The sequence below is a fragment of the Phyllobates terribilis genome, unplaced genomic scaffold (assembly GCF_046119375.1).
Source record: "Phyllobates terribilis strain yellow unplaced genomic scaffold, ASM4611937v1 Scaffold_8__6_contigs__length_399053987, whole genome shotgun sequence".
Classification (NCBI taxonomy): domain Eukaryota; kingdom Metazoa; phylum Chordata; class Amphibia; order Anura; family Dendrobatidae; genus Phyllobates; species Phyllobates terribilis.
Window position 1 is genome coordinate 262,814,739 of NW_027362768.1, and position 72,089 is coordinate 262,886,827.

Consider the following 72,089-nt stretch of genomic DNA (forward strand, 5'->3'; position numbering starts at 1 on the left):
TTTTTATCTGCATCTAGCTCTGAAGAATATTTGGGCTTCGGATTGTAGCAGTGTGTGGGACTTGTTCTATTAGTCCATCTATACTAACCTCCACCAGGTTGCAAATTCAATATAATTTTTTTCTGCATCTAGCTCTGAAAAAATATTTCGGCTTGTGGCAGTGTGTGGGACTTGTTCTATTAGTCCATCTATACTAACCTCCACCAGATTGCAAATTCAATATAATTTTTTTCTGCATCTAGCTCTGAAAAAATATTTGGGCTTCGGCCTGTAGCAGTGTGTGGGACTTGTTCTATTAGTCCATCTATACTAACCTCCACCAGGTTGCAAATTCAATATAATTTTTTTCTGCATCTAGCTCTGAAAAAATATATCGGCTGGCAGCAGTGTGTGGGACTTGTTCTATTAGTCCATCTATACTAACCTCCACCAGGTTGCAAATTCAATCTAATTTTTATCTGCATCTAGATCTTAAAAAATATTTGAGCTTCAGCTTGTAGCGGTGTGTGGGACTTGTTCTATTAGTCCATCTATACTAACCTCCACCAGGTTGCAAATTCAATATAATTTTTTTCTGCATCTAGCTCTGAAAAAATATTTCAGCTTGTAGCAGTGTGTGGGACTTGTTCTATTAGTCCATCTATACTAACCTCCACCAGGTTGCAAATTCAATATAATTTTTATTTGCATCTAGCACTGAAAAAATATTTGGGATTCGGCTTGTAGCAGTGTGTGGGACTTGTTCTATTAGTCCATCTATACTAACCTCCACCAGGTTGCAAATTCAATATAATTTTTATCTGCATCTAGCTCTGAAAAAATATTTTGGCTTGTAGCAGTGTGTGGGACTTGTTCTATTAGTCCATCTATACTAACCTCCACCAGGTTGCAAATTCAATATAATTTTTTTCTGCATCTAGCTCTGAAAAAATATTTCGGCTTGTAGCAGTGTGTGGGACTTGTTCTAATAGTCCATCTATACTAACCTCCACCAGGTTGCAAATTCAATATAATTTTTATCTGCATCTAGCTCTGAAAAAATATTTGGGCTTCGGCCTGTAGCAGTGTGTGGGACTTGTTCTATTAGTCCATCTATACTAACCTCCACCAGGTTGCAAATTCAATATAATTTTTTTCTGCATCTAGCTTTGAAAAAATATTTCAGCTTGTAGCAGTGTGTGGGACTTGTTCTATTAGTCCATCTATACTAACCTCCACCAGGTTGCAAATTCAATATAATTTTTTTCTGCATCTAGCTCTGAAAAAATATTTCGGCTTGTAGCAGTGTGTGGGACTTGTTCTATTAGTCCATCTATACTAACCTCCACCAGATTGCAAATTGAATATAATTTTTTTCTGCATCTAGCTCTGAAAAAATATTTCGGCTTGTAGCCGTCTGTGGGACTTGTTCTATTAGTCCATCTATACTAACCTCCACCAGGTTGCAAATTCAATATAATTTTTATCTGCATCTAGCTCTGAAAAAATATTTGGGCTTCGGCTTGTAGCAGTGTGTGGGACTTGTTCTATTAGTCCATCTATACTAACCTCCACCAGATTGCAAATTCAATATATTTTTTTTCTGCATCTAGCTCTGAAAAAATATTTCGGCTTGTAGCAGTGTGTGGGACTTGTTCTATTAGTCCATCTATACTAACCTCCACCAGGTTGCAAATTCAATATAATTTTTATCTGCATCTAGCTCTGAAAAAATATTTGGGCTTCGGCTTGTAGCAGTGTGTGGGACTTGTTCTATTAGTCCATCTATACTAACCTCCACCAGGTTGCAAATTCAATATAATTTTTATCTGCATCTAGATCTGAAAAAATATTTGGGCTTCAGCTTGTAGCAGTGTGTGGGACTTCTTCTATTAGGTCATCTATACTAACCTCCACCAGGTTGCAAATTCAATATAATTTTTTTCTGCATCTAGCTCTGAAAAAATATTTCAGCTTGTAGCAGTGTGTGGGACTTGTTATATTAGTCCATCTATACTAACCTCCACCAGGTTGCAAATTCAATATAATTTTTATTTGCATCTAGCACTGAAAAAAATATTTGGGATTCGGCTTGTAGCAGTGTGTGGGACTTGTTCTATTAGTCCATCTATACTAACCTCCACCAGGATGCAAATTCAGTATAATTTTTATCTGCATCTAGCTCTGAAAAAATATTTGGGCTTCGGCTTGTAGCAGTGTGTGGGACTTGTTCTATTAGTCCATCTATACTAACCTCCACCAGGTTGCAAATTCAATATAATTTTTTTCTGCATCTACCTCTGAAAAAATATTTCGGCTTGTGGCAGTGTATTGAACTTGTTCTATTAGTCCATCTATACTAACCTCCACCAGGTTGCAAATTCAATATAATTTTTATCTGCATCTAGCTCTGAAAAAATATTTGGGCTTCGGCTTGTAGCAGTGTGTGGGACTTGTTCTATTAGTCCATCTATACTAACCTCCACCAGTTTGCAAATTCAATATAATTTTTTTCTGCATCTAGCTCTAAAAAAATATTTTGGCTTGTAGCAGTGTGTGGGACTTGTTCTATTAGTCCATCTATACTAACCTCCACCTGGTTGCAAATTCAATATAATTTTTTTCTGCATCTAGCTCTGAAAAAATATTTGGGCTTCGGCTTGTAACAGTGTGTGGGACTTGTTCTATTAGTCCATCTATACTAACCTCCACCAGGTTGCAAATTCAATATAATTTTTTTCTGCATCTACCTCTGAAAAAATATTTTGGCTTGTAGCAGTGTATTGAACTTGTTCTATTAGTCCATCTTTACTAACCTCCACCAGGTTGCATATTCAATATAATTTTTATCTGCATCTAGCTCTGAAAAAATATTTGGGCTTCGGCTTGTAGCAGTGTGTGGGACTTGTTCTATTAGTCCATCTATACTAACCTCCACCAAGTTGCAAATTCAATATAATTTTTTTCTGCATCTAGCTCTAAAAAAATATTTTGGCTTGTAGCAGTGTGTGGGACTTGTTCTATTAGTCCATCTATACTAACCTCCACCAGGTTGCAAATTCAATATAATTTTTTTCTGCATCTAGCTCTGAAAAAATATTTAGGCTTGTAGCAGTGTGTGGGACTTGTTCTATTAGTCCATCTATACTAACCTCCACCAGGTTGCAAATTCAATATTAATTTTATCTGCATCTAGCTCTGAAAAAATATTTGGGCTTCGGCTTGTAGCAGTGTGTGGGACTTGTTCTATTAGTCCATCTATACTAACCTCCACCAGATTGCAAAATCAATATAATTTTTTTCTGCATCTAGCTATGAAAAAATATTTCGGCTTGTAGCAGTGTGTGGGACTTGTTCTATTAGTCCATCTATACTAACCTCCACCAGGTTGCAAATTCAATATAATTTTTATCTGCATCTAGCTCTGACAAAATATTTCGGCTTGTAGCAGTGTGTGGGACTTGTTCTATTAGTCCATCTATACTAACCTCCACCAGGTTGCAAATTCAAAAAAATTTTTATCTGCATCTAGCTCTGAAAAAATATTTGGGCATCGGCTTGTAGCAGTGTGTGGGACTTGTTCTATTAATCCATCTATACTAACCTCCACCAGGTTGCAAATTCAATATAATTTTTTTCTGCATCTAGCTCTGAAAAATATTTCGGCTTGTAGCAGTGTGTGGGACTTGTTCTATTAGTCCATCCATACTAACCTCCACCAGGTTGCAAATTCAATATAATTTTTTTCTGCATCTAGCTCTGAAAAAATATTTCGGCTTGTAGCAGTGTGTGGGACTTGTTCTATTAGTCCATCTATACTAACCTCCACCAGGTTGCAAATTCAATATAATTTTTATCTGCATCTAGCTCTGAAAAATATTTGGGCTTCGGCTTGTAGCAGTGTGTGGGACTTGTTCTATTAGTCCATCTATACTAACCTCCACCAGGTTGCAAATTCAATATAATTTTTTTCTGCATCTAGCTCTGAAAAAATATTTCAGCTTGTAGCAGTGTGTGGGACTTGTTCTATTAGTCCATCTATACTAACCTCCACCAGGTTGCAAATTCAATATCATTTTTATCTGCATCTAGCTCTGAAAAAATATTTGGGCTTCGGCTTGTAGCAGTGTGTGGGACTTGTTCTATTAGTCCATCTATACTAACCTCCACCAGGTTGCAAATTCAATATAATTTTTTTCTACATCTAGCTCTGAAAAAATATTTCGGCTTGTAGCAGTGTGTGGGACATGTTCTATTAGTCCATCTATACTAACCTCCACCAGGTTGCAAATTCAATATAATTTTTTTTGCATCTAGCTCTGAAAAAATATTTCGGCTTGTAGCAGTGTGTGGGACATGTTCTATTAGTCCATCTATACTAACCTCCACCAGGTTGCAAATTCAATATAATTTTTTTTGCATCTAGCTCTGAAAAAATATTTCGGCTTGTAGCAGTGTTTGGGACTTGTTCTATTAGTCCATCTATACTAACCTCCACCAGGTTGCAAATTCAATATAATTTTTATCTGCATCTAGCTCTGAAAAAATATTTGGGCTTCGGCCTGTAGCAGTGTGTGGGACTTGTTCTATTAGTCCACCTATACTAACCTTCGCCAGGTTGCAAATTCAATATAATTTTTTTCTGCATCTAGCTCTGAAAAAATATTTCAGCTGGCAGCAGTGTGTGGGACTTGTTCTATTAGTCCATCTATACTAACCTCCACCAGGTTGCAAATTCAATATAATTTTTATCTGCATCTAGATCTGAAAAAATATTTGGGCTTCAGCTTGTAGCAGTGTGTGGGACTTGTTCTATTAGTCCATCTATACTAACCTCCACCAGGTTGCAAATTCAATATAATTTTTATTTGCATCTAGCACTGAAAAAATATTTGGAATTCGGCTTGTAGCAGTGTGTGGGACTTGTTCTATTAGTCCATCTATACTAACCTCCACCAGGTTGCAAATTCAATATAATTTTTATCTGCATCTAGCTCTGAAAAAATATTTGGGCTTCGGCTTGTAGCAGTGTGTGGGACTTGTTCTATTAGTCCATCTATACTAACCTCCACCAGGTTGCAAATTCAATATAATTTTTTTCTGCATCTAGCTCTGAAAAAATATTTCAGCTTGTAGCAGTGTGTGGGACTTGTTCTATTAGTCCATCTATAGTAACCTCCACCAGGTTGCAAATTCAATATAATTTTTTTCTGCATCTAGCTATGACAAAATATTTCGGCTTGTAGCATTGTGTGGGACTTGTTCTATTAGTCCATCTATACTAACCTCCACCAGGTTGCAAATTCAATATAATTTTTATCTGCATCTAGCTCTGAAAAAATATTTGGGCTTCGGCTTGTAGCAGTGTGTGGGACTTGTTCTATTAGTCCATCTATACTAACCTCCACCAGGTTGCAAATTCAATATAATTTTTATCTGCATCTAGCTCTGAAAAATATTTGGGCTTCGGCTTGTAGCAGTGTTTTCGACTTGTTCTATTAGTCCATCTATACTAACCTCCACCAGGTTGCAAATTCAATATAATTTTTTTCTGCATCTACCTCTGACAAAATATTTCGGCTTGTGGCAGTGTATTGAACTTGTTCTAGTAGTCCATCTATACTAACCTCCACCAGGTTGCAAATTCAATATAATTTTTATCTGCATCTAGCTCTGAAAAAATCTTTGGGCTTCGGCTTGTAGCAGTGTGAGGGACTTGTTCTATTAGTCCATCTATACTAACCTCCACCAGGTTGCAAATTCAATATAATTTTTTTCTGCATCTAGCTCTGAAAAAATATTTAGGCTTGTAGCAGTGTGTGGGACTGGTTCTATTAGGCCATCTATGCTAACCTCCACCAGATTGCAAATTCAATATAATTTTTTTCTGCATCTAGCTCTGAAAAAATATTTCGGCTTGTAGCAGTGTGTGGGACTTGTTCTATTAGTCCATCCATACGAACCTCCACCAGGTTGCAAATTCAATATAATTTTTTTTGCATCTAGCTCTGAAAAAATATTTCGGCTTGTAGCATTGTGTGGGACTTGTTCTATTAGTCCATCTATACTAACCTCCACCAGGTTGCAAATTCAATATAATTTTTATCTGCATCTAGCTCTGAAAAAATATTTGGGCTTCGGCCTATAGCAGTGTGTTGGACTTGTTCTATAAGTCCATCTATACTAACCTCCGCCAGGTTGAAAATTCAATATAATTTTTTTCTGCATCTAGCTCTGAAAAAATATTTCAGCTGGCAGCAGTGTGTGGGACTTGTTCTATTAGTCCATCTATACTAACCTCCACCAGGTTGCAAATTCAATATAATTTTTATCTGCATCTAGATCTGAAAAAATATTTGGGCTTCAGCTTGTAGCAGTGTGTGGGACTTGTTCTATTAGTCCATCTATACTAACCTCCACCAGGTTGCAAATTCAATATAATTTTTATTTGCATCTAGCACTGAAAAAATATTTGGAATTCGGCTTGTAGCAGTGTGTGGGTCTTGTTCTATTAGTCCATCCATACTAACCTCCACCAGTTTGCAAATTCAATATAATTTTTTTCTGCATCTAGCTCTGAAAAAATATTTCGGCTTGTAGCAGTGTGTGGGACTTGTTCTATTAGTCCATCTATACTAACCTCCACCAGGTTGCAAATTCAATATAATTTTTATCTGCATGTAGCTCTGAAAAAATATTTGGGCTTTGGCTTGTAGCAGTGTGTAGGACTTGTTCTATTAGTCCATCTATACTAACCTCCACCAGGTTGCAAATTCAATATAATTTTTATCTGCATCTAGCTCTGAAAAATATTTGGGCTTCGGCTTGTAGCAGTGTTTGCGACTTGTTCTATTAGTCCATCTATACTAACCTACACCAGGTTGCAAATTCAATATAATTTTTTTCTGCATCTACCTCTGACAAAATATTTCGGCTTGTGGCAGTGTATTGAACTTGTTCTAGTAGTCCATCTATACTAACCTCCACCAGGTTGCAAATTCAATATAATTTTTATCTGCATCTAGCTCTGAAAAAATCTTTGGGCTTCGGCTTGTAGCAGTGTGAGGGACTTGTTCTATTAGTCCATCTATACTAACCTCCACCAGGTTGCAAATTCAATATAATTTGTTTCTGCATCTAGCTCTGAAAAAATATTTTGGCTTGTAGCAGTGTGTGGAACTTGTTCTATTAGTCCATCTATACTAACCTCCACCAGGTTGCAAATTCAATATCATTTTTTTCTGCATCTAGCTCTGAAAAAATATTTAGGCTTGTAGCAGTGTGTGGGACTGGTTCTATTAGGCCATCTATGCTAACCTCCACCAGATTGCAAATTCAATATAATTTTTTTCTGCATCTAGCTCTGAAAAAATATTTCGGCTTGTAGCAGTGTGTGGGACTTGTTCTATTAGTCCATCTATACTAACCTCCACCAGGTTGCAAATTCAATATAATTTTTATCTGCATCTAGCTCTGAAATAATATTTGGGCTTCGGCCTGTAGCAGTGTGTGGGACTTGTTCTGTTAGTCCATCTATACTAACCTCCGCCAGGTTGCAAATTCAATATAATTTTTTTCTGCATCTAGCTCTGAAAAAATATTTCAGCTGGCAGCAGTGTGTGGGACTTGTTCTATTAGTCCATCTATACTAACCTCCACCAGGTTGCAAATTCAATATAATTTTTATCTGCATCTAGATCTGAAAAAATATTTCTGCTTCAGCTTGTAGCAGTGTGTGGGACTTGTTCTATTAGTCCATCTATACTAACCTCCACCAGGTTGCAAATTCAATATAATTTTTATTTGCATCTAGCACTGAAAAAATATTTGGAATTCGGCTTGTAGCAGTGTGTGGGACTTGTTCTATTAGTCCATCTGTACTAACCTCCACCAGGTTGCAAATTCAATATAATTTTTATCTGCATCTAGCTCTGAAAAAATATTTGGGCTTCGGCTTGTAGCAGTGTGTGGGACTTGTTCTATTAGTCCATGTATACTAACCTCCACCAGGTTGCAAATTCAATATAATTTTTTTCTGCATCTAGCTCTGAAAAAATATTTCAGCTTGTAGCAGTGTGTGGGACTTGTTCTATTAGTCCATCTATATTTTCCTCCACCAGGTTGCAAATTCAATATAATTTTTTTCTGCATCTAGCTCTGACAAAATATTTCGGCTTGTAGCAGTGTGTGGGACTTGTTCTATTAGCCCATCTATATTAACCTCCACCAGGTTGCAAATTCAATATAATTTTTATCTGCATCTAGCTCTGAAAAATTATTTGGGCATCGGCTTGTAGCAGTGTGTGGGACTTGTTCTATTAGTCCATCTATACTAACCTCCACCAGGTTGCAAATTCAATATAATTTTTTTCTGCATCTAGCTCTGAAAAAATATTTCGGCTTGTAGTAGTGTGTGGGACTTGTTCTATTAGTCCATCCATTCTAACCTCCACCAGTTTGCAAATTCAATATAATTTTTTTCTGCATCTAGCTCTGAAAAAATATTTCGGCTTGTAGCAGTGTGTGGGACTTGTTCTATTAGTCCATCTATACTAACCTCCACCAGGTTGCAAATTCAATATAATTTTTATCTGCATCTAGCTCTGAAAAAATATTTGGGCTTCGGTTTGTAGCAGTGTGTGGGACTTGTTCTATTAGTCCATCTATACTAACCTCCACCAGGTTGCAAATTCAATATAATTTTTATCTGCATCTAGCTCTGAAAAATATTTGCGCTTCGGCTTGTAGCAGTGTTTTCGACTTGTTCTATTAGTCCATCTATACTAACCTCCACCAGGTTGCAAATTCAATATAATTTTTTTCTGCATCTACCTCTGACAAAATATTTCGGCTTGTGGCAGTGTATTGAACTTGTTCTAGTAGTCCATCTATACTAACCTCCACCAGGTTGCAAATTCAATATAATTTTTATCTGCATCTAGCTCTGAAAAAATCTTTGGGCTTCGGCTTGTAGCAGTGTGAGGGACTTGTTCTATTAGTCCATCTATACTAACCTCCACCAGGTTGCAAATTCAATATAATTTTTTTCTGCATCTAGCTCTGAAAAAATATTTAGGCTTGTAGCAGTGTGTGGGACTGGTTCTATTAGGCCATCTATGCTAACCTCCACCAGATTGCAAATTCAATATAATTTTTTTCTGCATCTAGCTCTGAAAAAATATTTCGGCTTGTAGCAGTGTGTGGGACTTGTTCTATTAGTCCATCCATACGAACCTCCACCAGGTTGCAAATTCAATATAATTTTTTTTGCATCTAGCTCTGAAAAAATATTTCGGCTTGTAGCAGTGTGTGGGACTTGTTCTATTAGTCCATCTATACTAACCTCCACCAGGTTGCAAATTCAATATAATTTTTATCTGCATCTAGCTCTGAAAAAATATTTGGGCTTCGGCCTGTAGCAGTGTGTTGGACTTGTTCTATAAGTCCATCTATACTAACCTCCGCCAGGTTGAAAATTCAATATAATTTTTTTCTGCATCTAGCTCTGAAAAAATATTTCAGCTGGCAGCAGTGTGTGGGACTTGTTCTATTAGTCCATCTATACTAACCTCCACCAGGTTGCAAATTCAATATAATTTTTATCTGCATCTAGATCTGAAAAAATATTTGGGCTTCAGCTTGTAGCAGTGTGTGGGACTTGTTCTATTAGTCCATCTATACTAACCTCCACCAGGTTGCAAATTCAATATAATTTTTATTTGCATCTAGCACTGAAAAAATATTTGGAATTCGGCTTGTAGCAGTGTGTGGGTCTTGTTCTATTAGTCCATCCATACTAACCTCCACCGGTTTGCAAATTCAATATAATTTTTTTCTGCATCTAGCTCTGAAAAAATATTTCGGCTTGTAGCAGTGTGTGGGACTTGTTCTATTAGTCCATCTATACTAACCTCCACCAGGTTGCAAATTCAATATAATTTTTATCTGCATCTAGCTCTGAAAAAATATTTGGGCTTCGGCTTGTAGCAGTGTGTAGGACTTGTTCTATTAGTCCATCTATACTAACCTCCACCAGGTTGCAAATTCAATATAATTTTTATCTGCATCTAGCTCTGAAAAATATTTGGGCTTCGGCTTGTAGCAGTGTTTGCGACTTGTTCTATTAGTCCATCTATACTAACCTCCACCAGGTTGCAAATTCAATATAATTTTTTTCTGCATCTACCTCTGACAAAATATTTCGGCTTGTGGCAGTGTATTGAACTTGTTCTAGTAGTCCATCTATACTAACCTCCACCAGGTTGCAAATTCAATATAATTTTTATCTGCATCTAGCTCTGAAAAAATCTTTGGGCTTCGGCTTGTAGCAGTGTGAGGGACTTGTTCTATTAGTCCATCTATACTAACCTCCACCAGGTTGCAAATTCAATATAATTTTTTTCTGCATCTAGCTCTGAAAAAATATTTTGGCTTGTAGCAGTGTGTGGAACTTGTTCTATTAGTCCATCTATACTAACCTCCACCAGGTTGCAAATTCAATATCATTTTTTTCTGCATCTAGCTCTGAAAAAATATTTAGGCTTGTAGCAGTGTGTGGGACTGGTTCTATTAGGCCATCTATGCTAACCTCCACCAGATTGCAAATTCAATATAATTTTTTTCTGCATCTAGCTCTGAAAAAATATTTCGGCTTGTAGCAGTGTGTGGGACTTGTTCTATTAGTCCATCTATACTAACCTCCACCAGGTTGCAAATTCAATATAATTTTTATCTGCATCTAGCTCTGAAAAAATATTTGGGCTTCGGCCTGTAGCAGTGTGTGGGACTTGTTCTGTTAGTCCATCTATACTAACCTCCGCCAGGTTGCAAATTCAATATAATTTTTTTCTGCATCTAGCTCTGAAAAAATATTTCAGCTGGCAGCAGTGTGTGGGACTTGTTCTATTAGTCCATCTATACTAACCTCCACCAGGTTGCAAATTCAATATAATTTTTATCTGCATCTAGATCTGAAAAAATATTTGGGCTTCAGCTTGTAGCAGTGTGTGGGACTTGTTCTATTAGTCCATCTATACTAACCTCCACCAGGTTGCAAATTCAATATAATTTTTATTTGCATCTAGCACTGAAAAAATATTTGGAATTCGGCTTGTAGCAGTGGGTGGGACTTGTTCTATTAGTCCATCTGTACTAACCTCCACCAGGTTGCAAATTCAATATAATTTTTATCTGCATCTAGCTCTGAAAAAATATTTGGGCTTCGGCTTGTAGCAGTGTGTGGGACTTGTTCTATTAGTCCATGTATACTAACCTCCACCAGGTTGCAAATTCAATATAATTTTTTTCTGCATCTAGCTCTGAAAAAATATTTCAGCTTGTAGCAGTGTGTGGGACTTGTTCTATTAGTCTATCTATACTAACCTCCACCAGGTTGCAAATTCAATATAATTTTTTTCTGCATCTAGCTCTGACAAAATATTTCGGCTTGTAGCAGTGTGTGGGACTTGTTCTATTAGTCCATCTATATTAACCTCCACCAGGTTGCAAATTCAATATAATTTTTATCTGCATCTAGCTCTGAAAAATTATTTGGGCATCGGCTTGTAGCAGTGTGTGGGACTTGTTCTATTAGTCCATCTATACTAACCTCCACCAGATTGCAAATTCAATATAATTTTTTTCTGCATCTAGCTCTGAAAAAATATTTCGGCTTGTAGTAGTGTGTGGGACTTTTTCTATTAGTCCATCCATACTAACCTCCACCAGTTTGCAAATTCAATATAATTTTTTTCTGCATCTAGCTCTGAAAAAATATTTCGGCTTGTAGCAGTGTGTGGGACTTGTTCTATTAGTCCATCTATACTAACATCCACCAGGTTGCAAATTCAATATAAATTTTATCTGCATCTAGCTCTGAAAAAATATTTGGGCTTTGGCTTGTAGCAGTGTGTGGGACTTGTTCTATTAGTCCATCTATACTAACCTCCACCAGGTTGCAAATTCAATATAATTTTTATCTGCATCTAGCTCTGAAAAATATTTGGGCTTCGGCTTGTAGCAGTGTTTGCGACTTGTTCTATTCGTCCATCTATACTAACCTCCACCAGGTTGCAAATTCAATATAATTTTTTTCTGCATCTACCTCTGACAAAATATTTCGGCTTGTGGCAGTGTATTGAACTTGTTCTAGTAGTCCATCTATACTAACCTCCACCAGGTTGCAAATTCAATATAATTTTTATCTGCATCTAGCTCTGAAAAAATCTTTGGGCTTCGGCTTGTAGCAGTGTGAGGGACTTGTTCTATTAGTCCATCTATACTAACCTCCACCAGGTTGCAAATTCAATATAATTTTTTTCTGCATCTAGCTCTGAAAAAATATTTTGGCTTGTAGCAGTGTGTGGAACTTGTTCTATTAGTCCATCTATACTAACCTCCACCAGGTTGCAAATTCAATATAATTTTTTTCTGCATCTAGCTCTGAAAAAATATTTAGGCTTGTAGCAGTGTGTGGGACTTGTTCTATTAGGCCATCTATGCTAACCTCCACCAGATTGCAAATTCAATATAATTTTTTTCTGCATCTAGCTCTGAAAAAATATTTCGGCTTGTAGCAGTGTGTGGGACTTGTTCTATTAGTCCATCTATACTAACCTCCACCAGGTTGCAAGTTCAATATCATTTTTATCTGCATCTTGCTCTGAAAAAATATTTGGGCTTCGGCTTGTAGCAGTGTGTGGGACTTGTTCTATTAGTCCACCTATACTAACCTCCACCAGGATGCAAATTCAATATAATTTTTTTCTGCATCTAGCTCTGAAAAAATATTTCAGCTGGCAGCAGTGTGTGGGACTTGTTCTATTAGTCCATCTATACTAACCTCCACCAGGTTGCAAATTCAATATAATTTTTATCTGCATCTAGATCTGAAAAAATATTTGGGCTTCAGATTGTAGCAGTGTGTGGGACTTGTTCTATTAGTCCATCTATACTAACCTCCACCAGGTTGCAAATTCAATATAATTTTTATTTGCATCTAGCACTGAAAAAATATTTGGAACTCGGCTTGTAGCAGTGTGTGGGACTTGTTCTATTAGTCCATCTATACTAACCTCCACCAGGTTGCAAATTCAATATAATTTTTATCTGCATCTAGCTCTGAAAAAATATTTGGGCTTCGGCTTGTAGCAGTGTGTGGGACTTGTTCTATTAGTCCATCTATACTAACCTCCACCAGGTTGCAAATTCAATATAATTTTATTCTGCATCTAGCTCTGACAAAATATTTCGGCTTGTAACAGTGTGTGGGACTTGTTCTATTAGTCCATCTATACTAACCTCCACCAGGTTGCAAATTCAATATAATTTTTTTCTGCATCTAGCTCTGACAAAATATTTCGGCTATTAGCAGTGTGTGGGACTTGTTCTATTAGTCCATCTATATTAACCTCCACCAGGTTGCAAATTCAATATAATTTTTATCTGCATCTAGCTCTGAAAAAATATTTGGGCATCGGCTTGTAGCAGTGTGTGGGACTTGTTCTATTAGTCCATCTATACTAAACTACACCAGGTTGCAAATTCAATACAATATTTTTCTGCATCTAGCTCTGAAAAAATATTTTGGCTTGTAGCAGTGTGTGGGACTTGTTCTATTAGTCCATCCATACTAACCTCCACCAGTTTGCAAATTCAATATAATTTTTTTCTGCATCTAGCTCTGAAAAAATATTTCGGCTTGTAGCAGTGTGTGGGACTTGTTCTATTAGTCCATCTATATTTTCCTCCACCAGGTTGCAAATTCAATATAATTTTTTTCTGCATCTAGCTCTGACAAAATATTTCGGCTTGTAGCAGTGTGTGGGACTTGTTCTATTAGTCCATCTATATTAACCTCCACCAGGTTGCAAATTCAATATAATTTTTATCTGCATCTAGCTCTGAAAAATTATTTGGGCATCGGCTTGTAGCAGTGTGTGGGACTTGTTCTATTAGTCCATCTATACTAACCTCCACCAGGTTGCAAATTCAATATAATTTTTTTCTGCATCTAGCTCTGAAAAAATATTTCGGCTTGTAGTAGTGTGTGGGACTTGTTCTATTAGTCCATCCATTCTAACCTCCACCAGTTTGCAAATTCAATATAATTTTTTTCTGCATCTAGCTCTGAAAAAATATTTCGGCTTGTAGCAGTGTGTGGGACTTGTTCTATTAGTCCATCTATACTAACCTCCACCAGGTTGCAAATTCAATATAATTTTTATCTGCATCTAGCTCTGAAAAAATATTTGGGCTTCGGCTTGTAGCAGTGTGTGGGACTTGTTCTATTAGTCCATCTATACTAACCTCCACCAGGTTGCAAATTCAATATAATTTTTATCTGCATCTAGCTCTGAAAAATATTTGCGCTTCGGCTTGTAGCAGTGTTTTCGACTTGTTCTATTAGTCCATCTATACTAACCTCCACCAGGTTGCAAATTCAATATAATTTTTTTCTGCATCTACCTCTGACAAAATATTTCGGCTTGTGGCAGTGTATTGAACTTGTTCTAGTAGTCCATCTATACTAACCTCCACCAGGTTGCAAATTCAATATAATTTTTATCTGCATCTAGCTCTGAAAAAATCTTTGGGCTTCGGCTTGTAGCAGTGTGAGGGACTTGTTCTATTAGTCCATCTATACTAACCTCCACCAGGTTGCAAATTCAATATAATTTTTTTCTGCATCTAGCTCTGAAAAAATATTTAGGCTTGTAGCAGTGTGTGGGACTGGTTCTATTAGGCCATCTATGCTAACCTCCACCAGATTGCAAATTCAATATAATTTTTTTCTGCATCTAGCTCTGAAAAAATATTTCGGCTTGTAGCAGTGTGTGGGACTTGTTCTATTAGTCCATCCATACGAACCTCCACCAGGTTGCAAATTCAATATAATTTTTTTTGCATCTAGCTCTGAAAAAATATTTCGGCTTGTAGCAGTGTGTGGGACTTGTTCTATTAGTCCATCTATACTAACCTCCACCAGGTTGCAAATTCAATATAATTTTTATCTGCATCTAGCTCTGAAAAAATATTTGGGCTTCGGCCTGTAGCAGTGTGTTGGACTTGTTCTATAAGTCCATCTATACTAACCTCCGCCAGGTTGAAAATTCAATATAATTTTTTTCTGCATCTAGCTCTGAAAAAATATTTCAGCTGGCAGCAGTGTGTGGGACTTGTTCTATTAGTCCATCTATACTAACCTCCACCAGGTTGCAAATTCAATATAATTTTTATCTGCATCTAGATCTGAAAAAATATTTGGGCTTCAGCTTGTAGCAGTGTGTGGGACTTGTTCTATTAGTCCATCTATACTAACCTCCACCAGGTTGCAAATTCAATATAATTTTTATTTGCATCTAGCACTGAAAAAATATTTGGAATTCGGCTTGTAGCAGTGTGTGGGTCTTGTTCTATTAGTCCATCCATACTAACCTCCACCGGTTTGCAAATTCAATATAATTTTTTTCTGCATCTAGCTCTGAAAAAATATTTCGGCTTGTAGCAGTGTGTGGGACTTGTTCTATTAGTCCATCTATACTAACCTCCACCAGGTTGCAAATTCAATATAATTTTTATCTGCATCTAGCTCTGAAAAAATATTTGGGCTTCGGCTTGTAGCAGTGTGTAGGACTTGTTCTATTAGTCCATCTATACTAACCTCCACCAGGTTGCAAATTCAATATAATTTTTATCTGCATCTAGCTCTGAAAAATATTTGGGCTTCGGCTTGTAGCAGTGTTTGCGACTTGTTCTATTAGTCCATCTATACTAACCTCCACCAGGTTGCAAATTCAATATAATTTTTTTCTGCATCTACCTCTGACAAAATATTTCGGCTTGTGGCAGTGTATTGAACTTGTTCTAGTAGTCCATCTATACTAACCTCCACCAGGTTGCAAATTCAATATAATTTTTATCTGCATCTAGCTCTGAAAAAATCTTTGGGCTTCGGCTTGTAGCAGTGTGAGGGACTTGTTCTATTAGTCCATCTATACTAACCTCCACCAGGTTGCAAATTCAATATAATTTTTTTCTGCATCTAGCTCTGAAAAAATATTTTGGCTTGTAGCAGTGTGTGGAACTTGTTCTATTAGTCCATCTATACTAACCTCCACCAGGTTGCAAATTCAATATCATTTTTTTCTGCATCTAGCTCTGAAAAAATATTTAGGCTTGTAGCAGTGTGTGGGACTGGTTCTATTAGGCCATCTATGCTAACCTCCACCAGATTGCAAATTCAATATAATTTTTTTCTGCATCTAGCTCTGAAAAAATATTTCGGCTTGTAGCAGTGTGTGGGACTTGTTCTATTAGTCCATCTATACTAACCTCCACCAGGTTGCAAATTCAATATAATTTTTATCTGCATCTAGCTCTGAAAAAATATTTGGGCTTCGGCCTGTAGCAGTGTGTGGGACTTGTTCTGTTAGTCCATCTATACTAACCTCCGCCAGGTTGCAAATTCAATATAATTTTTTTCTGCATCTAGCTCTGAAAAAATATTTCAGCTGGCAGCAGTGTGTGGGACTTGTTCTATTAGTCCATCTATACTAACCTCCACCAGGTTGCAAATTCAATATAATTTTTATCTGCATCTAGATCTGAAAAAATATTTGGGCTTCAGCTTGTAGCAGTGTGTGGGACTTGTTCTATTAGTCCATCTATACTAACCTCCACCAGGTTGCAAATTCAATATAATTTTTATTTGCATCTAGCACTGAAAAAATATTTGGAATTCGGCTTGTAGCAGTGGGTGGGACTTGTTCTATTAGTCCATCTGTACTAACCTCCACCAGGTTGCAAATTCAATATAATTTTTATCTGCATCTAGCTCTGAAAAAATATTTGGGCTTCGGCTTGTAGCAGTGTGTGGGACTTGTTCTATTAGTCCATGTATACTAACCTCCACCAGGTTGCAAATTCAATATAATTTTTTTCTGCATCTAGCTCTGAAAAAATATTTCAGCTTGTAGCAGTGTGTGGGACTTGTTCTATCAGTCCATCTATACTAACCTCCACCAGGTTGCAAATTCAATATAATTTTTTTCTGCATCTAGCTCTGACAAAATATTTCGGCTTGTAGCAGTGTGTGGGACTTGTTCTATTAGTCCATCTATATTAACCTCCACCAGGTTGCAAATTCAATATAATTTTTATCTGCATCTAGCTCTGAAAAATTATTTGGGCATCGGCTTGTAGCAGTGTGTGGGACTTGTTCTATTAGTCCATCTATACTAACCTCCACCAGGTTGCAAATTCAATATAATTTTTTTCTGCATCTAGCTCTGAAAAAATATTTCGGCTTGTAGTAGTGTGTGGGACTTTTTCTATTAGTCCATCCATACTAACCTCCACCAGTTTGCAAATTCAATATAATTTTTTTCTGCATCTAGCTCTGAAAAAATATTTCGGCTTGTAGCAGTGTGTGGGACTTGTTCTATTAGTCCATCTATACTAACATCCACCAGGTTGCAAATTCAATATAAATTTTATCTGCATCTAGCTCTGAAAAAATATTTGGGCTTTGGCTTGTAGCAGTGTGTGGGACTTGTTCTATTAGTCCATCTATACTAACCTCCACCAGGTTGCAAATTCAATATAATTTTTATCTGCATCTAGCTCTGAAAAATATTTGGGCTTCGGCTTGTAGCAGTGTTTGCGACTTGTTCTATTCGTCCATCTATACTAACCTCCACCAGGTTGCAAATTCAATATAATTTTTTTCTGCATCTACCTCTGACAAAATATTTCGGCTTGTGGCAGTGTATTGAACTTGTTCTAGTAGTCCATCTATACTAACCTCCACCAGGTTGCAAATTCAATACAATTTTTATCTGCATCTAGCTCTGAAAAAATCTTTGGGCTTCGGCTTGTAGCAGTGTGAGGGACTTGTTCTATTAGTCCATCTATACTAACCTCCACCAGGTTGCAAATTCAATATAATTTTTTTCTGCATCTAGCTCTGAAAAAATATTTTGGCTTGTAGCAGTGTGTGGAACTTGTTCTATTAGTCCATCTATACTAACCTCCACCAGGTTGCAAATTCAATATAATTTTTTTCTGCATCTAGCTCTGAAAAAATATTTAGGCTTGTAGCAGTGTGTGGGACTTGTTCTATTAGGCCATCTATGCTAACCTCCACCAGATTGCAAATTCAATATAATTTTTTTCTGCATCTAGCTCTGAAAAAATATTTCGGCTTGTAGCAGTGTGTGGGACTTGTTCTATTAGTCCATCTATACTAACCTCCACCAGGTTGCAAGTTCAATATCATTTTTATCTGCATCTTGCTCTGAAAAAATATTTGGGCTTCGGCTTGTAGCAGTGTGTGGGACTTGTTCTATTAGTCCACCTATACTAACCTCCACCAGGATGCAAATTCAATATAATTTTTTTCTGCATCTAGCTCTGAAAAAATATTTCAGCTTTCAGCAGTGTGTGGGACTTGTTCTATTAGTCCATCTATACTAACCTCCACCAGGTTGCAAATTCAATATAATTTTTATCTGCATCTAGATCTGAAAAAATATTTGGGCTTCAGATTGTAGCAGTGTGTGGGACTTGTTCTATTAGTCCATCTATACTAACCTCCACCAGGTTGCAAATTCAATATAATTTTTATTTGCATCTAGCACTGAAAAAATATTTGGAACTCGGCTTGTAGCAGTGTGTGGGACTTGTTCTATTAGTCCATCTATACTAACCTCCACCAGGTTGCAAATTCAATATAATTTTTATCTGCATCTAGCTCTGAAAAAATATTTGGGCTTCGGCTTGTAGCAGTGTGTGGGACTTGTTCTATTAGTCCATCTATACTAACCTCCACCAGGTTGCAAATTCAATATAATTTTATTCTGCATCTAGCTCTGACAAAATATTTCGGCTTGTAACAGTGTGTGGGACTTGTTCTATTAGTCCATCTATACTAACCTCCACCAGGTTGCAAATTGAATATAATTTTTTTCTGCATCTAGCTCTGACAAAATATTTCGGCTATTAGCAGTGTGTGGGACTTGTTCTATTAGTCCATCTATATTAACCTCCACCAGGTTGCAAATTCAATATAATTTTTATCTGCATCTAGCTCTGAAAAAATATTTGGGCATCGGCTTGTAGCAGTGTGTGGGACTTGTTCTATTAGTCCATCTATACTAAACTACACCAGGTTGCAAATTCAATACAATATTTTTCTGCATCTAGCTCTGAAAAAATATTTTGGCTTGTAGCAGTGTGGGACTTGTTCTATTAGTCCATCCATACTAACCTCCACCAGTTTGCAAATTCAATATAATTTTTTTCTGCATCTAGCTCTGAAAAAATATTTCGGCTTGTAGCAGTGTGTGCGACTTGTTCTATTAGTTCATCTATACTAACCTCCACCAGGTTGCAAATTCAATATAATTTTTTTCTGCATCTACCTCTGACAAAATATTTCGGCTTGTGGCAGTGTATTGAACTTGTTCTATTAGTCCATCTATACTAACCTCCACCAGGTTGCAAATTCAATATAATTTTTATCTGCATCTAGCTCTGAAAAAATCTTTAGGCTTCGGCTTGTATCAGTGTGTGGGACTTGTTCTATTAGTCCATCTATACTAACCTCCACCAGGTTGCAAATTCAATATAATTTTTTTCTGCATCTAGCTCTGAAAAAATATTTTGGCTTGTAGCAGTGTGTGGAACTTGTTCTATTAGTCCATCTATACTAACCTCCACCAGGTTGCAAATTCAATATAATTTTTTTCTGCATCTAGCTCTGAAAAAATATTTAAGCTTGTAGCAGTGTGTGGGACTGGTTCTATTAGGCCATCTATACTAACCTCCACCAGATTGCAAATTCAATATAATTTTTTTCTGCATCTAGCTCTGAAAAAATATTTTGGCTTGTAGCAGTGTGTGGGACTTGTTCTATTAGTCCATCTATACTAGCCTCCACCAGGTTGCAAATTCAATATAATTTTTATCTGCATCTAGCTCTGAAAAAATATTTGGGCTTCGGCTTGTAGCAGTGTGTGGGACTTGTTCTATTAGTCCATCTATACTAACCTCCACCAGGTTGCAAATTCAATATAATTTTTTTCTGCATCTAGCTCTGAAAAAATATTTCAGCTGGCAGCAGTGTGTGGGACTTGTTCTATTAGTCCATCTATACTAACCTCCACCAGGTTGCAAATTCAATATAATTTTTATCTGCATCTAGATCTGAAAAAATTTTTGGGCTTCAGCTTGTAGCAGTGTGTGGGACTTGTTCTATTAGTCCATCTATACTAACCTCCACCAGGTTGCAAATTCAATATAATTTTTATTTGCATCTAGCACTGAAAAAATATTTGGAATTCGGCTTGTAGCAGTGTGTGGGACTTGTTCTATTAGTCCATCTATACTAACCTCCACCAGGTTGCAAATTCAATATAATTTTTATCTGCATCTAGCTCTGAAAAAATATTTGGACTTCGGCTTGTAGCAGTGTGTGGGACTTGTTCTATTAGTCCATCTATACTAACCTCCACCAGGTTGCAAATTCAATATAATTTTTTTCTGCATCTAGCTCTGAAAAAATATTTCGGCTTGTAGCAGTGTGTGGGACTTGTTCTATTAGTCCATCTATACTAACCTCCACCAGGTTGCAAATTCAATATAATTTTTTTCTGCATCTAGCTCTGAAAAAATATTTCGGCTTGTAGCAGTGTGTGGGACTTGTTCTGTTAGTCCATCTATACTAACCTCCACCAGGTTGCAAATTCAATATAATTTTTATCTGCATCTAGCTCTGAAAAAATATTTGGGCTTTGGCTTGTAGCAGTGTGTGGTACTTGTTCTATTAGTCCATCTATACTAACCTCCACCAGGTTGCAAATTCAATATAATTTTTATCTGCATCTACCTCTGACAAAATATTTCGGCTTGTGGCAGTGTATTGAATTTGTTCTATTAGTCCATCTATACTAACCTCCACCAGGTTACAAATTCAATATAATTTTTATCTGCATCTAGCTCTGAAAAATATTTGGGCTTCGGCTTGTAGCAGTGTGTGGGACTTGTTCTATTAGTCCATCTATACTAACCTCCACCAGGTCGCAAATTCAATATCATTTTTATCTGCATCTAGATCTGAAAAAATATTTGGGCTTCAGCTTGTAGCAGTGTGTGGGACTTGTTCTATTAGTCCATCTATACTAACCTCCACCAGGTTGCAAATTCAATACAATTTTTTTCTGCATCTAGCTCTGAAAAAATATTTCAGATTGTAGCAGTGTGTGGGACTTGTTCTATTAGTCCATCTATACTAACCTCCACCAGGTTGCAAATTCAATATCATTTTTATCTCCATCTAGCTCTGAAAAAATATTTGGGATTCGGCTTGTAGGAGTGTGTGGGACTTGTTCTATTAGTCCATCTATACTAACCTCCACCAGGTTGCAAATTCAATATAATTTTTCTGTGCATCTAGCTCTGAAAAAATATTTCGGCTTCGTCTTGTAGCAGTGTGTGGGACTTGTTCTATTAGTCCATCTATACTAACCTCCACCAGGTTGCAAATTCAATATAATTTTTTCTGCATCTACCTCTGAAAAAATATTTCGGCTTGTAGCAGTGTGTGGGACTTGTTCTATTAGTCCATCCATACTAACCTCCCCCAGGTTGCAAATTCAATATAATTGTTTTCTGCATCTAGCTCTGAAAAAATATTTCGGCTTGTAGCAGTGTGTGGGACTTGTTCTATTAGTCCATCTATACTAACCTCCACCTGATTGCAAATTCAATATAATTTTTTTCTGCATCTAGCTCTGAAAAAGTATTTAGGCTTGTAGCAGTGTGTGGGACTTGTTCTATTAGTCCATCTATACTAACCTCCACCTGATTGCAAATTCAATATAATTTTTTTCTGCATCTAGCTCTGAAAAAATATTTAGGCTTGTAGCAGTGTGTGGGACTTGTTCTATTAGTCCATCTATACTAACCTCCACCTGATTGCAAATTCAATATAATTTTTTTCTGCATCTAGCTCTGAAAAAATATTTCGGCTTGTAGCAGAGTGTGGGACGTGTTCTATTAGTCCATCTATACTAACCTCTGCCAGGTTGCAAATTCAATATAATTTTTATCTGCATTTAGCTCTGAAAAAATATTTGGGCTTCGGCTTGAAGCATTGTGTGGGACTTGTTCTATTAGTCCATCTATACTAACCTCCAGCAGGTTGCAAATTCAATATAATTTTTATCTGCATCTAGCTCTGAAAAAATATTTGGACCTCGGCTTGTAGCAGTGTGTGGGACTTGTTCTATTAGTCCATCTATACTAACCTCCACCAGGTTGCAAATTCAATATAATTTTTTTCTGCATCTAGCTCTGAAAAAATATTTCAGCTGGCAGCAGTGTGTGGGACTTGTTCTATTAGTCCATCTATACTAACCTCCACCAGGTTGCAAATTCAATATAATTTTTATCTGCATCTAGATCTGAAAAAATTTTTGGGCTTCAGCTTGTAGCAGTGTGTGGGACTTGTTCTATTAGTCCATCTATACTAACCTCCACCAGGTTGCAAATTCAATATAATTTTTATTTGCCTCTAGCACTGAAAAAATATTTGGAATTCGGCTTGTAGCAGTGTGTGGGACTTGTTCTATTAGTCCATCTATACTAACCTCCACCAGGTTGCAAATTCAATATAATTTTTATCTGCATCTAGCTCTGAAAAAATATTTGGGCTTCGGCTTGTAGCAGTGTGTGGGACTTGTTCTATTAGTCCATCTATACTAACCTCCACCAGGTTGCAAATTCAATATAATTTTTTTCTGCATCTAGCTCTGAAAAAATATTTCGGCTTGTAGCAGTGTGTGGGACTTGTTCTATTAGTCCATCTATACTAACCTCCACCAGGTTGCAAATTCAATAAAAATTTTTTCTGCATCTAGCTCTGAAAAAATATTTTGGCTTGTAGCAGTGTGTGGGACTTGTTCTATTAGTCCATCCATACTAACCTCCACCAGTTTGCAAATTCAATATAATTTTTTTCTGCATCTAGCTCTGAAAAAATATTTCGGCTTGTAGCAGTGTGTGGGACTTGTTCTGTTAGTCCATCTATACTAACCTCCACCAGGTTGCAAATTCAATATAATTTTTATCTGCATCTAGCTCTGAAAAAATATTTGGGCTTTGGCTTGTAGCAGTGTGTGGTACTTGTTCTATTAGTCCATCTATACTAACCTCCACCAGGTTGCAAATTCAATATAATTTTTATCTGCATCTACCTCTGACAAAATATTTCGGCTTGTGGCAGTGTATTGAATTTGTTCTATTAGTCCATCTATACTAACCTCCACCAGGTTACAAATTCAATATAATTTTTATCTGCATCTAGCTCTGAAAAAATCTTTGGGCTTCGGCTTGTAGCAGTGTGTGGGACTTGTTCTATTAGTCCGTCTATACTAACCTCCACCAGGTTGCAAATTCAATATAATTTTTTTCTGCATCTAGATCTGAAAAAATATTTTGGCTTGTAGCAGTGTGTGGAACTTGTTCTATTAGTCCATCTATACTAACCTCCACCAGGTTGCAAATTCAATATAATTTTTTTCTGCATCTAGCTCTGAAAAAATATTTAGGCTTGTAGCAGTGTGTGGGACTGGTTCTATTAGGCCATCTATACTAACCTCCACCAGATTGCAAATTCAATATAATTTTTTTCTGCATCTAGCTCTGAAAAAATATTTCAGCTTGTAGCAGTGTGTGGTACTTGTTCTATTAGTCCATCTATACTAACCTCCACCAGGTTGCAAATTCAATATCATTTTTATCTGCATCTAGCTCTGAAAAAATATTTGGGCTTCGGCTTGTAGCAGTGTGTGGGACTTGTTCTATTATTTCATCTATACTAACCTCCACCAGGTTGCAAATTCAATATAATTTTTTTCTGCATCTAGCTCTGAAAAAATATTTCGGCTTGCAGCAGTGTGTGGGACTTGTTCTATTAGTCCATCTATACTAACCTCCACCAGGTTGCAAATTCAATATAATTTTTATCTGCATCTAGCTCTGAAAAAATATTTGGGCTTTGGCTTTTAGCAGTGTGTGGGACTTGTTCTATTAGTCCATCTATACTAACCTCCACCAGATTGCAATTTCAATATAATTTTTATCTGCATCTAGCTCTGAAAAAATATTTGGGCTTCGGCTTGTAGCAGTGTGTGGGACTTGTTCTATTTGTCCATCTATACTAACCTCCACCAGGTTGCAAATTCAATATAATTTTTTTCCGCATCTAGCTCTCAAAAAATATTTCGGCTTGTAGCAGTGTGTGAGACTTGTTCTATTAGTCCATCTATACTAACCTCCACCAGGTTGCAAATTCAATATATTTTTTATCTGCATCTAGCTCTATAAAAATATTTGGGCTTCGGCTTTTAGCAGTGTGTGGGACTTGTTCTATTAGTCCATCTATACTAACCTCCACCAGGTTGCAAATTCAATATAATTTTTTTCTGCATCTAGCTCTGAAAACATATTTCGGATTGTAGCAGTGTGTGGGACTTGTTCTATTAGTCCATCTATACTAATCTCCACCAGGTTGCAAATTCAATATAATTTTTTTCTGCATCTAGCTCTGACAAAATATTTTGGCTTGTAGCAGTGTGTGGGACTTGTTCTATTAGTCCATCTATACTAACCTCCACCAGGTTGCAAATTCAATATAATTTTTATCTGCATCTAGCTCTGACAAAATATTTCGGCTTGTAGCAGTGTGTGGGACTTGTTCTATTAGTCCATCTATACTAACCTCCACCAGGTTGCAAATTCAATATAATTTTTATCTGCATCTAGCTCTGAAAAATATTTGGGCTTCGGCTTGTAGCAGTGTGTGGGACTTGTTCTATTAGTCCATCTATACTAACCTCCACCAGGTTGCAAATTCAATATAATTTTTTTCTGCATCTAGCTCTGAAAAAATATTTCGGCTTGTAGCAGTATGTGGGACTTGTTCTATTAGTCCATCTATACTAACCTCCACCAGGTTGCAAATTCATTATATTTTTTTTCTGCATCTAGCTCTGAAAAAATATTTCGGCTGGCAGCAGTGTGTGGGACTTGTTCTATTAGTCCATCTATACTAACCTCCACCAGGTCGCAAATTCAATATCATTTTTATCTGCATCTAGATCTGAAAAAATATTTGGGCTTCAGCTTGTAGCAGTGTGTGGGACTTGTTCTATTAGTCCATCTATACTAACCTCCACCAGGTTGCAAATTCAATACAATTTTTTTCTGCATCTAGCTCTGAAAAAATATTTCAGATTGTAGCAGTGTGTGGGACTTGTTCTATTAGTCCATCTATACTAACCTCCACCAGGTTGCAAATTCAATATCATTTTTATCTCCATCTAGCTCTGAAAAAATATTTGGGATTCGGCTTGTAGGAGTGTGTGGGACTTGTTCTATTAGTCCATCTATACTAACCTCCACCAGGTTGCAAATTCAATATAATTTTTCTGTGCATCTAGCTCTGAAAAAATATTTCGGCTTCGTCTTGTAGCAGTGTGTGGGACTTGTTCTATTAGTCCATCTATACTAACCTCCACCAGGTTGCAAATTCAATATAATTTTTTCTGCATCTACCTCTGAAAAAATATTTCGGCTTGTAGCAGTGTGTGGGACTTGTTCTATTAGTCCATCCATACTAACCTCCCCCAGGTTGCAAATTCAATATAATTGTTTTCTGCATCTAGCTCTGAAAAAATATTTCGGCTTGTAGCAGTGTGTGGGACTTGTTCTATTAGTCCATCTATACTAACCTCCACCTGATTGCAAATTCAATATAATTTTTTTCTGCATCTAGCTCTGAAAAAATATTTAGGCTTGTAGCAGTGTGTGGGACTTGTTCTATTAGTCCATCTATACTAACCTCCACCTGATTGCAAATTCAATATAATTTTTTTCTGCATCTAGCTCTGAAAAAATATTTAGGCTTGTAGCAGTGTGTGGGACTTGTTCTATTAGTCCATCTATACTAACCTCCACCTGATTGCAAATTCAATATAATTTTTTTCTGCATCTAGCTCTGAAAAAATATTTCGGCTTGTAGCAGAGTGTGGGACGTGTTCTATTAGTCCATCTATACTAACCTCTGCCAGGTTGCAAATTCAATATAATTTTTATCTGCATTTAGCTCTGAAAAAATATTTGGGCTTCGGCTTGAAGCATTGTGTGGGACTTGTTCTATTAGTCCATCTATACTAACCTCCAGCAGGTTGCAAATTCAATATAATTTTTATCTGCATCTAGCTCTGAAAAAATATTTGGGCCTCGGCTTGTAGCAGTGTGTGGGACTTGTTCTTTTAGTCCATCTATACTAACCTCCACCAGGTTGCAAATTCAATATAATTTTTTTCGACATCTAGCTCTGAAAAAATATTTCGGCTTGAAGCAGTGTGTGGGACTTGTTCTATCAGTCCATCTATACTAACCTCCACCAGATATCAAATTCAATATAATATTTTTCTGCATCTACCTCTGAAAAAATATTTCGGCTTGTAGCAGTGTGTGGAACTTGTTCTATTAGTCCATCTATACTAACCTCCACCAGGTTGCAAATTCAATATAATTTTTATCTGCATCTAGCTCTGAAAAAATATTTGGGCTTCGGCTTGCAGCAGTGTGTGGGACTTGTTCTATTAGTCCATCTATACTAACCTCCACCAGGTTGCAAATTCAATATAATTTTTATCTGCATCTAGCGCTGAAAAAATATTTGGGCTTCGGCTTGTAGCAGTGTGTGGGACTTGTTCTATTAGTCCATCTATACTAACCTCCACCAGGTTGCAAATTCAATATAATTTTTATCTGCATCTAGCTCTGAAAAAATATTTGGGATTTGGCTTGTAGCAGTGTGTGGGACTTGTTCTATTAGTCCATCTATACTAACCTCCACCAGGTTGCAAATTCAATATAATTTTTTTCTGCATCTAGCTCTGAAAAAATATTTCGGCTTCGGCTTGTAGCAGTGTTTGGGACTTGTTCTATTAGTCCATCCATACTAACCTCCACCAGGTTGCAAATTCAATATAATTTTTTTCTGCATCTAGCTCTGAAAAAATATTTCGGCTTATAGCAGTGTGTGGGACTTCTTCTATTAGTCCATCTATACTAACCTCCACCAGGTTGCAAATTCAAAATAATTTTTATCTGCATCTAGCTCTTAAAAATATTTGGGCTTCGGCTTGTAGCAGTGTGTGGGACTTGTTCTATTAGTCCATCTATACTAACCTCCACCAGATTGCAAATTCAATATAATTTTTTTCTGCATCTAGCTCTGAAAAAATATTTTGGCTTGTAGCAGTGTGTGGAACTTGTTCTATTAGTCCATCTATGCTAACCTCCACCAGGTTGCAAATTCAATATAATTTTTATCTGCATCTAGCTCTGAAAAAATATTTGGGCCTCGGTTTGTAGCAGTGTGTGGGACTTGTTCTATTAGTCCATCTATACTAACCTCCACCAGGTTGCAAATTCAATATCATTTTTATCTCCATCTAGCTCTGAAAAAATATTTGGGATTCGGCTTGTAGGAGTGTGTGGGACTTGTTCTATTAGTCCATCTATACTAACCTCCACCAGGTTGCAAATTCAATATAATTTTTCTGTGCATCTAGCTCTGAAAAAATATTTCGGCTTCGTCTTGTAGCAGTGTGTGGGACTTGTTCTATTAGTCCATCTATACTAACCTCCACCAGGTTGCAAATTCAGTATAATTTTTTCTGCATCTACCTCTGAAAAAATATTTCGGCTTGTAGCAGTGTGTGGGACTTGTTCTATTAGTCCATCCATACTAACCTCCCCCAGGTTGCAAATTCAATATAATTGTTTTCTGCATCTAGCTCTGAAAAAATATTTCGGCTTGTAGCAGTGTGTGGGACTTGTTCTATTAGTCCATCCATACTAACCTCCACCTGATTGCAAATTCAATATAATTTTTTTCTGCATCTAGCTCTGAAAAAATATTTAGGCTTGTAGCAGTGTGTGGGACTTGTTCTATTAGTCCATCTATACTAACCTCCACCTGATTGCAAATTCAATATAATTTTTTTCTGCATCTAGCTCTGAAAAAATATTTAGGCTTGTAGCAGTGTGTGGGACTTGTTCTATTAGTCCATCTATACTAACCTCCACCTGATTGCAAATTCAATATAATTTTTTTCTGCATCTAGCTCTGAAAAAATATTTCGGCTTGTAGCAGAGTGTGGGACGTGTTCTATTAGTCCATCTATACTAACCTCTGCCAGGTTGCAAATTCAATATAATTTTTATCTGCATTTAGCTCTGAAAAAATATTTGGGCTTCGGCTTGAAGCATTGTGTGGGACTTGTTCTATTAGTCCATCTATACTAACCTCCAGCAGGTTGCAAATTCAATATAATTTTTATCTGCATCTAGCTCTGAAAAAATATTTGGGCCTCGGCTTGTAGCAGTGTGTGGGACTTGTTCTTTTAGTCCATCTATACTAACCTCCACCAGGTTGCAAATTCAATATAATTTTTTTCGACATCTAGCTCTGAAAAAATATTTCGGCTTGAAGCAGTGTGTGGGACTTGTTCTATCAGTCCATCTATACTAACCTCCACCAGATATCAAATTCAATATAATATTTTTCTGCATCTACCTCTGAAAAAATATTTCGGCTTGTAGCAGTGTGTGGAACTTGTTCTATTAGTCCATCTATACTAACCTCCACCAGGTTGCAAATTCAATATAATTTTTATCTGCATCTAGCTCTGAAAAAATATTTGGGCTTCGGCTTGCAGCAGTGTGTGGGACTTGTTCTATTAGTCCATCTATACTAACCTCCACCAGGTTGCAAATTCAATATAATTTTTATCTGCATCTAGCGCTGAAAAAATATTTGGGCTTCGGCTTGTAGCAGTGTGTGGGACTTGTTCTATTAGTCCATCTATACTAACCTCCACCAGGTTGCAAATTCTATATAATTTTTATCTGCATCTAGCTCTGAAAAAATATTTGGGATTTGGCTTGTAGCAGTGTGTGGGACTTGTTCTATTAGTCCATCTATACTAACCTCCACCAGGTTGCAAATTCAATATAATTTTTTTCTGCATCTAGCTCTGAAAAAATATTTCGGCTTCGGCTTGTAGCAGTGTTTGGGACTTGTTCTATTAGTCCATCCATACTAACCTCCACCAGGTTGCAAATTCAATATAATTTTTTTCTGCATCTAGCTCTGAAAAAATATTTCGGCTTATAGCAGTGTGTGGGACTTCTTCTATTAGTCCATCTATACTAACCTCCACCAGGTTGCAAATTCAAAATAATTTTTATCTGCATCTAGCTCTTAAAAATATTTGGGCTTCGGCTTGTAGCAGTGTGTGGGACTTGTTCTATTAGTCCATCTATACTAACCTCCACCAGATTGCAAATTCAATATAATTTTTTTCTGCATCTAGCTCTGAAAAAATATTTTGGCTTGTAGCAGTGTGTGGAACTTGTTCTATTAGTCCATCTATGCTAACCTCCACCAGGTTGCAAATTCAATATAATTTTTATCTGCATCTAGCTCTGAAAAAATATTTGGGCCTCGGCTTGTAGCAGTGTGTGGAACTTGTTCTATTAGTCCATCTATACTAACCTCCACCAGGTTGCAAATTCAATATAATTTTTTTCTGCATCTAGCTCTGAAAAAATATTTCGGCTTGTAGCAGTATGTGGGACTTGTTCTATTAGTCCATCTATACTAACCTCCACCAGGTTGCAAATTCAATATATTTTTTTTCTGCATCTACCTCTGAAAAAATATTTCGGCTGGCAGCAGTGTGTGGGACTTGTTCTATTAGTCCATCTATACTAACCTCCACCAGGTCGCAAATTCAATATCATTTTTATCTGCATCTAGATCTGAAAAAATATTTGGGCTTCAGCTTGTAGCAGTGTGTGGGACTTGTTCTATTAGTCCATCTATACTAACCTCCACCAGGTTGCAAATTCAATACAATTTTTTTCTGCATCTAGCTCTGAAAAAATATTTCAGATTGTAGCAGTGTGTGGGACTTGTTCTATTAGTCCATCTATACTAACCTCCACCAGGTTGCAAATTCAATATCATTTTTATCTCCATCTAGCTCTGAAAAAATATTTGGGATTCGGCTTGTAGGAGTGTGTGGGACTTGTTCTATTAGTCCATCTATACTAACCTCCACCAGGTTGCAAATTCAATATAATTTTTCTGTGCATCTAGCTCTGAAAAAATATTTCGGCTTCGTCTTGTAGCAGTGTGTGGGACTTGTTCTATTAGTCCATCTATACTAACCTCCACCAGGTTGCAAATTCAATATAATTTTTTCTGCATCTACCTCTGAAAAAATATTTCGGCTTGTAGCAGTGTGTGGGACTTGTTCTATTAGTCCATCCATACTAACCTCCCCCAGGTTGCAAATTCAATATAATTGTTTTCTGCATCTAGCTCTGAAAAAATATTTCGGCTTGTAGCAGTGTGTGGGACTTGTTCTATTAGTCCATCTATACTAACCTCCACCTGATTGCAAATTCAATATAATTTTTTTCTGCATCTAGCTCTGAAAAAATATTTAGGCTTGTAGCAGTGTGTGGGACTTGTTCTATTAGTCCATCTATACTAACCTCCACCTGATTGCAAATTCAATATAATTTTTTTCTGCATCTAGCTCTGAAAAAATATTTATGCTTGTAGCAGTGTGTGGGACTTGTTCTATTAGTCCATCTATACTAACCTCCACCTGATTGCAAATTCAATATAATTTTTTTCTGCATCTAGCTCTGAAAAAATATTTCGGCTTGTAGCAGAGTGTGGGACGTGTTCTATTAGTCCATCTATACTAACCTCTGCCAGGTTGCAAATTCAATATAATTTTTATCTGCATTTAGCTCTGAAAAAATATTTGGGCTTCGGCTTGAAGCATTGTGTGGGACTTGTTCTATTAGTCCATCTATACTAACCTCCAGCAGGTTGCAAATTCAATATAATTTTTATCTGCATCTAGCTCTGAAAAAATATTTGGGCTTGAAGCAGTGTGTGGGACTTGTTCTATCAGTCCATCTATACTAACCTCCACCAGATAGCAAATTCAATATAATATTTTTCTGCATCTACCTCTGAAAAAATATTTCGGCTTGTAGCAGTGTGTGGAACTTGTTCTATTAGTCCATCTATACTAACCTCCACCAGGTTGCAAATTCAATATAATTTTTATCTGCATCTAGCTCTGAAAAAATATTTGGGCTTCGGCTTGCAGCAGTGTGTGGGACTTGTTCTATTAGTCCATCTATACTAACCTCCACCAGGTTGCAAATTCAATATAATTTTTATCTGCATCTAGCGCTGAAAAAATATTTGGGCTTCGGCTTGTAGCAGTGTGTGGGACTTGTTCTATTAGTCCATCTATACTAACCTCCACCAGGTTGCAAATTCAATATAATTTTTATCTGCATCTAGCTCTGAAAAAATATTTGGGATTTGGCTTGTAGCAGTGTGTGGGACTTGTTCTATTAGTCCATCTATACTAACCTCCACCAGGTTGCAAATTCAATATAATTTTTTTCTGCATCTAGCTCTGAAAAAATATTTCGGCTTCGGCTTGTAGCAGTGTTTGGGACTTGTTCTATTAGTCCATCCATACTAACCTCCACCAGGTTGCAAATTCAATATAATTTTTTTCTGCATCTAGCTCTGAAAAAATATTTCGGCTTATAGCAGTGTGTGGGACTTCTTCTATTAGTCCATCTATACTAACCTCCACCAGGTTGCAAATTCAAAATAATTTTTATCTGCATCTAGCTCTTAAAAATATTTGGGCTTCGGCTTGTAGCAGTGTGTGGGACTTGTTCTATTAGTCCATCTATACTAACCTCCACCAGATTGCAAATTCAATATAATTTTTTTCTGCATCTAGCTCTGAAAAAATATTTTGGCTTGTAGCAGTGTGTGGAACTTGTTCTATTAGTCCATCTATGCTAACCTCCACCAGGTTGCAAATTCAATATAATTTTTATCTGCATCTAGCTCTGAAAAAATATTTGGGCCTCGGCTTGTAGCAGTGTCTGGAACTTGTTCTATTAGTCCATCTATACTAACCTCCACCAGGTTGCAAATTCAATATAATTTTTTTCTGCATCTAGCTCTGAAAAAATATTTCGGCTTGTAGCAGTGTGTGGGACTTGTTCTATTAGTCCATCTATACTAACCTCCACCAGGTTGCAAATTCAATATAATTTTTTTCTGCATCTAGCTCTGAAAAAATATTTCGGCTTGTAGCAGTGTGTGGGACTTGTTCTATTAGTCGATCTATACTAACCTCCACCAGATTGCAAATTCAATATAATTTTTTTCTGCATCTAGCTCTGAAAAAATATTTTGTCTTGTAGCAGTGTGTGGGATTTGTTCTTTTAGTCCATCTATACTAACCTCCACCAGGTTGCAAATTCAACATAATTTTTATCTGCATCTAGCTCTGAAAAAATATTTGGGCTTCGGCTTGAAGCAGTGTGAGGGACTTTTTCTATTAGTCCATCTATACTAACCTCCACCAGGTTGCAAATTCAATATAATTTTTATCTGCATCTAGCTCTGAAAAAATATTTGGGCTTCGGCTTGTAGCAGTGTGTGGGACTTGTTCTATTTGTCCATCTATACTAACCTCCACCAGGTTGCAAATTCAATATAATTTTTATCTGCATCTAGCTCTGAAAAAATATTTGGGATTTGGCTTGTAGCAGTGTGTGGGACTTGTTCTATTAGTCCATCTATACTAACCTCCACCAGGTTGCAAATTCAATATAATTTTTTTCTGCATCTAGCTCTGAAAAAATATTTCGGCTTCGGCTTGTAGCAGTGTTTGGGACTTGTTCTATTAGTCCATCCATACTAACCTCCACCAGGTTGCAAATTCAATATAATTTTTTTCTGCATCTAGCTCTGAAAAAATATTTCGGCTTATAGCAGTGTGTGGGACTTCTTCTATTAGTCCATCTATACTAACCTCCACCAGGTTGCAAATTCAAAATAATTTTTATCTGCATCTAGCTCTTAAAAATATTTGGGCTTCGGCTTGTAGCAGTGTGTGGGACTTGTTCTATTAGTCCATCTATACTAACCTCCACCAGATTGCAAATTCAATATAATTTTTTTCTGCATCTAGCTCTGAAAAAATATTTTGGCTTGTAGCAGTGTGTGGAACTTGTTCTATTAGTCCATCTATGCTAACCTCCACCAGGTTGCAAATTCAATATAATTTTTATCTGCATCTAGCTCTGAAAAAATATTTGGGCCTCGGCTTGTAGCAGTGTGTGGAACTTGTTCTATTAGTCCATCTATACTAACCTCCACCAGGTTGCAAATTCAATATAATTTTTTTCTGCATCTAGCTCTGAAAAAATATTTCGGCTTGTAGCAGTGTGTGGGACTTGTTCTATTAGTCCATCTATACTAACCTCCACCAGGTTGCAAATTCAATATAATTTTTTTCTGCATCTAGCTCTGAAAAAATATTTCGGCTTGTAGCAGTGTGTGGGACTTGTTCTATTAGTCCATCTATACTAACCTCCACCAGATTGCAAATTCAATATAATTTTTTTCTGCATCTAGCTCTGAAAAAATATTTTGTCTTGTAGCAGTGTGTGGGACTTGTTCTTTTAGTCCATCTATACTAACCTCCACCAGGTTGCAAATTCAACATAATTTTTATCTGCATCTAGCTCTGAAAAAATATTTGGGCTTCGGCTTGTAGCAGTGTGAGGGACTTTTTCTATTAGTCCATCTATACTAACCTCCACCAGGTTGCAAATTCAATATAATTTTTATCTGCATCTAGCTCTGAAAAAATATTTAGGCTTCGGCTTGTAGCAGTGTGTGGGACTTGTTCTATTTGTCCATCTATACTAACCTCCACCAGGTTGCAAATTCAATATAATTTTTTTCTGCATCTAGCTCTGAAAAATATTTAGGCTTGTAGCAGTGTGTGGGACTTGTTCTATTATTTCATCTATACTAACCTCCACAAGGTTGCAAATTCAATATAATTTTTTTCTGCATCTAGCTCTGAAAAAATATTTCGGCTTGCAGCAGTGTGTGGGACTTGTTCTATTAGTCCATCTATACTAACCTCCACCAGGTTGCAAATTCAATATAATTTTTATCTGCATCTAGCTCTGAAAAAATATTTGGGCTTTGGCTTTTAGCATTGTGTGGGACTTTTTCTATTAGTCCATCTATACTAACCTCCACCAGATTGCAAATTCAATATAATTTTTATCTGCATCTAGCTCTGAAAAAATATTTGGGCTTCGGCTTGTAGCAGTGTGTGGGACTTGTTCTATTTGTCCATCTATACTAACCTCCACCAGGTTGCAAATTCAATATAATTTTTTTCCGCATCTAGCTCTCAAAAAATATTTCGGCTTGTAGCAGTGTGTGAGACTTGTTCTATTAGTCCATCTATACTAACCTCCACCAGGTTGCAAATTCAATATATTTTTTATCTGCATCTAGCTCTATAAAAATATTTGGGCTTCGGCTTTTAGCAGTGTGTGGGACTTGTTCTATTAGTCCATCTATACTAACCTCCACCAGGTTGCAAATTCAATATAATTTTTTTCTGCATCTAGCTCTGAAAAAATATTTCGGATTGTAGCAGTGTGTGGGACTTGTTCTATTAGTCCATCTATACTAATCTCCACCAGGTTGCAAATTTAATATAATTTTTTTCTGCATCTAGCTCTGACAAAATATTTCGGCTTGTAGCAGTGTGTGGGACTTGTTCTATTAGTCCATCTATACTAACCTCCACCAGGTTGCAAATTCAATATAATTTTTATCTGCATCTAGCTCTGACAAAATATTTTGGCTTGTAGCAGTGTGTGGGACTTGTTCTATTAGTCCATCTATACTAACCTCCACCAGGTTGCAAATTCAATATAATTTTTATCTGCATCTAGCTCTGAAAAATATTTGGGCTTCGGCTTGTAGCAGTGTGTGGGACTTGTTCTATTAGTCCATCTATACTAACCTCCACCAGGTTGCAAATTCAATATAATTTTTTTCTGCATCTAGCTCTGAAAAAATATTTCGGCTTGTAGCAGTATGTGGGACTTGTTCTATTAGTCCATCTATACTAACCTCCACCAGGTTGCAAATTCAATATATTTTTTTTCTGCATCTAGCTCTGAAAAAATATTTCGGCTGGCAGCAGTGTGTGGGACTTGTTCTATTAGTCCATCTATACTAACCTCCACCAGGTCGCAAATTCAATATCATTTTTATCTGCATCTAGATCTGAAAAAATATTTGGGCTTCAGCTTGTAGCAGTGTGTGGGACTTGTTCTATTAGTCCATCTATACTAACCTCCACCAGGTTGCAAATTCAATACAATTTTTTTCTGCATCTAGCTCTGAAAAAATATTTCAGATTGTAGCAGTGTGTGGGACTTGTTCTATTAGTCCATCTATACTAACCTCCACCAGGTTGCAAATTCAATATCATTTTTATCTCCATCTAGCTCTGAAAAAATATTTGGGATTCGGCTTGTAGGAGTGTGTGGGACTTGTTCTATTAGTCCATCTATACTAACCTCCACCAGGTTGCAAATTCAATATAATTTTTCTGTGCATCTAGCTCTGAAAAAATATTTCGGCTTCGTCTTGTAGCAGTGTGTGGGACTTGTTCTATTAGTCCATCTATACTAACCTCCACCAGGTTGCAAATTCAATATAATTTTTTCTGCATCTACCTCTGAAAAAATATTTCGGCTTGTAGCAGTGTGTGGGACTTGTTCTATTAGTCCATCCATACTAACCTCCCCCAGGTTGCAAATTCAATATAATTGTTTTCTGCATCTAGCTCTGAAAAAATATTTCGGCTTGTAGCAGTGTGTGGGACTTGTTCTATTAGTCCATCTATACTAACCTCCACCTGATTGCAAATTCAATATAATTTTTTTCTGCATCTAGCTCTGAAAAAATATTTAGGCTTGTAGCAGTGTGTGGGACTTGTTCTATTAGTCCATCTATACTAACCTCCACCTGATTGCAAATTCAATATAATTTTTTTCTGCATCTAGCTCTGAAAAAATATTTAGGCTTGTAGCAGTGTGTGGGACTTGTTCTATTAGTCCATCTATACTAACCTCCACCTGATTGCAAATTCAATATAATTTTTTTCTGCATCTAGCTCTGAAAAAATATTTCGGCTTGTAGCAGAGTGTGGGACGTGTTCTATTAGTCCATCTATACTAACCTCTGCCAGGTTGCAAATTCAATATAATTTTTATCTGCATTTAGCTCTGAAAAAATATTTAGGCGTCGGCTTGAAGCATTGTGTGGGACTTGTTCTATTAGTCCATCTATACTAACCTCCAGCAGGTTGCAAATTCAATATAATTTTTATCTGCATCTAGCTCTGAAAAAATATTTGGGCCTCGGCTTGTAGCAGTGTGTGGGACTTGTTCTTTTAGTCCATCTATACTAACCTCCACCAGGTTGCAAATTCAATATAATTTTTTTCGACATCTAGCTCTGAAAAAATATTTCGGCTTGAAGCAGTGTGTGGGACTTGTTCTATCAGTCCATCTATACTAACCTCCACCAGATAGCAAATTCAATATAATATTTTTCTGCATCTACCTCTGAAAAAATATTTCGGCTTGTAGCAGTGTGTGGAACTTGATCTATTAGTCCATCTATACTAACCTCCACCAGGTTGCAAATTCAATATAATTTTTATCTGCATCTAGCTCTGAAAAAATATTTGGGCTTCGGCTTGCAGCAGTGTGTGGGACTTGTTCTATTAGTCCATCTATACTAACCTCCACCAGGTTGCAAATTCAATATAATTTTTATCTGCATCTAGCGCTGAAAAAATATTTGGGCTTCGGCTTGTAGCAGTGTGTGGGACTTGTTCTATTAGTCCATCTATACTAACCTCCACCAGGTTGCAAATTCAATATAATTTTTATCTGCATCTAGCTCTGAAAAAATATTTGGGATTTGGCTTGTAGCAGTGTGTGGAACTTGTTCTATTAGTCCATCTATACTAACCTCCACCAGGTTGCAAATTCAATATAATTTTTTTCTGCATCTAGCTCTGAAAAAATATTTCGGCTTCGGCTTGTAGCAGTGTTTGGGACTTGTTCTATTAGTCCATCCATACTAACCTCCACCAGGTTGCAAATTCAATATAATTTTTTTCTACATCTAGCTCTGAAAAAATATTTCGGCTTATAGCAGGGTGTGGGACTTCTTCTATTAGTCCATCTATACTAACCTCCACCAGGTTGCAAATTCAAAATAATTTTTATCTGCATCTAGCTCTTAAAAATATTTGGGCTTCGGCTTGTAGCAGTGTGTGGGACTTGTTCTATTAGTCCATCTATACTAACCTCCACCAGATTGCAAATTCAATATAATTTTTTTCTGCATCTAGCTCTGAAAAAATATTTTGGCTTGTAGCAGTGTGTGGAACTTGTTCTATTAGTCCATCTATGCTAACCTCCACCAGGTTGCAAATTCAATATAATTTTTATCTGCATCTAGCTCTGAAAAAATATTTGGGCCTCGGCTTGTAGCAGTGTGTGGAACGTGTTCTATTAGTCCATCTATACTAACCTCCACCAGGTTGCAAATTCAATATAATTTTTTTCTGCATCTAGCTCTGAAAAAATATTTCGGCTTGTAGCAGTATGTGGGACTTGTTCTATTAGTCCATCTATACTAACCTCCACCAGGTTGCAAATTCAATATATTTTTTTTCTGCATCTAGCTCTGAAAAAATATTTCGGCTGGCAGCAGTGTGTGGGACTTGTTCTATTAGTCCATCTATACTAACCTCCACCAGGTCGCAAATTCAATATCATTTTTATCTGCATCTAGATCTGAAAAAATATTTGGGCTTCAGCTTGTAGCAGTGTGTGGGACTTGTTCTATTAGTCCATCTATACTAACCTCCACCAGGTTGCAAATTCAATACAATTTTTTTCTGCATCTAGCTCTGAAAAAATATTTCAGATTGTAGCAGTGTGTGGGACTTGTTCTATTAGTCCATCTATACTAACCTCCACCAGGTTGCAAATTCAATATCATTTTTATCTCCATCTAGCTCTGAAAAAATATTTGGGATTCGGCTTGTAGGAGTGTGTGGGACTTGTTCTATTAGTCCATCTATACTAACCTCCACCAGGTTGCAAATTCAATATAATTTTTCTGTGCATCTAGCTCTGAAAAAATATTTCGGCTTCGTCTTGTAGCAGTGTGTGGGACTTGTTCTATTAGTCCATCCATACTAACCTCCCCCAGGTTGCAAATTCAATATAATTGTTTTCTGCATCTAGCTCTGAAAAAATATTTCGGCTTGTAGCAGTGTGTGGGACTTGTTCTATTAGTCCATCCATACTAACCTCCCCCAGGTTGCAAATTCAATATAATTGTTTTCTGCATCTAGCTCTGAAAAAATATTTCGGCTTGTAGCAGTGTGTGGGACTTGTTCTATTAGTCCATCTATACTAACCTCCACCTGATTGCAAATTCAATATAATTTTTTTCTGCATCTAGCTCTGAAAAAATATTTAGGCTTGTAGCAGTGTGTGGGACTTGTTCTATTAGTCCATCTATACTAACCTCCACCTGATTGCAAATTCAATATAATTTTTTTCTGCATCTAGCTCTGAAAAAATATTTAGGCTTGTAGCAGTGTGTGGGACTTGTTCTATTAGTCCATCTATACTAACCTCCACCTGATTGCAAATTCAATATAATTTTTTTCTGCATCTAGCTCTGAAAAAATATTTCGGCTTGTAGCAGAGTGTGGGACGTGTTCTATTAGTCCATCTATACTAACCTCTGCCAGGTTGCAAATTCAATATAATTTTTATCTGCATTTAGCTCTGAAAAAATATTTGGGCTTCGGCTTGAAGCATTGTGTGGGACTTGTTCTATTAGTCCATCTATACTAACCTCCAGCAGGTTGCAAATTCAATATAATTTTTATCTGCATCTAGCTCTGAAAAAATATTTGGGCCTCGGCTTGTAGCAGTGTGTGGGACTTGTTCTTTTAGTCCATCTATACTAACCTCCACCAGGTTGCAAATTCAATATAATTTTTTTCGACATCTAGCTCTGAAAAAATATTTCGGCTTGAAGCAGTGTGTGGGACTTGTTCTATCAGTCCATCTATACTAACCTCCACCAGATAGCAAATTCAATATAATATTTTTCTGCATCTACCTCTGAAAAAATATTTCGGCTTGTAGCAGTGTGTGGAACTTGATCTATTAGTCCATCTATACTAACCTCCACCAGGTTGCAAATTCAATATAATTTTTATCTGCATCTAGCTCTGAAAAAATATTTGGGCTTCGGCTTGCAGCAGTGTGTGGGACTTGTTCTATTAGTCCATCTATACTAACCTCCACCAGGTTGCAAATTCAATATAATTTTTATCTGCATCTAGCGCTGAAAAAATATTTGGGCTTCGGCTTGTAGCAGTGTGTGGGACTTGTTCTATTAGTCCATCTATACTAACCTCCACCAGGTTGCAAATTCAATATAATTTTTATCTGCATCTAGCTCTGAAAAAATATTTGGGATTTGGCTTGTAGCAGTGTGTGGAACTTGTTCTATTAGTCCATCTATACTAACCTCCACCAGGTTGCAAATTCAATATAATTTTTTTCTGCATCTAGCTCTGAAAAAATATTTCGGCTTCGGCTTGTAGCAGTGTTTGGGACTTGTTCTATTAGTCCATCCATACTAACCTCCACCAGGTTGCAAATTCAATATAATTTTTTTCTACATCTAGCTCTGAAAAAATATTTCGGCTTATAGCAGTGTGTGGGACTTCTTCTATTAGTCCATCTATACTAACCTCCACCAGGTTGCAAATTCAAAATAATTTTTATCTGCATCTAGCTCTTAAAAATATTTGGGCTTCGGCTTGTAGCAGTGTGTGGGACTTGTTCTATTAGTCCATCTATACTAACCTCCACCAGATTGCAAATTCAATATAATTTTTTTCTGCATCTAGCTCTGAAAAAATATTTTGGCTTGTAGCAGTGTGTGGAACTTGTTCTATTAGTCCATCTATGCTAACCTCCACCAGGTTGCAAATTCAATATAATTTTTATCTGCATCTAGCTCTGAAAAAATATTTGGGCCTCGGCTTGTAGCAGTGTGTGGAACGTGTTCTATTAGTCCATCTATACTAACCTCCACCAGGTTGCAAATTCAATATAATTTTTTTCTGCATCTAGCTCTGAAAAAATATTTCGGCTTGTAGCAGTATGTGGGACTTGTTCTATTAGTCCATCTATACTAACCTCCACCAGGTTGCAAATTCAATATATTTTTTTTCTGCATCTAGCTCTGAAAAAATATTTCGGCTGGCAGCAGTGTGTGGGACTTGTTCTATTAGTCCATCTATACTAACCTCCACCAGGTCGCAAATTCAATATCATTTTTATCTGCATCTAGATCTGAAAAAATATTTGGGCTTCAGCTTGTAGCAGTGTGTGGGACTTGTTCTATTAGTCCATCTATACTAACCTCCACCAGGTTGCAAATTCAATACAATTTTTTTCTGCATCTAGCTCTGAAAAAATATTTCAGATTGTAGCAGTGCGTGGGACTTGTTCTATTAGTCCATCTATACTAACCTCCACCAGGTTGCAAATTCAATATCATTTTTATCTCCATCTAGCTCTGAAAAAATATTTGGGATTCGGCTTGTAGGAGTGTGTGGGACTTGTTCTATTAGTCCATCTATACTAACCTCCACCAGGTTGCAAATTCAATATAATTTTTCTGTGCATCTAGCTCTGAAAAAATATTTCGGCTTCGTCTTGTAGCAGTGTGTGGGACTTGTTCTATTAGTCCATCTATACTAACCTCCACCAGGTTGCAAATTCAATATAATTTTTTCTGCATCTACCTCTGAAAAAATATTTCGGCTTGTAGCAGTGTGTGGGACTTGTTCTATTAGTCCATCCATACTAACCTCCCCCAGGTTGCAAATTCAATATAATTGTTTTCTGCATCTAGCTCTGAAAAAATATTTCGGCTTGTAGCAGTGTGTGGGACTTGTTCTATTAGTCCATCTATACTAACCTCCACCTGATTGCAAATTCAATATAATTTTTTTCTGCATCTAGCTCTGAAAAAATATTTAGGCTTGTAGCAGTGTGTGGGACTTGTTCTATTAGTCCATCTATACTAACCTCCACCTGATTGCAAATTCAATATAATTTTTTTCTGCATCTAGCTCTGAAAAAATATTTAGGCTTGTAGCAGTGTGTGGGACTTGTTCTATTAGTCCATCTATACTAACCTCCACCTGATTGCAAATTCAATATAATTTTTTTCTGCATCTAGCTCTGAAAAAATATTTCGGCTTGTAGCAGAGTGTGGGACGTGTTCTATTAGTCCATCTATACTAACCTCTGCCAGGTTGCAAATTCAATATAATTTTTATCTGCATTTAGCTCTGAAAAAATATTTGGGCTTCGGCTTGAAGCATTGTGTGGGACTTGTTCTATTAGTCCATCTATACTAACCTCCAGCAGGTTGCAAATTCAATATAATTTTTATCTGCATCTAGCTCTGAAAAAATATTTGGGCCTCGGCTTGTAGCAGTGTGTGGGACTTGTTCTTTTAGTCCATCTATACTAACCTCCACCAGGTTGCAAATTCAATATAATTTTTTTCGACATCTAGCTCTGAAAAAATATTTCGGCTTGAAGCAGTGTGTGGGACTTGTTCTATCAGTCCATCTATACTAACCTCCACCAGATAGCAAATTCAATATAATATTTTTCTGCATCTACCTCTGAAAAAATATTTCGGCTTGTAGCAGTGTGTGGAACTTGTTCTATTAGTCCATGTATACTAACCTCCACCAGGTTGAAAATTCAATATAATTTTTATCTGCATCTAGCTCTGAAAAAATATTTGGGCTTCGGCTTGCAGCAGTGTGTGGGACTTGTTCTATTAGTCCATCTATACTAACCTCCACCAGGTTGCAAATTCAATATAATTTTTATCTGCATCTAGCGCTGAAAAAATATTTGGGCTTCGGCTTGTAGCAGTGTGTGGGACTTTTTCTATTAGTCCATCTATACTAACCTCCACCAGATTGCAAATTCAATATAATTTTTATCTGCATCTAGCTCTGAAAAAATATTTGGGCTTCGGCTTGTAGCAGTGTGTGGGACTTGTTCTATTTGTCCATCTATACTAACCTCCACCAGGTTGCAAATTCAATATAATTTTTTTCCGCATCTAGCTCTCAAAAAATATTTCGGCTTGTAGCAGTGTGTGAGACTTGTTCTATTAGTCCATCTATACTAACCTCCACCAGGTTGCAAATTCAATATATTTTTTATCTGCATCTAGCTCTATAAAAATATTTGGGCTTCGGCTTTTAGCAGTGTGTGGGACTTGTTCTATTAGTCCATCTATACTAACCTCCACCAGGTTGCAAATTCAATATAATTTTTTTCTGCATCTAGCTCTGAAAAAATATTTCGGATTGTAGCAGTGTGTGGGACTTGTTCTATTAGTCCATCTATACTAATCTCCACCAGGTTGCAAATTTAATATAATTTTTTTCTGCATCTAGCTCTGACAAAATATTTCGGCTTGTAGCAGTGTGTGGGACTTGTTCTATTAGTCCATCTATACTAACCTCCACCAGGTTGCAAATTCAATATAATTTTTATCTGCATCTAGCTCTGACAAAATATTTTGGCTTGTAGCAGTGTGTGGGACTTGTTCTATTAGTCCATCTATACTAACCTCCACCAGGTTGCAAATTCAATATAATTTTTATCTGCATCTAGCTCTGAAAAATATTTGGGCTTCGGCTTGTAGCAGTGTGTGGGACTTGTTCTATTAGTCCATCTATACTAACCTCCACCAGGTTGCAAATTCAATATAATTTTTTTCTGCATCTAGCTCTGAAAAAATATTTCGGCTTGTAGCAGTATGTGGGACTTGTTCTATTAGTCCATCTATACTAACCTCCACCAGGTTGCAAATTCAATATATTTTTTTTCTGCATCTAGCTCTGAAAAAATATTTCGGCTGGCAGCAGTGTGTGGGACTTGTTCTATTAGTCCATCTATACTAACCTCCACCAGGTCGCAAATTCAATATCATTTTTATCTGCATCTAGATCTGAAAAAATATTTGGGCTTCAGCTTGTAGCAGTGTGTGGGACTTGTTCTATTAGTCCATCTATACTAACCTCCACCAGGTTGCAAATTCAATACAATTTTTTTCTGCATCTAGCTCTGAAAAAATATTTCAGATTGTAGCAGTGTGTGGGACTTGTTCTATTAGTCCATCTATACTAACCTCCACCAGGTTGCAAATTCAATATCATTTTTATCTCCATCTAGCTCTGAAAAAATATTTGGGATTCGGCTTGTAGGAGTGTGTGGGACTTGTTCTATTAGTCCATCTATACTAACCTCCACCAGGTTGCAAATTCAATATAATTTTTCTGTGCATCTAGCTCTGAAAAAATATTTCGGCTTCGTCTTGTAGCAGTGTGTGGGACTTGTTCTATTAGTCCATCTATACTAACCTCCACCAGGTTGCAAATTCAATATAATTTTTTCTGCATCTACCTCTGAAAAAATATTTCGGCTTGTAGCAGTGTGTGGGACTTGTTCTATTAGTCCATCCATACTAACCTCCCCCAGGTTGCAAATTCAATATAATTGTTTTCTGCATCTAGCTCTGAAAAAATATTTCGGCTTGTAGCAGTGTGTGGGACTTGTTCTATTAGTCCATCTATACTAACCTCCACCTGATTGCAAATTCAATATAATTTTTTTCTGCATCTAGCTCTGAAAAAATATTTAGGCTTGTAGCAGTGTGTGGGACTTGTTCTATTAGTCCATCTATACTAACCTCCACCTGATTGCAAATTCAATATAATTTTTTTCTGCATCTAGCTCTGAAAAAATATTTAGGCTTGTAGCAGTGTGTGGGACTTGTTCTATTAGTCCATCTATACTAACCTCCACCTGATTGCAAATTCAATATAATTTTTTTCTGCATCTAGCTCTGAAAAAATATTTCGGCTTGTAGCAGAGTGTGGGACGTGTTCTATTAGTCCATCTATACTAACCTCTGCCAGGTTGCAAATTCAATATAATTTTTATCTGCATTTAGCTCTGAAAAAATATTTAGGCGTCGGCTTGAAGCATTGTGTGGGACTTGTTCTATTAGTCCATCTATACTAACCTCCAGCAGGTTGCAAATTCAATATAATTTTTATCTGCATCTAGCTCTGAAAAAATATTTGGGCCTCGGCTTGTAGCAGTGTGTGGGACTTGTTCTTTTAGTCCATCTATACTAACCTCCACCAGGTTGCAAATTCAATATAATTTTTTTCGACATCTAGCTCTGAAAAAATATTTCGGCTTGAAGCAGTGTGTGGGACTTGTTCTATCAGTCCATCTATACTAACCTCCACCAGATAGCAAATTCAATATAATATTTTTCTGCATCTACCTCTGAAAAAATATTTCGGCTTGTAGCAGTGTGTGGAACTTGATCTATTAGTCCATCTATACTAACCTCCACCAGGTTGCAAATTCAATATAATTTTTATCTGCATCTAGCTCTGAAAAAATATTTGGGCTTCGGCTTGCAGCAGTGTGTGGGACTTGTTCTATTAGTCCATCTATACTAACCTCCACCAGGTTGCAAATTCAATATAATTTTTATCTGCATCTAGCGCTGAAAAAATATTTGGGCTTCGGCTTGTAGCAGTGTGTGGGACTTGTTCTATTAGTCCATCTATACTAACCTCCACCAGGTTGCAAATTCAATATAATTTTTATCTGCATCTAGCTCTGAAAAAATATTTGGGATTTGGCTTGTAGCAGTGTGTGGAACTTGTTCTATTAGTCCATCTATACTAACCTCCACCAGGTTGCAAATTCAATATAATTTTTTTCTGCATCTAGCTCTGAAAAAATATTTCGGCTTCGGCTTGTAGCAGTGTTTGGGACTTGTTCTATTAGTCCATCCATACTAACCTCCACCAGGTTGCAAATTCAATATAATTTTTTTCTACATCTAGCTCTGAAAAAATATTTCGGCTTATAGCAGTGTGTGGGACTTCTTCTATTAGTCCATCTATACTAACCTCCACCAGGTTGCAAATTCAAAATAATTTTTATCTGCATCTAGCTCTTAAAAATATTTGGGCTTCGGCTTGTAGCAGTGTGTGGGACTTGTTCTATTAGTCCATCTATACTAACCTCCACCAGATTGCAAATTCAATATAATTTTTTTCTGCATCTAGCTCTGAAAAAATATTTTGGCTTGTAGCAGTGTGTGGAACTTGTTCTATTAGTCCATCTATGCTAACCTCCACCAGGTTGCAAATTCAATATAATTTTTATCTGCATCTAGCTCTGAAAAAATATTTGGGCCTCGGCTTGTAGCAGTGTGTGGAACGTGTTCTATTAGTCCATCTATACTAACCTCCACCAGGTTGCAAATTCAATATAATTTTTTTCTGCATCTAGCTCTGAAAAAATATTTCGGCTTGTAGCAGTATGTGGGACTTGTTCTATTAGTCCATCTATACTAACCTCCACCAGGTTGCAAATTCAATATATTTTTTTTCTGCATCTAGCTCTGAAAAAATATTTCGGCTGGCAGCAGTGTGTGGGACTTGTTCTATTAGTCCATCTATACTAACCTCCACCAGGTCGCAAATTCAATATCATTTTTATCTGCATCTAGATCTGAAAAAATATTTGGGCTTCAGCTTGTAGCAGTGTGTGGGACTTGTTCTATTAGTCCATCTATACTAACCTCCACCAGGTTGCAAATTCAATACAATTTTTTTCTGCATCTAGCTCTGAAAAAATATTTCAGATTGTAGCAGTGTGTGGGACTTGTTCTATTAGTCCATCTATACTAACCTCCACCAGGTTGCAAATTCAATATCATTTTTATCTCCATCTAGCTCTGAAAAAATATTTGGGATTCGGCTTGTAGGAGTGTGTGGGACTTGTTCTATTAGTCCATCTATACTAACCTCCACCAGGTTGCAAATTCAATATAATTTTTCTGTGCATCTAGCTCTGAAAAAATATTTCGGCTTCGTCTTGTAGCAGTGTGTGGGACTTGTTCTATTAGTCCATCTATACTAACCTCCACCAGGTTGCAAATTCAATATAATTTTTTCTGCATCTACCTCTGAAAAAATATTTCGGCTTGTAGCAGTGTGTGGGACTTGTTCTATTAGTCCATCCATACTAACCTCCCCCAGGTTGCAAATTCAATATAATTGTTTTCTGCATCTAGCTCTGAAAAAATATTTCGGCTTGTAGCAGTGTGTGGGACTTGTTCTATTAGTCCATCTATACTAACCTCCACCTGATTGCAAATTCAATATAATTTTTTTCTGCATCTAGCTCTGAAAAAATATTTAGGCTTGTAGCAGTGTGTGGGACTTGTTCTATTAGTCCATCTATACTAACCTCCACCTGATTGCAAATTCAATATAATTTTTTTCTGCATCTAGCTCTGAAAAAATATTTAGGCTTGTAGCAGTGTGTGGGACTTGTTCTATTAGTCCATCTATACTAACCTCCACCTGATTGCAAATTCAATATAATTTTTTTCTGCATCTAGCTCTGAAAAAATATTTCGGCTTGTAGCAGAGTGTGGGACGTGTTCTATTAGTCCATCTATACTAACCTCTGCCAGGTTGCAAATTCAATATAATTTTTATCTGCATTTAGCTCTGAAAAAATATTTGGGCTTCGGCTTGAAGCATTGTGTGGGACTTGTTCTATTAGTCCATCTATACTAACCTCCAGCAGGTTGCAAATTCAATATAATTTTTATCTGCATCTAGCTCTGAAAAAATATTTGGGCCTCGGCTTGTAGCAGTGTGTGGGACTTGTTCTTTTAGTCCATCTATACTAACCTCCACCAGGTTGCAAATTCAATATAATTTTTTTCGACATCTAGCTCTGAAAAAATATTTCGGCTTGAAGCAGTGTGTGGGACTTGTTCTATCAGTCCATCTATACTAACCTCCACCAGATAGCAAATTCAATATAATATTTTTCTGCATCTACCTCTGAAAAAATATTTCGGCTTGTAGCAGTGTGTGGAACTTGTTCTATTAGTCCATGTATACTAACCTCCACCAGGTTGCAAATTCAATATAATTTTTATCTGCATCTAGCTCTGAAAAAATATTTGGGCTTCGGCTTGCAGCAGTGTGTGGGACTTGTTCTATTAGTCCATCTATACTAACCTCCACCAGGTTGCAAATTCAATATAATTTTTATCTGCATCTAGCGCTGAAAAAATATTTGGGCTTCGGCTTGTAGCAGTGTGTGGGACTTGTTCTATTAGTCCATCTATACTAACCTCCACCAGGTTGCAAATTCAATATAATTTTTATCTGCATCTAGCTCTGAAAAAATATTTGGGATTTGGCTTGTAGCAGTGTGTGGGACTTGTTCTATTAGTCCATCAATACTAACCTCCACCAGGTTGCAAATTCAATATAATTTTTTTCTGCATCTAGCTCTGAAAAAATATTTCGGCTTCGGCTTGTAGCAGTGTTTGGGACTTGTTCTATTAGTCCATCCATACTAACCTCCACCAGGTTGCAAATTCAATATAATTTTTTTCTGCATCTAGCTCTGAAAAAATATTTCGGCTTATAGCAGTGTGTGGGACTTCTTCTATTAGTCCATCTATACTAACCTCCACCAGGTTGCAAATTCAAAATAATTTTTATCTGCATCTAGCTCTTAAAAATATTTGGGCTTCGGCTTGTAGCAGTGTGTGGGACTTGTTCTATTAGTCCATCTATACTAACCTCCACCAGATTGCAAATTCAATATAATTTTTTTCTGCATCTAGCTCTGAAAAAATATTTTGGCTTGTAGCAGTGTGTGGAACTTGTTCTATTAGTCCATCTATGCTAACCTCCACCAGGTTGCAAATTCAATATAATTTTTATCTGCATCTAGCTCTGAAAAAATATTTGGGCCTCGGCTTGTAGCAGTGTGTGGAACTTGCTCTATTAGTCCATCTATACTAACCTCCACCAGGTTGCAAATTCAATATAATTTTTTTCTGCATCTAGCTCTGAAAAAATATTTCGGCTTGTAGCAGTGTGTGGGACTTGTTCTATTAGTCCATCTATACTAACCTCCACCAGGTTGCAAATTCAATATAATTTTTTTCTGCATCTAGCTCTGAAAAAATATTTCGGCTTGTAGCAGTGTGTGGGACTTGTTCTATTAGTCCATCTATACTAACCTCCACCAGATTGCAAATTCAATATAATTTTTTTCTGCATCTAGCTCTGAAACAATATTTTGTCTTGTAGCAGTGTGTGGGACTTGTTCTTTTAGTCCATCTATACTAACCTCCACCAGGTTGCAAATTCAACATAATTTTTATCTGCATCTAGCTCTGAAAAAATATTTGGGCTTCGGCTTGTAGCAGTGTGAGGGACTTTTTCTATTAGTCCATCTATACTAACCTCCACCAGGTTGCAAATTCAATATAATTTTTTTCTGCATCTAGCTCTGAAAAAATATTTCGGCTTGTAGCAGTGTGTGGGACTTGTTCTATTAGTCCATCTATACTAACCTCCACCAGGTTGCAAATTCAATATAATTTTTATTTGCATCTAGCTCTGAAAAAATATTTGGGCTTCGGCTTGTAGCAGTGTGTGGGACTTGTTTTATTAGTCCATCTATACTAACCTCCACCAGGTGGCAAATTCAATATAATTTTTTTGTGCATCTAGCTCTGAAAAAATATTTTGGCTTGTAGCAGTATGTGGGACTTGTTATATTAGTCTATCTATACTAACCTCCACCAGGTTGCAAATTCAATATAATTTTTTTCTGCATCTAGGTCTGAAAAAATATTTTGGCTTACAGCAGTGTGTGGGACTTGTTCTATTAGTCCATCTATACTAACCTCCACCAGGTTGCAAATTCAATATAATTTTTATCAGCATCTAGCTCTGAAAAAATATTTGGGCTTCGGCTTGTAGCAGTGTGTGGGACTTGTTCTATTAGTCCATCTATACTAACCTCCACCAGGTTGCAAATTCAATATAATTTTTTTCTGCATCTAGCTCTGAAAAAATATTTTGGCTTGTAGCAGTGTGTGGGACTTGTTCTATTAGTCCATCTATACTAACTTGCATCAGATTGCAAATTCAATATCATTTTTATCTGCATCTAGCTCTGAAAAAATATTTGGGATTCGGCTTGTAGCAGTTTGTGGGACTTGTTCTATTAGTCCATCTATACTAACCTCCACCAGGTTGCAAATTCAATATAATTTTTATCTGCGTCTAGCTCTGAAAAAATATTTCGGCTTCGTCTTGTAGCAGTGTGTGTGACTTGTTCTATTAGTCCATCTATACTAACCTCCAACAGGTTGCAAATTCAATATAATTTTTTTAGTCATCTAGCTCTGAAAAAATATTTCAGCTTGTAGCAGTGTGTGGGACTTGTTCTATTAGTCCATCCATACTAACCTCCACCAGGTTGCAAATTCAATATAATTTTTTTCTGCACCTAGCTCTGAAAAAATATTTTGGCTTGTAACAGTGTGTGGGACTTGTTCTATTAGTCCATCTATACTAACCTCCACCAGGTTGCAAATTCAATATAATGTTTATCTGCATTTAGCTCTGAAAAAATATTTGGGCTTCGGCTTGTAGCAGTGTGTGGGACTTGTTCTATTAGCCCATCTATACTAACCTCCACCAGGTTGCAAATTCAATATAATTTTTTTCTGCATCTAGCTCTGAAAAAATATTTCGGCTTGTAGCAGTTTGTCGGGCTTGTTCTATTAGTCCATCTATACTAACCTCCACCAGGTTGCAAATTCAATATAATTTTTATCTGCATCTAGCTCTGAAAAAATATTTGTGCTTCGGCCTGTAGCAGTGTGTGGGACTTGCTCTATTAGTCCATTTATACTAACCTCCACCGGGTTGCAAATTCAATATAATTTTTTTCTGCATCTAGCTCTGAAAAAATATTTCGGCTTGTAGCAGTATGTGGGACTTGTTATATTAGTCCATCTATACTAACCTCCACCAGGTTGCAAATTCAATATAATTTTTTTCTGCATCTAGCTCTGAAAAAATATTTCGGCTGGCAGCAGTTTGTGGGACTTGTTCTATTAGTCCATCTATACTAACCTCCACCAGGTTGCAAATTCAATATAATTTTTATCTGCATCTAGATCTGAAAAAATATTTGGGCTTCAGATTGAAACAGTGTGTGGGACTTGATCTATTAGTCCATCTATACTAACCTCCACCAGGTTGCAAATTCAATATAATTTTTTTCTGCATCTAGCTCTGAAAAAATATTTCGGCTTGTAGCAGTGTGTGGGACTTGTTCTATTAGTCCATCTATACTAGCCTCCACCAGGTTGCAAATTCAGTATAATTTTTAACTGCATCTAGCTCTGAAAAAATATTTGGGCTTCGGCTTGTAGCAGTGTGTGGGACTTGTTCTATTAGTCCATCTATACTAACCTCCACCAGGTTGCAAATTCAATATAATTTTTATCTGCATCTAGATCTGAAAAAATATTTGGGCTTCAGCTTGAAACAGTGTGTGGGACTTGATCTATTAGTCCATCTATACTAACCTCCACCAGGTTGCAAATTCAATATAATTTTTTTCTGCATCTAGCTCTGAAAAAATATTTCGGCTTGTAGCAGTGTGTGGGACTTGTTCTATTAGTCCATCTATATTAGCCTCCACCAGGTTGCAAATTCAGTATAATTTTTAACTGCATCTAGCTCTGAAAAAATATTTGGGCTTCGGCTTGTAGCAGTGTGTGGGACTTGTTCTATTAGTCCATCTATACTAACCTCCACCAGGTTGCAAATTCAATATAATTTTTTTCTGCATCTAGCTCTGAAAAAATATTTCGGCTTGTAGAAGTGTGTGGGACTTGTTCTATTAGTCCATCTATACTAACCTCCACCAGGTTGCAAATTCAATATAATTTTTATCTGCATCTAGCTCTGAAAAAATATTTGTGCTTCGGCTTGTAGCAGTGTGTGGGACTTGTTCTATTAGTCCATCTATACTAACCTCCACCAGGTTGCAAATTCAATATAATTTTTTTCTGCATCTAGCTCTGAAAAAATATTTCGGCTTGCAGCAGTGTGTGGGACTTGTTCTATTAGTCCATCTATACTAACCTCCACCAGGTTGCAAATTCAATATAATTTTTATCTGCATCTAGCTCTGAAAAAATATTTGGGCTTTGGCTTTTAGCAGTGTGTGGGACTTGTTCTATTAGTCCATCTTTACTAACCTTCACCAGATTGCAAATTCAATATAATTTTTAACTGCATCTAGCTCTGAAAAAATATTTGGGCTTCGGCTTGTAGCAGTGTGTGGGACTTGTTCTATTAGTTCATCTATACTAACCTCCACCAGGTTGCAAATTCAATATAATTTTTTTCTACATCTAGCTCTGAAAAAATATTTTGGATTGTAGCAGTGTGTGGGACTTGTTCTATTAGTCCATCTATACTAACCTCCACCAGGTTGCAAATTCAATATAATTTTTTTCTGCATCTAGCTCTGACAAAATATTTCGGCTTGTAGCAGTGTGTGGGACTTGTTCTATTAGTCCATCTATATTAACCTCCACCAGGTTGCAAATTCAATATAATTTTTTTCTGCATCTAGCTCTGAAAAAATATTTCGGCTTGTAGCAGTGTGTGGGACTTGTTCTATTAGTCCATCCATACTAACCTCCAACAGGTTGCAAATACAATATAATTTTTTTCGTCATCTAGCTCTGAAAAAATATTTCGGCTTGTAGCAGTGTGTGGGACTTGTTCTATTAGTCCATCTATACTAACCTCCACCAGGTTGCAAATTCAATATAATTTTTTTCTGCATCTAGCTCTGAAAAAATATTTTGGCTTGTAGCAGTATGTGGGACTTGTTGTATTAGTCCATCTATACTAACCTCCACCAGGTTACAAATTCAATATAATTTTTTTCTGCATCTAGCTCTGAAAAAATATTTCGGCTGGCAGCAGTTTGTGGGACTTGTTCTATTAGTCCATCTATACTAACCTCCACCAGGTTGCAAATTCAATATAATTTTTATCTGCATCTAGCTCTGAAAAAATATTTGGGCTTCGGCTTGTAGCAGTGTGTGGGACTTGTTCTATTAGTCCATCTATAGTAACCTCCACCAGGTTGCAAATTCAATATAATTTTTTTCTGCATCTAGCTCTGAAAAAATATTTCAGCTTGCAGCAGCGTGTGGGACTTGTTCTATTAGTCCATCTATACTGACCTCCACCAGGTTGCAAATTCAATATAATTTTTATCTGCATCTAGCTTTGAAAAAATATTTGGGCTTTGGCTTTTAGCAGTGTGTGGGACTTGTTCTATTAGTCCATCTATACTAACCTCCACCAGATTGCAAATTCAATATAATTTATATCTGCACCTAGCTCTGAAAAAATATTTGGGCTTCGGCTTGTAGCAGTGTGTGGGACTTGTTCTATTTGTCCATCTATACTAACCTCCACCAGGTTGCAAATTCAATATAATTTTTTTCTGCATGTAGCTCTCAAAAAATATTTCGTCTTGTAGCAGTGTGTGAGACTTGTTCTATTAGTCCATCTATACTAACCTCCACCAGGTTGCAAATTCAATATAATTTTTATCTGCATCTAGCTCTGAAATAATATTTGGGCTTCGGCTTGCAGCAGTGTGTGGGACTTGTTCTATTAGTCCATCTATACTAACCTCCACCAGGTTGCAAATTCAATATAATTTTTTCTGCATCTAGCTCTGAAAAAATATTTTGGATTGTAGCAGTGTGTGGGACTTGTTCTATTAGTCCATCTATACTAACCTCCACCAGGTTGCAAATTCAATATAATTTTTTTCTGCATCTAGCTCTGACAAAATATTTCGGCTTGTAGCAGTGTGTGGGACTTGTTCTATTCGTCCATCTATACTAACCTCCACCAGGTTGCAAATTCAATATAATTTTTATCTGCATCTAGCTCTGAAAAATATTTGGGCTTCGGCTTGTAGCAGTGTGTGGGACTTGTTCTATTAGTCCATCAATACTAACCTCCACCAGGTTGCAAATTCAATATAATTTTTATCTGCATCTAGTTCTGAAAAATATTTGGGCTTCGGCTTGTAGCAGTGTGTGGGACTTGTTCTATTAGTCCATCTATACTAACCTCCACCAGGTTGCAAATTCAATATAATTTTTTTCTGCATCTAGCTCTGAAAAAATATTTCGGCTTGTAGCAGTGTGTGGGACTTGTTCTATTAGTCCATCTATACTAACCTCCACCAGATTGCAAATTCAAAATATTTTTTTTCTGCATCTAGCTCTGAAAAAATATTTTGTCTCGTAGCAGTGTGTGGGACTTGTTCTATTAGTCCATCTATACTAAACTCCACCAGGTTGCAAATTCAATTTAATTTTTATCTGCATCTAGCTCTGAAAAAATATTTGGGCTTCGGCTTGTAGCTGTGTGAGGGAGTTGTTCTATTAGTCCATCTATACTAACCTCCACCAGGTTGCAAATTCAATATAATTTTTTTCTGCATCTAGCTCTGAAAAAATATTTCGGCTTGTAGCAGTGTGTGGGACTTGTTCTATTAGTTCATCTATACTAACCTCCACCAGTTTGCAAATTCAATATAATTTTTATCTGCATCTAGCTCTGAAAAAATATTTGGGCTTCGGCCTGTAGCAGTGTGTGGGACTTGTTCTATTAGTCCATCTATACTAATCTCCACCAGGTTGTAAATTCAATATAATTTTTTTCTGCATCTAGCTCTGAAAAAATATTTCAGCTTGTAGCAGTATGTGGGACTTGTTATATTAGTCCATCTATACTAACCTCCACCAGGTTGCAAATTCAATATAATTTTTTTCTACATCTAGCTCTGAAAAAATATTTCGGCTGGCAGCAGTGTGTGGGACTTGTTCTACAGTCATATGAAAAAGTTTGGGCACCCCTATTAATCTTAAGCTTAATGTTTTATAAAAATTGGTGTTTTTGCAGCAGCTATTTCAGTTTGATATATGTAATAACTGTTGGACACAGTAATGTTTCTGCCTTGAAATGAGGTTTATTGTACTAACAGAAAATGTGCAATCTGCATTCAAACAAAATTTGACAGGTGCATAAGTATGGGCACCTCACCAGAAAAGTGACATTAATATTTAGTAGATCCTCCTTTTGCAAAAATAACAGCCTCTAGTCGCTTCCTGTAACTTTTAATGAGTTCCTAGATACTGGATGAAGGTATTTTTGACCATTCCTCTTTACAAAACAATTCCAGTTCAGTTAAGTTTGCTGGTCGCCGAGCATGGACAGCCCTCTTCAAATGATCCCACAGATGTTCAATGATATTCAGGTCTGGGGACTGGGATGGCCATTCCAGAACATTGTAATTGTTCCTCTGCATGAATGCCTGAGTAGATTTGGAGCGGTGTTTTGGATCATTGTCTTGCTGAAAGATCCATCCCCTGCGTAACTTCAACTTTGTCACTGATTCTTGAACATTATTGTCAAGAATCTGCTGATACTGAGTGGAAACCATGCATCCCTCAACTTTAACAAGATTCCCGGTGCCGGCATTGGCCACACAGCCCAAAAGCATGATGGAACCTCCACCAAATTTTACTGTGGGTAGCAAGTGTTTTTCTTGGAATGTTGTGTTTTTTTGCCGCCATGCATAATGCCTTTTTGTATGACCAAACAACTCAATCTTGGTTTCATCAGTCCACAGGACCTTCTTCCAAATAGAAATTGGCTTCTCCAAATGTGCTTTTGCATACCTGAGCCGGCTCTGTTTGTGGCGTGCTTGCAGAAACGGCTTCTTTCGCATCACTCTCCCATACAGCTTCTCCTTGTGCAAAGTGCGTTGTATAGTTGACCGATGCACAGTGACACCATCTGCAGCAAGTTGATGCTGCAGCTCTCTGGAGGTGGTCTGAGGATTGTCCTTGACTGATCTCACCATTCTTCTTCTCTGCCTTTCTGATGTTTTTCTTGGCCTGACACTTCTGGCCTTAACAAGAACTGTCCCTGTGTTCTTCCATTTCCTTACTATGTTCCTCACAGTGGAAACTGACAGGTTAAATCTCTGAGACAACTTTTTGTATCCTTCCCCTGAACAACTATGTTGAATAATCTTTGTTTTCAGATCATTTGACAGTTGTTTTGAGGAGCCCATGATGCCACTCTTCAGAGGAGATTCAAACAGGAGAACAACTTGCAAGTGGCCACTTTAAGTAGTTTTTCTCATGATTGCATACACCTGGCTATGAAGTTCAAAGCTCAATGAGGTTACAAAACCCAAAAAAGGGCTTTAGTAAGTCAGTAAAAAGTAGGTAGGAGTATTTAAAACAAGAAAATGATAAGGGTGCCCATACTTATGCACCTGTCAAATTTTGTTTGAATGCAGATTGCACATTTTCTGTTAGTACAATAAACCTCATTTCAAGGCAGAAACATTACTGTGTCCAACAGTTATTACATATATCAAACTGAAAAAGCTGTTGCAAAAACACCAATTTTTATAAAACATTAAGCTTAAGATTAATAGGGGTGCCCAAACTTTTTCATATAACTGTATTAGTCCATCTATACTAACCTCCACCAGGTTGCAAATTCAATATAATTTTTATCTGCATCTAGATCTGAAAAAATATTTGGGCTTCAGCTTGTAGCAGTGTGTGGGACTTGTTCTATTAGTCCATCTATACTAACCTCCACCAGGTTGCAAATTCAATATAATTTTTTTCTGCATCTAGCTCTGAAAAAATATTTCAGCTTGTAGCAGTGTGTGGGACTTGTTCTATTAGTCCATCTAAACTAACCTCCACCAGGTTGCAAATTCAATATCATTTTGATCTGCATCTAGCTCTGAAAAAATATTTGGGATTCGGCTTGTAGCAGTGTGAGGGACTTGTTCTATTAGTTCATCTATACTAACCTCCACCAGGATGCAAATTCAGTATAATTTTTATCTGCATCTAGCTCTGAAAAAATATTTGGGCTTCGGCTTGTAGCAGTGTGTGGGACTTGTTCTATTAGTCCATCTATACTAACCTCCACCAGGTTGCAAATTCAATATAATTTTTTTCTGCATCTAGCTCTGAAAAAATATTTAGGCTTGTAGCAGTGTGTGGGACTTGTTCTATTAGTCCATCTATACTAACCTCCACCTGATTGCAAATTCAATATAATTTTTTTTCTGCATCTAGCTCTGAAAAAATATTTCGGCTTGTAGCAGTGTGTGGGACGTGTTCTATTAGTCCATCTATACTAACCTCCACCAGGTTGCAAATTCAATATGATTTTTATCTGCATTTAGCTCTGAAAAAATATTTGGGCTTCGGCTTGTAGCAGTGTGTGGGACTTGTTCTATTAGTCCATCTATACTAACCTCCACCAGGTTGCAAATTCAATATAATTTTTTTCTGCATCTACCTCTGAAAAAATATTTTGGCTTGTGGCAGTGTGTGAGTCTGGTTCTATTAGTCCATCTATACTAACCTCCACCAGGTTGCAAATTCAATATCATTTTTATCTGCATCTAGCTCTGAAAAAATATTTGGGCTTCGGCTTGTAGCAGTGTGTGGGACTTGTTCTATCAGTCCATCTATACTAACCTCCACCAGATTGCAAATTCAATATAATATTTTTCTGCATCTAGCTCAGAAAAAATATTTCGGCTTGTAGCAGTGTGTGGGACTTGTTCTATTAGTCCATATATACAAACCTCCACGAGGTTGCAAATTCAATATAATTTTTATCTGCATCTAGCTCTGAAAAAATATTTGGGCTTCGGCTTGTAGCAGTGTGTGGGACTTTTTCTATTAGTCCATCTATACTAACGTCCACCAGGTTGCAAATTCAATATAATTTTTTTCTGCATCTACCTCTGAAAAAATATTTCGGCTTGTAGCAGTGTGTGGGACTTGTTCTATTAGTCCATCTATACTAACCTCCACCAGGTTGCAAATTCAATATAATTTTTATCTGCTTCTAGCTATGAAAAAATATTTGGGCTTCGGCTTGTAGCAGTGTGTGGGACTTGTTCTATTAGTCCATCTATACTAAACTCCACCAGGTTGCAAATTCAATATAATTTTTTTCTGCATCTAGCTCTGAAAAAATATTTATGCTTGTAGCAGTGTGTGGGACTTGTTCTATTAGTCCATCTATACTAACCTCCACCTGATTGCAAATTCAATATAATTTTTTTCTGCATCTACCTCTGAAAAAATATTTCGGCTTGTGGCAGTGTGTGAGTCTGGTTCTATTAGTCCATCTATACTAACCTCCACCAGGTTGCAATTCAATATAATTTTTATCTGCATCTAGCTCTGAAAAAATATTTGGGCTTCGGCTTGTAGCAGTGTGTGGGACTTGTTCTATTAGTCCATCTATACTAACCTCCACCAGGTTGCAAATTCAATATAATTTTTTTCGACATCCAGCTCTGAAAAAATATTTCGGCTTGTAGCAGTGTGTGGGACTTGTTCTATCAGTCCATCTATACTAACCTCCACCAGATTGCAAATTCAATATAATATTTTTCTGCATCTAGCTCTGAAAAAATATTTCGGCTTGTAGCAGTGTGTGGGACTTGTTCTATTAGTCCATATATACAAACCTCCACGAGGTTGCAAATTCAATATAATTTTTATCTGCATCTAGCTCTGAAAAAATATTTGGGCTTCGGCTTGTAGCAGTGTGTGGGACTTTTTCTATTAGTCCATCTATACTAACGTCCACCAGGTTGCAAATTCAATATAATTTTTTTCTGCATCTACCTCTGAAAAAATATTTGGGATTTGGCATGTAGCAGTGTGTGGGACTTGTTCTATTAGTCCATCTATACTAACCTCCACCAGGTTGCAAATTCAATATAATTTTTTTCTGCATCTAGCTCTGAAAGAATATTTCGGCTTCGGCTTGTAGCAGTGTTTGGGACTTGTTCTATTAGTCCATCCATATTAACCTCCACCAGGTTGCAAATTCAATATAATTTTTTTCTGCATCTAGCTCTGAAAAAATATTTCGGCTTGTAGCAGTGTGTGGGACTTCTTCTTTTAGTCTATCTATACTAACCTCCACCAGGTTGCAAATTCAATATAATTTTTATCTGCATCTAGCTCTGAAAAATATTTGGGCTTCGGCTTGTAGCAGTGTGTGGGAATTGTTCTATTAGTCCATCTATACTAGCCTCCACCAGGTTGAAAATTCAATATAATTTTTTTCTGCATCTAGCTCTGAAAAAATATTTCGGCTTGTAGCAGTGTGTGGAACTTGTTCTATTAGTCCATCTATGCTAACCTCCACCAGGTTGCAAATTTAATATAATTTTTATCTGCATCTAGCTCTGAAAAAATATTTGGACCTCGGCTTGTAGCAGTGTGTGGGACTTGTTCTATTAGTCCATCTATGCTAACCTCCACCAGGTTGCAAATTCAATATAATTTTTTTCTGCATCTAGCTCTGAAAAAATATTTCGGCTTGTAGCAGTGTGTGGGACTTGTTCTATTAGTCCATCTATACTAACCTCCACCAGGTTGCAAATTCAATATAATTTTTTTCTGCATCTAGCTCTGAAAAAATATTTCGGCTTGTAGCAGTGTGTGGGACTTGTTCTATTAGTCCATCTATACTAACCTCCACCAGATTGCAAATTCAATATAATTTTTTTCTGCATCTAGCTCTGAAAAAATATTTTGTCTTGTAGCAGTGTGTGGGAATTGTTCTATTAGTCCATCTATACTAACCTCCACCAGGTTGCAAATTCAACATAATTTTTATCTGCATCTAGCTCTGAAAAAATATTTGGTCTTCGGCTTGTAGCAGTGTGAGGGACTTGTTCTATTAGTCCATCTATACTAACCTCCACCAGGTTGCAAATTCAATATAATTTTTTTCTGCATCTAGCTCTGAAAAAATATTTCGGCTTGTAGCAGTGTGTGGGACTTGTTCTATTAGTCCATCTATACTAACCTCCACCAGGTTGCAAATTCAATATAATTTTTATTTGCATCTAGCTCTGAAAAAATATTTGGGCTTCGGCTTGTAGCAGTGTGTGGGACTTGTTCTATTAGTCCATCTATGCTAACCTAAACCAGGTTGCAAATTCAATATAATTTTTTACTGCATCTACCTCTGAAAAAATATTTCGGCTTGTGGCAGTGTGTGGAAACTTGTTCTATTAGTCCATCTATACTAACCTCCACCAGGTTGCAAATTCAATATAATTTTTATCTGCATCTTGCTCTGAAAAAATATTTGGGCTTCGGCTTGTAGCAGTGTGTGGGACTTGTTCTATTAGTCCATCTATACTAACCTCCACCAGGTTACAAATTCAATATAATTTTTTTATGCATCTAGGTCTGAAAAAATATTTAGGCTTGTAGCAGTGTGTGGGACTTGTTCTATTCGTCCATCTATACTAACCTCCACCTGATTGCAAATTCAATATAATTTTTTTCTCCATCTAGCTCTGAAAAAATATTTCGGCTTGTAGCAGTGTGTGGGACGTGTTCTATTAGTCCATCTATACTAACCTCTACCAGGTTGCAAATTCAATATAATTTTTATCTGCATTTAGCTCTGAAAAAATATTTGGGCTTCGGCTTGTAGCAGTGTGTGGGACTTGTTCTATTAGTCCATCTATACTAACCTCCACCAGGTTGCAAATTCAATATAATTTTTTTCTGCATCTAGCTCTGAAAAAATATTTAGGCTTGTAGCAGTGTGTGGGACTTGTTCTATTAGTCCATCTATACTAACCTCCACCTGATTGCAAATTCAATATAATTTTTTTTCTGCATCTAGCTCTGAAAAAATATTTCGGCTTGTAGCAGTGTGTGGGACGTGTTCTATTAGTCCATCTATACTAACCTCCACCAGGTTGCAAATTCAATATGATTTTTATCTGCATTTAGCTCTGAAAAAATATTTGGGCTTCGGCTTGTAGCAGTGTGTGGGACTTGTTCTATTAGTCCATCTATACTAACCTCCACCAGGTTGCAAATTCAATATAATTTTTTTCTGCATCTACCTCTGAAAAAATATTTTGGCTTGTGGCAGTGTGTGAGTCTGGTTCTATTAGTCCATCTATACTAACCTCCACCAGGTTGCAAATTCAATATCATTTTTATCTGCATCTAGCTCTGAAAAAATATTTGGGCTTCGGCTTGTAGCAGTGTGTGGGACTTGTTCTATCAGTCCATCTATACTAACCTCCACCAGATTGCAAATTCAATATAATATTTTTCTGCATCTAGCTCAGAAAAAATATTTCGGCTTGTAGCAGTGTGTGGGACTTGTTCTATTAGTCCATATATACAAACCTCCACGAGGTTGCAAATTCAATATAATTTTTATCTGCATCTAGCTCTGAAAAAATATTTGGGCTTCGGCTTGTAGCAGTGTGTGGGACTTTTTCTATTAGTCCATCTATACTAACGTCCACCAGGTTGCAAATTCAATATAATTTTTTTCTGCATCTACCTCTGAAAAAATATTTCGGCTTGTAGCAGTGTGTGGGACTTGTTCTATTAGTCCATCTATACTAACCTCCACCAGGTTGCAAATTCAATATAATTTTTATCTGCATCTAGCTATGAAAAAATATTTGGGCTTCGGCTTGTAGCAGTGTGTGGGACTTGTTCTATTAGTCCATCTATACTAAACTCCACCAGGTTGCAAATTCAATATAATTTTTTTCTGCATCTAGCTCTGAAAAAATATTTATGCTTGTAGCAGTGTGTGGGACTTGTTCTATTAGTCCATCTATACTAACCTCCACCTGATTGCAAATTCAATATAATTTTTTTCTGCATCTACCTCTGAAAAAATATTTCGGCTTGTGGCAGTGTGTGAGTCTGGTTCTATTGGTCCATCTATACTAACCTCCACCAGGTTGCAATTCAATATAATTTTTATCTGCATCTAGCTCTGAAAAAATATTTGGGCTTCGGCTTGTAGCAGTGTGTGGGACTTGTTCTATTAGTCCATCTATACTAACCTCCACCAGGTTGCAAATTCAATATAATTTTTTTCGACATCCAGCTCTGAAAAAATATTTCGGCTTGTAGCAGTGTGTGGGACTTGTTCTATCAGTCCATCTATACTAACCTCCACCAGATTGCAAATTCAATATAATATTTTTCTGCATCTAGCTCTGAAAAAATATTTCGGCTTGTAGCAGTGTGTGGGACTTGTTCTATTAGTCCATATATACAAACCTCCACGAGGTTGCAAATTCAATATAATTTTTATCTGCATCTAGCTCTGAAAAAATATTTGGGCTTCGGCTTGTAGCAGTGTGTGGGACTTTTTCTATTAGTCCATCTATACTAACGTCCACCAGGTTGCAAATTCAATATAATTTTTTTCTGCATCTACCTCTGAAAAAATATTTGGGATTTGGCATGTAGCAGTGTGTGGGACTTGTTCTATTAGTCCATCTATACTAAGCTCCACCAGGTTGCAAATTCAATATAATTTTTTTCTGCATCTAGCTCTGAAAGAATATTTCGGCTTCGGCTTGTAGCAGTGTTTGGGACTTGTTCTATTAGTCCATCCATATTAACCTCCACCAGGTTGCAAATTCAATATAATTTTTTTCTGCATCTAGCTCTGAAAAAATATTTCGGCTTGTAGCAGTGTGTGGGACTTCTTCTTTTAGTCTATCTATACTAACCTCCACCAGGTTGCAAATTCAATATAATTTTTATCTGCATCTAGCTCTGAAAAATATTTGGGCTTCGGCTTGTAGCAGTGTGTGGGAATTGTTCTATTAGTCCATCTATACTAGCCTCCACCAGGTTGAAAATTCAATATAATTTTTTTCTGCATCTAGCTCTGAAAAAATATTTCTGCTTGTAGCAGTGTGTGGAACTTGTTCTATTAGTCCATCTATGCTAACCTCCACCAGGTTGCAAATTTAATATAATTTTTATCTGCATCTAGCTCTGAAAAAATATTTGGACCTCGGCTTGTAGCAGTGTGTGGGACTTGTTCTATTAGTCCATCTATGCTAACCTCCACCAGGTTGCAAATTCAATATAATTTTTTTCTGCATCTAGCTCTGAAAAAATATTTCGGCTTGTAGCAGTGTGTGGGACTTGTTCTATTAGTCCATCTATACTAACCTCCACCAGGTTGCAAATTCAATATAATTTTTTTCTGCATCTAGCTCTGAAAAAATATTTTGGCTTGTAGCAGTGTGTGGGACTTGTTCTATTAGTCCATCTATACTAACCTCCACCAGATTGCAAATTCAATATAATTTTTTTCTGCATCTAGCTCTGAAAAAATATTTTGTCTTGTAGCAGTGTGTGGGAATTGTTCTATTAGTCCATCTATACTAACCTCCACCAGGTTGCAAATTCAACATAATTTTTATCTGCATCTAGCTCTGAAAAAATATTTGGTCTTCGGCTTGTAGCAGTGTGAGGGACTTGTTCTATTAGTCCATCTATACTAACCTCCACCAGGTTGCAAATTCAATATAATTTTTTTCTGCATCTAGCTCTGAAAAAATATTTCGGCTTGTAGCAGTGTGTGGGACTTGTTCTATTAGTCCATCTATACTAACCTCCACCAGGTTGCAAATTCAATATAATTTTTATTTGCATCTAGCTCTGAAAAAATATTTGGGCTTCGGCTTGTAGCAGTGTGTGGGACTTGTTCTATTAGTCCATCTATGCTAACCTAAACCAGGTTGCAAATTCAATATAATTTTTTACTGCATCTACCTCTGAAAAAATATTTCGGCTTGTGGCAGTGTGTGGGACTTGTTCTATTAGTCCATCTATACTAACCTCCACCAGGTTGCAAATTCAATATAATTTTTATCTGCATCTAGCTCTGAAAAAATATTTGGGCTTCGGCTTGTAGCAGTGTGTGGGACTTGTTCTATTAGTCCATCTATACTAACCTCCACCAGGTTACAAATTCAATATAATTTTTTTATGCATCTAGGTCTGAAAAAATATTTAGGCTTGTAGCAGTGTGTGGGACTTGTTCTATTCGTCCATCTATACTAACCTCCACCTGATTGCAAATTCAATATAATTTTTTTCTCCATCTAGCTCTGAAAAAATATTTCGGCTTGTAGCAGTGTGTGGGATGTGTTCTATTAGTCCATCTATACTAACCTCTACCAGGTTGCAAATTCAATATAATTTTTATCTGCATTTAGCTCTGAAAAAATATTTGAGCTTCGGCTTGTAGCAGTGTGTGGGACTTGTTCTATTAGTCCATCTATACTAACCTCCACCAGGTTGTAAATTCAATATAATTTTTTTCTGCATCTACCTCTGAAAAAATATTTCGGCTTGTGGCAGTGTGTGGGTCTTGTTCTATTAGTCCATCTATACTAACCTCCACCAGGTTGAAAATTCAATAAAATTTTTATCTGCATCTAGCTCTGAAAAAATATTTGGGCTTCGGCTTGTAGCCGTGTGTGGGACTTGTTCTATTAGTCAATCTATACTAACCTCCACCAGGTTGCAAATTCAATATAATTTTTTTCGACATCTAGCTCTGAAAAAATATTTCGGCTTGTAGCAGTGTGTGGAAATTGTTCTATCAGTCCATCTATACTAACCTCCACCAGATTGCAAATTCAATATAATATTTTTCTGCATCTAGCTCTGAAAAAATATTTCGGCTTGTAGCAGTGTGTGGGACTTGTTCTATTAGTCCATATAAACAAACCTCCACCAGGTTGCAAATTCTATATAATTTTTATCTGCATCTAGATCTGAAAAAATATTTGGGCTTCGGCTTGTAGCAGTGTGTGGGACTTTTTCTATTAGTCCATCTATACTAACGTCCACCAGGTTGCAAATTCAATATAATTTTTTCTGCATCTACCTCTGAAAAAATATTTCGGCTTGTAGCAGTCTGTGGGACTTGTTCTATTAGTCCATCTATACTAACCTCCACCAGGTTGCAAATTCAATATAATTTTTATCTACATCTAGCTCTGAAAAAATATTTTTGCGTCGGCTTGTAGCAGTGTGTGGGACTTGTTCTATTAGTCCATCTTTACTAACCTCCACCAGGTTGCAAATTCAATACATTTTTTTTCTGAATCTAGCTCTGAAAAAATATTTCGCCTTGCAGCAGTGTGTGGGACTTGTTCTATTAGTCCATCTATACTAACCTCCACCAGGTTGCAAATTCAATATAATTTTTATCTGCATCTAGCGCTGAAAAAATATTTGGGCTTCGGCTTGTAGCAGTGTGTGGAACTTGTTCTATTAGTCCATCTATACTAACCTCCACCAGGTTGCAAATTCAATATAATTTTTTTCTGCATCTAGCTCTGAAAAAATATTTCGGTTTCGGCTTGTAGCCGTGTTTGGGACTTGTTCTATTAGTCCATCAATACTAACCTCCACCAGGTTGCAAATTCAATATAATTTTTTTCTGCATCTAGCTCTGAAAAAATATTTCGGCTTGTAGCAGTGTGTGGTACTTCCTCTATTAGTCCATCTATACTAACCTCCACCAGGTTGCAAATTCAATATAATTTTTATCTGCATCTAGCTCTGAAAAATATTTGGGCTTCGGCTTGTAGCAGTGTGTGGGACTTGTTCTATTAGTCCATCTATACTAACCTCCACCAGGTTGCAAATTCAATATCATTTTTTTCTGCATCTAGCTCTGAAAAAATATTTCGGCTTGTAGCAGTGTGTGGAACTTGTTCTATTAGTCCATCTATGCTAACCTCCACCAGGTTGCAAATTCAATATAATTTTTATCTGCATCTAGCTCTGAAAAAATATTTGGGCCTCGGCTTGTAGCAGTGTGTGGGACTTGTTCTATTAGTCCATCTATGCTAACCTCCACCAGGTTGCAAATTCAATATAATTTTTTTCTGCATCTAGCTCTGAAAAAATATTTCGGCTTGTAGCAGTGTGTGGGACTTGTTCTATTAGTCCATCTATACTAACCTCCACCAGGTTGCAAATTCAATATAATTTTTTTCTGCATCTAGCTCTGAAAAAATATTTCGGCTTGTAGCAGTGTGTGGGACTTGTTCTATTAGTCCATCTATACTAACCTCCACCAGATTGCAAATTCAACATAATTTTTTTCTGCATCTAGCTCTGAAAAAATATTTCGTCTTGTAGCAGTGTGTGGGAATTGTTCTATTAGTCCATCTATACTAACCTCCACCAGGTTGCAAATTCAACATAATTTTTATCTGCATCTAGCTCTGAAAAAATATTTGGGCTTCGGCTTGTAGCAGTGTGAGGGACTTGTTCTATTAGTCCATCTATACTAACCTCCACCAGGTTGCAAATTCAATATAATTTTTTCTGCATCTAGCTCTGAAAAAATATTTCGGCTTGTAGCAGTGTGTGGGACTTGTTCTATTAGTCCATCTATACTAACCTCCACCAGGTTGCAAATTCAATATAATTTTTATTTGCATCTAGCTCTGAAAAAATATTTGGGCTTCGGCTTGTATCAGTGTGTGGGACTTGTTCTATTAGTCAATCTATACTAACCTCCACCAGGTGGCAAATTCAATATAATTTTTTTCTGCATCTAGCTCTGAAAAAATATTTTGGCTTGTAGCAATATGTGGGACTTGTTATATTAGTCGATCTATACTAACCTCCACCAGGTTGCAAATTCAATATAATTTTTTTCTGCATCTAGCTCTGAAAAATTATTTTGGCTTGCAGCAGTGTGTGGGACTTGTTCTATTAGTCCATCTATACTAACCTCCACCAGGTTGCAAATTCAATATAATTTTTATCAGCATCTAGCTCTGAAAAAATATTTGGGCTTCGGCTTGTAGCAGTGTGTGGGACTTGTTCTATTAGTCCATCTATACTAACCTCCACAGGGTTGCAAATTCAATATAATTTTTTTCTGCATCTAGCTCTGAAAAAATATTTCGGCTTGTAGCAGTAGGTGGGACTTGTTATATTAGTCCATCTATACTAACCTCCACCAGGTTGCAAATTCAATATAATTTTTTTCTGCATCTAGCTCTGAAAAAATATTTCGACTGGCAGCAGTTTTTGGGACTTGTTCTATTAGTCCATCTATACTATCCTCCACCAGGTTGCAAATTCAATATAATTTTTATCTGCATCTAGATCTGAAAAAATATTTGGGCTTCAGCTTGAAACAGTGTGTGGGACTTGATCTATTAGTCCATCTATACTAACCTCCACCAGGTTGCAAATTCAATATAATTTTTTTCTGCATCTAGCTCTGAAAAAATATTTCGGCTTGTAGCAGTGTGTGGGACTTGTTCTATTAGTCCATCTATACTAGCCTCCACCAGGTTGCAAATTCAATATAATTTTTATCTGCATCTAGCTCTGAAAAAATATTTGGGATTTGGCATGTAGCAGTGTGTGGGACTTGTTCTATTAGTCCATCTATACTAACCTCCACCAGGTTGCAAATTCAATATAATTTTTTTCTGCATCTAGCTCTGAAAAAATATTTAGGCTTGCAGCAGTGTGTGGGATTTGTTCTATTAGTCCATCTATGCTAACCTCAACCTGATTGCAAATTCAATATAATTTTTTTCTGCATCTAGCACTGAAAAAATATTTTGGCTTGTAGCAGTGTGTGGGACTTGTTCTATTAGTCCCTCTATACTAACCTCCACCAGGTTGCAAATTCAATATAATTTTTATCTGCATGTAGCTCTGAAAAAATATTTGGGCTTCAGCTTGTAGCAGTGTGTGGGACTTGTTCTCTTAGTCCATCTATACTAAGCTCCACCAGGTTGCAAATTCAGTGTAATTTTTTTGTACATCTACCTCTGAAAAAATATTTCGACTAGTGGCAGTGTGTGGGACTTGTTCTATTAGTCCATCTATACTAACCTCCACCAGGTTCCAAATTCAATATAATTTTTATCTGCATCTAGCTCTGAAAAAATATTTGGGCTTCGGCTTGTAGCAGTGTGTGGGACTTGTTCTATTAGTCCATCCATACTAACCTCCACCAGGTTGCAAATTCAATATAATTTTTTTCTGCATCTAGCTCTGAAAAAATATTTCGGCTTGTAGCAGTGTGTGGGACTTCTTCTATTAGTCCATCTATACTAACCTCCACCAGGTTGCAAATTCAATATAATTTTTATCTGCATCTAGCTCTGAAAAATATTTGGGCTTCGGCTTGTAGCAGTGTGTGGGACTTGTTCTATTAGTCCATCCATACTAGCCTCCACCAGGTTGCAAATTCAATATAATTTTTTTCTGCATCTAGCTCTGAAAAAATATTTCGGCTTGTAGCAGTGTGTGGAACTTGTTCTATTAGTCCATCTATGCTAACCTCCACCAGGTTGCAAATTCAATATAATTTTTATCTGCATCTAGCTCTGAAAAAATATTTGGGCCTCGGCTTGTAGCAGTGTGTGGGACTTGTTCTATTAGTCCATCTATACTAACCTCCACCAGGTTGCAAATTCAATATAATTTTTTTCTGCATCTAGCTCTGAAAAAATATTTCGTCTTGTAGCAGTGTGTGGGAATTGTTCTATTAGTCCATCTATACTAACCTCCACCAGGATGCAAATTCAACATAATTTTTATCTGCATCTAGCTCTGAAAAAATATTTGGGCTTCGGCTTGTAGCAGTGTGAGGGACTTGTTCTATTAGTCCATCTATACTAACCTCCACCAGGTTGCAAATTCAATATAATTTTTTTCTGAATCTAGCTCTGAAAAAATATTTCGGCTTGTAGCAGTGTGTGGGACTTGTTCTATTAGTCCATCTATACTAACCTCCACCAGGTTGCAAATTCAATATAATTTTTATTTGCATCTAGCTCTGAAAAAATATTTGGGCTTCGGCTTGTATCAGTGTGTGGGACTTGTTCTATTAGTCAATCTATACTAACCTCCACCAGGTGGCAAATTCAATATAATTTTTTTCTGCATCTAGCTCTGAAAAAATATTTTAACTTGTAGCAATATGTGGGACTTGTTATATTAGTCCATCTATACTAACCTCCACCAGGTTGCAAATTCAATATAATTTTTTTCTGCATCTAGCTCTGAAAAATTATTTTGGCTTGCAGCAGTGTGTGGGACTTGTTCTATTAGTCCATCTATACTAACCTCCACCAGGTTGCAAATTCAATATAATTTTTATCAGCATCTAGCTCTGAAAAAATATTTGGGCTTCGGCTTGTAGCAGTGTGTGGGACTTGTTCCATTAGTCCATCTATACTAACCTCCACCGGGTTGCAAATTCAATATAATTTTTTTCTGCATCTAGCTCTGAAAAAATATTTCGGCTTGTAGCAGTAGGTGGGACTTGTTATATTAGTCCATCTATACTAACCTCCACCAGGTTGCAAATTCAATATAATTTTTTTCTGCATCTAGCTCTGAAAAAATATTTCGGCTGGCAGCAGTTTTTGGGACTTGTTCTATTAGTCCATCTATACTAACCTCCACCAGGTTGCAAATTCAATATAATTTTTATCTGCATCTAGATCTGAAAAAATATTTGGGCTTCAGCTTGAAACAGTGTGTGGGACTTGATCTATTAGTCCATCTATACTAACCTCCACCAGGTTGCAAATTCAATATAAATTTTTTCTGCATCTAGCTCTGAAAAAATATTTCGGCTTGTAGCAGTGTGTGGGACTTGTTCTATTAGTCCATCTATACTAGCCTCCACCAGGTTTCAAATTCAATATAATTTTTATCTGCATCTAGCTCTGAAAAAATATTTGGGCTTCGGCTTGTAGCAGTGTGTGGGACTTGTTCTATTAGTCCATCTATACTAAGCTCCACCAGGTTGCAAATTCAATGTAATTTTTTTGTGCATCTAGCTCTGAAAAAATATTTTGGCTTGTAGCAGTGTGTGGGACTTGTTCTATTAGTCCATCTATACTAACCTCCACCAGGTTGCAAATTCAATATAATTTTTTTCTGCATCTAGCTCTGAAAAAATATTTAGGCTTGTAGCAGTGTGTGGGACTTGTTCTATTAGTCCATCTATACTAACCTCCACCAGATTGCAAATTCAATATAATTTTTTTCTGCATCTAGCTGTGAAAAAATATTTCGGCTTGTAGCAGTGTGTGGGACTTGTTCTATTAGTCCATCTATACTAACCTCCACCAGGTTGTAAATTCAATATAATTTTTATCTGCATCTAGCTCTGAAAAAATATTTGGGCTTCGGCTTGTAGCAGTGTGTGGGACTTGTTCTATTAGTCCATCTATACTAACCTCCACCAGTTTGCAAATTGAATATAATTTTTTTCTGCATCTACCTCTGAAAAAATATTTCGGCTTGTAGCAGTGTGTGGGACTTGTTCTATTAGTCCATCTATACTAACCTCCACCAGGTTGCAAATTCAATATCATTTTTTTCTGCATCTAGCTCTGAAAAAATATTTCGGCATGTAGCAGTGTGTGGGACTTCTTCTATTAGTCCATCTATACTAACCTCCACCAGCTTGCAAATTCAATATAATTTTTTTCTGCATCTAGCTCTGAAAAAATATTTTGGCTTGTAGCAGTGTGTGGGACTTGTTCTATTAGTCCATCTATACTAACCTCCACGAGGTTGTAAATTCAATATAATTTTTATCTGCATCTAGCTCTGAAAAAATATTTGGGCTTCGGCTTGTAGCAGTGTGTGGGACTTATTCTATTAGTCCATCTATACTAACCTCCACCAGATTGCAAATTCAATATAATTTTTTTCTGCATCTAGCTCTGAAAAAATATTTCGGCTTGTAGCAGTGTGTGGGACTTGTTCTATTAGTCCATCTATACTAACCTCCACCTGATTGCAAATTCAATATAATTTTTTTCTGCATCTAGCTCTGAAAAAATATTTAAGCTTGTAGCAGTGTGTGGGACTTGTTCTATTAGTCCATCTATACTAACCTCCACCTGATTGCAAATTCAATATAATTTTTATCTGCATCTAGCTCTGAAAAAATATTTGGGCTTCGGCTTGTAGCAGTGTGTGGGACTTGTTCTATTAGTCCATCTATACTAGCCTTCACCAGGTTGCAAATTCAATATAATTTTTTTCTGCATCTAGCTCTGAAAAAATATTTCGGCTTCGGCTTGTAGCAGTGTGTGGGACTTGTTCTATTAGTCCATCTATACTAACCTCCACCAGGTTGCAAATTCAATATCATTTTTTTCTGCATCTAACTCTGAAAAAATATTTCGGCTTGTAGCAGTGTGTGGGATTTGTTCTATTAGTCCATCTATACTAACCTCCACCAGGTTGCAAATTCAATATAATTTTTTTCTGCATCTAGCTCTGAAAAAATATTTCGGCTTGTAGCAGTGTGTGGGACTTGTTCTATTAGTCCATCTATACTGACCTCCACCAGATTGCAAATTCAATATAATTTTTTTCTGCATCTAGCTCTGAAAAAATATTTAGTCTTGTAGCAGTTTGTGGGACTTGTTCTATTAGTCCATCTATACTAACCTCCACCAGGTTGCAAATTCAATATCATTTTTTTCTGCATCTAGCTCTGAAAAAATATTTCGGCTTGTAGCAGTGTGTGGGACTTGTTCTATTAGTCCATCTATACTAACCTCCACCAGGTTGCAAATTCAATATAATTTTTATCTGCATCTAGATCTGAAAAAATATTTGGGCTTCAGCTTGTAGCAGTGTGTGGGACTTGATCTATTAGTCGATCTTTACTAACCTCCACCAGGTTGCAAATTCAATATAATTTTTTTCTGCATCTAGCTCTGAAAAATTACTTCGGCTTGTAGCAGTGTGTGGGACTTGTTCTATTAGTCCATCTATACTAGCCTCCACCAGGTTGCAAATTCAATATCATTTTTATCTGCATCTAGCTGTGAAAAAATATTTGGGATTCGGCTTGTAGCAGTGTGTGGGACTTGTTCTATTAGTCCATCTATACTAACCTCCACCAGGTTGCAAATTCAATATCATTTTTTTCTGCATCTAGCTCTGAAAAAATATTTAGGCTTGTAGCAGTGTGTGGGACTTGTTCTATTAGTCCATCTATACTAACCTCCACCTGATTGCATATTCAATATAATTTTTTTCTGCATCTAGGTCTGAAAGAATATTTTGGCTTGTAGCAGTGTGTGGGACTTGTTCTATTAGTCCATCTATACTATCATCCACCAGGTTGCAAATTCAATATAATTTTTATCTGCATCTAGCTCTGAAAAAATATTTGGGCTTCGGCTTGTAGCAGTGAGTGGGACTTGTTCTATTAGTCCATCTATACTAACCTCCACCAGGTTGCAAATTCAATATAATTTTTATCTGCATCTAGATCTGAAAAAATATTTGGGCTTCGGCTTGTAGCAGTGTGTGGGACTTGTTCTATTAGTCCATCTCTACTAACCTCCACCAGGTTGCAAATTCAATATAATTTTTATCTGCATCTAGATCTGAAAAAATATTTGGGCTTCAGCTTGTAGCAGTGTGTGGGACTTGATCTATTAGTCCATCTATACTAGCCTCCACCAGGTTGCAAATTCAATATCATTTTTATCTGCATCTAGCTCTGAAAAAATATTTGGGATTCGGCTTGTAGCAGTGTGTGGGACTTGTTCTATTAGTCCATCTATACTAACCTCCACCAGGTTGCAAATTCAATATAATTTTTTTCTGCATCTACCTCTGAAAAAAAATTTCGGCTTGTAGCAGTGTGTGGGACTTGTTCTATTAGTCCATCTATACTAACCTCCACCAGGTTGCAAATTCAATATAATTTTTATCTGCATCTATCTCTGAAAAAATATTTGGGCTTCGGCTTGTAGCAGTGTGTGGGACTTGTTCTGTTAGTCCATCTATACTAACCTCCACCAGGTTGCAAATTCAATATAATTTTTTTCTGCATCTAGCTCTGAAAAAATATTTCGGCTTGCAGCAATGTGTGGGACTTGTTCTATTAGTCCATCTATACTAACCTACACCAGGTTGCAAATTCAATATAATTTTTATCTGCATCTAGCGGTGAAAAAAT